Consider the following 72,089-nt stretch of genomic DNA (forward strand, 5'->3'; position numbering starts at 1 on the left):
CTTTAACACAACACTTAGGTATATACTTCTAGTGAACCAATTTTCCAAATCTAAGTAAATACTGGTGTGACAACAAGTCAAATTACTTGAATCTGGAATGAATTGTCCCAGTCCACAGGGTAGACTTTAGCTTGTGCAATAAATAATTTAACCAATGGTTAATTAAATAATCAATTGTCTTAGTTAATCAACTCATGTTTATAAGAATGTTAACAGATTTGTTACAGCAGGCAGATAGCTAGATATGAGCAGAGAAAGGGGCGGCAGGGGCCAGGTGGCAGGAAAGCATGCATCTTGTAAACAGCGGGTGTCTATGGGCAGACAAAGAAAAGTAGGAACCTCCAGACTGACAGGAAACCACACATTTTGGGGGAGAAGTGTCCTGGAGGTGGACAGGCTGGACATGTGGGTGAGGCTGGTCTAAGAGGCTTGTTCAGGCTTCCTGGTGGGAGGGACTGGTGCCTGCCCACTAGTGGGTGGAGCTGGGTCTTGTCCCTCTGGTGGGCAGGGCCATGTCAAGGGGTGTGTTTAGAAGCAGCTGTGGGCTCAGGAAGACTTTAAGCATCCTGTCCACTGGTGGGTAGGGCTGCATTCCTGCCCTGTTGGTTGTTTGGCCAGAGGCATCCCAGCAGTGGAGCCTATGGGCTATGGGGTGGAGCCAGGTCTTGGTGTCAAAATGACAACCTCCAGGATGGCTCATGCCAGTGAGTACTCCCCAGTACCTCTACCACCAGTGTCCTTGTCCCTGCAGTGAACCACAGCTGCCCCCCACCTCCCTAGGAGACTCTCCAAGTCCACCAGGTAGGTCTGGCCCAGGCTTCTATGAAGTCACTGTTTTTTTCTCCTGGGTCTCGGTGTACATGAGACCTTGTGTGTGCCCTCCAAGAGTGGAGTTTCTGCTTCCCTCAGTCCTGTGGAGTTCCTGTGATCAAGGCCCACTGGCCTTCAAAGCCAAATGTTCTGGAGGCTCCTCCCCCAATGCCAGACCTCCAGGCTTGGGAGCCAGATGTGGGGCTTAGAATTCTCACTCTTGTGCGAGAACCTCTGCAATATAATTATTTTTCAGTTTGTGGGTCGCCCACCCAGTGGGCATGGGATTTGATTGTATCACAGATGCACCCCTCCTACCATCTCCTTGTGGCTTCTTTTTGTCTTTGGAAGTAGAATATCTTTTTTGGTAGGTTACAGTCTTTTTTGTCAATGGTTATTCAGCAGGTAGTTGTGATTTTGGTGTTTTTGTGAGAGAAGGTGATCTCAGGTCCTTCTATTCCACCACCTTTTTCTCAGACCTGGTGTCCCAGCCCAGGCTCCCTCACCCAGGGCAGCACCCACCCATTTGCTGTGGGTATCTATGAGGAGCACTCAAGACAGAGCGCAGGGCCTGCTCCCGGTGCCAAGGTCACAGTCTTGGAGGGGTGCCCATCCTTGGGTCCAAGCCACAGCAGACCCAGCAGATCCTCTATATATTTAACAACCATTTGGTTTTCCTTTTCCGTGAAATGCCTGTTCAAATCCTTTTGCTGATATTTCCATTTTGGTTTATCTTTTTTTTTTGAATCACATTAGAGGTTTATATATAAAATGCCACTAAATAAATGTACACAATGTTAGCTTGTGTTAGCATTTTGAATGTTAAGAGGCAAGTGGACTTTTCTTAATATCCATTGATTCTTTTTTTCAACTATTTGTTGAACACCTGCTATGTTCCAGACTCCAGAGTATATAATGTTGAGCAAAAGAGATATAATTCCTGCCCTCATGAAAATTATGATCAGTTAAATGGGTAGATAGATATTAATTAAACTATTAATTAACTAGTTACAAATAATTATAAGTGCTATAAGAGAAAAGTACTTTGACTAAAAGGATTGAGGAATTCAGGCTGGTGGGCCATTAGGTAGGCTGCAATAGAGAAAGGATGAGTAGCAGTGCTCCCATTCAAAGAGCCAGAACCAATAGGAAAGGATCTCTCATCTCCTGAAGACAATCACCCTCTAAGGCTGTTTCTCATTAGCTCTAGGATCACAATCTGCTTGAAAAGTATTGCTTTATGAAATAAAGTTAGCTATAAAGGCACTGGATGAATAGATAATCTAGCACTTCAATATTAATCTTTGGCCAAAAATGAGGAAGAGACTATCCTCTGTATCCCCAGGACAAGTCCACTGCCAGAATCCTTCTAGGAAAGCCAGCAGAAATATGTGATGGGTAAACCAAATGTTTTCTGCAGAAACTAGGGAAACTGTGACTTGTGGAACCTCAGTAAGACTGTGTACTCCATTATAGCATTATCAACACCAGCAAGAGCAATGATATTAGCAACATCAAAACTCAGAGCAATAGCAAGAATATCAAGATGCTTAAAAACAGGAGCAACAATATCAACACGAACAAGAACATCAATCACAACAACAGACAGTATAAGGACAGAGGATGATAAGAGCACCTCAGACTTTTTTGTACTTACTCTTTCAAGAAGACAGTAACAGCAAGTTCAAGGATGCTTGCCACTTCTGTCATGCTATGCAGTGAGAAACCACCTTCAACCTCAAGAAACATGGAATGGAGGATAAAGTGTGGCCCCAGAATGTGATCCATCAAACTCCAATGATCCAGTGGAGAGACACCATCCACTGTGAGGAAAACCACAATCCTGAGCAAGAATTGCTCCTAAGAGTTGTATGAGGAAGTCCAAAAAATTTGGAGAAGTAGTCCATTTCATCTGGTCTCTACTCCCACATTTCCAGCCTTTCCATGCTTGACTGAGAAGCCCATCTAGGCTTGGGACCTAAGAAAGTCTTCCTAACACAGAAAACAGTTTGGGTTGTGGTAGGCAGCATTGGCCTAAATAGTTTTTATTTATGATGCTTTATAACAAAATAGAATGGCCTTTACTTTAATTGACTCATCATTTTAAGACCTTGAAACTTAAGAAGCAGAAGAATATAAGACTTCAAATTCTCCAGGACTCATGGCTCTCTGGCTGATGAAAGCTTCAGGATATGGTTTGAGGCTAGGCTGTGATAAGGGCTGGGCCGTAGTGAGTTTGGAAGTTAGGGCTGCTCCAGGGGGAGGTTTGAACCCATAGCCACTCTAGGGAAATGTGGGGGTCTCGGCTGTCCCAGTTTGTCAATGTTCCTCTCAGAGTGTGGTGCCCATAAGGGAAAACATTCTGTAGTCTGACTTTTTTGGCCACCACATTTCACAACTGATGCATACTGAACTCACTGTCCACCGAAATCCCGAAGCTGTATTACACATGCTGCCTCTAAGCCACATCTCATCAGTGGCCCTTCTCCTTGGATAGTGTCAGCGGCGCATCAACACATTCTTTTGTTTTTGTCTCCTCTTTCTCTAGCCTCCAAGGAGACTATCCCCCTCAACCTCCTGTCTGTTGTGACAACACAACAGTAACTTCAGCCAAATTACAACATAATTGAATAGGTTACTGTTTTCTATATACTAAATTCCATTCCTGCTATGTCTTCCTAAACACTGGACTTGGGACACAACTGGTCCTTTTATTGAGACTTGGGACACATTCGAGTTCCATCACACCAGTAATACGTGTCCAAATCCCTTTTTCAGGCTCAACTCTTTCTGCAAAAGGCTGAGCTCATATGTTTCTTGTTGATTATGTTTGATTCATTTTCCAAACAAACAAATTTGGTCTAATTTGACCTCTACAGGAGCAAGTAGAGGAGATGGGGTTGGTTGGAGGATGTGATCCTTGTGGGATTTGACACACCTTCACGATAACTATCCAAAGTTCAACTCCTCCAGAATTTATAATAATCAGCTCTTACATATCATTTTTTTCTTTTTAAAGGTTAAACAAGTCTGATTTTATTATAAAGAGGCTTTACTCACTCTTTCTTTCTTTCTTTCTTTCTTTCTTTCTTTCTTTCTTTCTTTCTTTCTTTCTTTCTGGCTGTGTTGGGTCTTTGTTGCTGTGCACAGGCTTTCTCTAGTTGTGGCCAGTGGGGGCCACTCTTCATTGCAGTGTGCAGGCTTCTCATTGTGGTGGCTTCTCTTGTTGTGGAGCACGGGCTCTAGGCTCATGGGCTTCAGTAGTTGTGGCACATGGGCACAGTAGTTGTGGTTCGTGGGCTCTAGAGTGCAGGCTCAGTAGTTGTGGCGCACAGGCTTAGTTGCTCAGGCGGATTCTTAACCACTGCGTCACCAGGGAAATCCCTGCATATCATTTCATTTAGTCACTGTAAGAGTCCAGTGAGATACATATTGTCACCTGTTTATTGATGAGAAAGCCAAGGTTTAGAGAGACTAAGGGTTGTGTTTAAGAGTTACACAACTAGTTATGAGCAGAGCTGAACACAGAAACTCTCTTGAATAATAATGCAGGACTTTTCTGCCTTTCCATTTGGCTTTACCTAAAAGTTGGTGGGACCTCCCACCTATGCTACTCCTGCCATGGCTATCCTGTTTCTGACTGTTTTTGGAGACCTCACAGTGGGACAAAATATGCCTGTGACAAAATCATGTGGTGCCTTGTCCAGACCTGAAGTAAAAGAGAAAGGAAACTGGCCTCATTGCTTAGGTGCTGCTGCCAATGAGGTGGCCTGGTCATAGTGCTTAAAGAGGAGGAGAGAGATTTAACCAGACTACTAAGAAGGTCTCCCTTTGCCAGGGACTCATAATGCCCTGAGAGAGACATCAGTGGGCAATGGACTAAAAAAAATTGGTCTCTGCCTGTATTAGTTTTTTAGGGTTGCCATAATAAAAAATTCAGACTGGGTGGCTTAAAAAACAAACAAAAAATATTTCCTTACAGTTCTGGAGGTTAGAACTTTAAGGTGTCAGCAGGTTTGGCTTCTCCTGAGGCCTCTCTCTTGTCTTGGAGGTGGCCACCTTCTCACTGTGTCCTCACATGGTCTTTCCTCCATGTGTACACATTCTTGGTGCCTCATTTTGTGTCCAAATTTCCTCTTCTTATAAGGATACCAGGCAGATTGGATTAGGGCCCATCCCAATGGCCACATTTTAACTTAATTACCTCATTAAAAGCCCTATATCCAAATACAATCATATTCTGAGGTACTGGGGGTTCAACATATGAATTTTAGAGGACACAACTCAGCCCATAATACTGTTCCTCAGAGCTTGGACTGAATCTAGTCCTCCTTTTAGTTTTAAATACATAAAGAATAGCTGCATAAAGAGACACATAAATAAGATATTTCTGAGAAGAAGGATGTGTGGTGAGAGGGGTCAAGATATTGATTACCATCTAGTATCTATACCTGTTCCCCCAGGTTCCAATTCCTTCATCCCTAGGCCTAGAATTTCAGGGTTTCTTGGCAACCCCTTATTGTCTTCTTGCTAGCAGAATCTTATTTTTCTTGCTGAACTGTCTCTTTTTCTCCTTTTTGGCTAATATTTGATCCTTTGAGAAAGTTTGGCTTTCTGGAAGCAAGTATAAAAAATAATATTTTGATCTATATTTATAGATCTTTGATCCAAAAATGGACATTCTATCTTTAGGCAATGATAATCATAAATATGGTAGACATAGATTTCAGATTTCCCAGCATAACTTCAGGTCTAAAAGTTTGGTCTTATTGCTCCCATAATTACATGCACATTTGTTAGACTGTTTGTTCGCATCTGGGTTCAGAAAATATACTTCAGGGAGTTACTAAATAAATTTTAGTATTCCCTTCAATAACTTTCCATTGTTTGGGGGACAAATTCTAAACTCAGCATGACATTCTATGTTCTCAGTGATTTGGACCTGCACATCTATTCAGTTTCATCTCCTGCCACTCCTCAACATAAATTTTGTGATCAAACCACACAGAATTTTAGTCACCCAAAATTACCTGCTTCATCTACATGTCTGCACATGTGTTTTAGGATACTCTTCTAGAATGCCTATGATGCTCTTCTTCCCACCTCTACCCATAAACTGCCTGCTATCATCTAATTTATCCTTCAAGTCTCACTTAAAATCTTCTCTGTGAAACTTCTCCTGCCCTCCCCAGGAAGTTAATCACTCCTGTTTTGCCACTGTAGTTTATATGTACTATATTACATATTATATATACTATAACATAGCTTATACATATTGTATTACATATTATACTTGAATATATCATAGTGATTAGCACTTTGTCCTAATTGAACCATTCCGTTTATTTGGTTATCTTCCCCACTAAACAGGGACCTGACTCAGAGTAAGTACTCATGTGTTTGTAAATTAATGAATAAAAAAATATGAAGAGGACATTGCCAAGGATGTGTGTCTTCCCCTTCCTACCCTCCAACATGATCAACATAATTTCTGTGATTAATGATATGGGAGTGAGGTAGAGATAAGAATAGCTAAACCTAGGCTTCTAACCTGTTTACCAGTTATGGGATCTGATCTGATCTAAGCTGAATTACCAATGCTGGGCCCTAAGAAGACCAATCCAAGTTGTCAAATTAACCTAAACTCCAAAAGGTATAAGTAGTGCAGGGGAAAGCAGGATGGCCTGATAGACATGTTCCCAGACAGGCCAACTGTCATGTTGAGGGGTTCAGAAAACCTGGCTTCTTCCGCCTCCATCACCTGAGGTCCCCATCCCAGGGTCCCTGAGACTCTGAGAGACCAGAATATTGCCACAGAAGTGGGGAAATACCAGCTTGGAAATTGCCACACGTAGGCTTTGGGGAGGTAGTATGGGGGTAGGATGGAGGAAGAATGGTACAGAGGGACTGATGCAAAAGCCAACTGTCATTCTTGAGCAACTGAGGAGGTATGGGCTAGAAGTCCAGACTGCTGTTGCTGGGACTTCCCTTTCACAATGACTCTGCAGTGAGTAACCGCTGGGGAGGCGGTTACAGAGGCCACCTCAGGCCAAGCGTGGGCTAGGGGTGGTGGCAGATAAGCCACCCACTCATGAGTTCCCACCCCATCCTACTTTCCTTCTTCACATCTATTATTACATCAGATCTGACAACAGCCCTGTAGTGTAGGCAGGGCAACGATTATGACCTTTTTTTTTTTAAATAAATTTATTTATTTATTTTTGGCTGTGTTGGGTCTTCGTTTCTGTGCAAGGGCTTTCTCTAATTGTGGCAAGCAGGGGCCACTCTTCATCGCGGTGCGCGGGCCTCTCATTATCGCGGCCTCTCTTGTTGCGGAGCACAGGCTCCAGACGCGCAGGCTCAGTAGTTGTGGCTCACGGGCCTAGCCGCTCCACGGCATGTGGGATCCCCCTGGAGCAGGGCACGAACCCGTGTCCTCTGCATTGGCAGGCGGATTCCCAACCGCTGCACCACCAGGGAAGCCCTGACCTTTGTTTTACATTTGAGGATGTTGAGGCCCAGAGCAGTGGTCCGTAAAGCAGCCTCTTTCCCTACTAAACTGCTCAACTGCACTGAACTAATGGTCCCTCCATGCCCAGAGCTTGAGCTCTGCTCTTGCTGGAGCCTCATGTCCATCCAACTTAATAGCTGTTTGGCCTTTCCATGACTTCAACTTCTCCATTTCAGCCTAAGTATAACACTGACCCCAGTAATGTCAACTTCTCTCATCCTGACTTATGTTGGGTCAGAGGCAGCAGTCATTTACTCACTAAATATTATTTAATGTCTCCTACCATGTGCCAGGTACTAAGCATTAGCTAATATATCAGTGAATAAAACACAGTTCCTGTTTTTCTCACAGAGCTCACAGTCACAAAATGCAGTGTCCAGAACCAGGGAGGTGACCAGCAATAAACATGTAAATTGACCCAAAATTAAATTATTCAAAATGGAAGGAAGCATTATACTGTGAAGAAAATCAGTAGGGTTTTTACTGTGTGAGAGAAAAAGGATAAGGAGAGCTACTCTTTGGTTGGAAGGGGGGCCATCCCATGAAAAGGATATTTTAAGTTAAGACCTGAAGGATGAGAAGGATTCAGACATGGGTTGAAGGGAATTTCAAAGGCCAGGAGGTAAAAAAGAGCCAGAGATGTACATAGTCCACCTGACTAGGGTTAATAGCCATCTGGAGGCAGTGTAGTACGCAGGAACAGCACTGGATGCAACCTGAGGAATCGCTTTGCTGTTAGAGCCATTCCTGCTAAAAGTTCTTTAAATGGCGCAGAAAGGAACTGGCATTTACTAAGTGTCTACTATGTGCCAGGCATAAATTAATCCCTTTTCCGCATGGATTTTTAAATTTTGTTCAGTCTCAGCATTCTCATCTGTATAACAAGGAAGTGGGGATATTTGTTGCCTAAGGGCTCTTATAGCTTGGAGACATTAACTAGTCCATGACCCCATCTTCCTGTTAGAAAGTTGAAGCCTGCAGAGATGAAGCGCTTTTGCCTCAGGTTGTCTGATGGATAAGTATATCACTCTTCAACTCTAGGCCTGATCAACTAGGGTAGGACTGAGATAGTCTCATCTGAACTAAAAACTAAATGGGCACACCAGACTCTTGGCACTGCTCAGGAAGAAGTGTACGGGGAGACTCCATCTTGGATGCAGAGGGAGTAAGTCATCTGTGAGCCCATTGACAGTATGGTTTTGCCTTTGGATGTCAGCAAAGCTTTTCTTAGCAGCAGATATTTCCAGGAAGAGCAGAAACTGCAACGCAATGTTTTGGGTAGATAAGCTTTATCTTGGTCGGGGCAGGAGCCTTGGAAGAGGGTTAGATATAAAGTCCAAAATCTTTGTGCTTTCATGGGAGGAGATCTGATGAAAGTTTCAAATCCATTTTCATTTATTTTCTATAGCCCTCTTTTCTTCTACTTCTCCTCTGCCTCCTTCTCCTCCTCCTCTGCCTCCTTCTCCTCCTCCCCTCCCCCTTCCCCCTCCTCCTCTTCCCCCTCCCCCTCCTCCTTCTCCCTCTCCTCCTCCTCCTCCTCCCCTCCCCCTCCCCCTCCCCCTCTTCTCTCTGCAACTCAAAGTGCTACAGCCAGTTATAACCTCAGGCTCAGGTTTACCTTAACACTGGTCCTAATATCTATCCCAGCTCCCAGCTTGAGGAAGAGAATAGAAGAAGATAAAGGAGAGAAGGAGAGGAAAATGGGAGAAGAAAGAAGGAAGAGAAGATGAGAGAGGAATGAGTAGAAATAAAAAGGAAAGTAGAGGAGAGGAATGCAGGGGAAAGAAGGAGAGGATAACTTCTCTTTGAATAGTATTCTCACCAATCCTGCCTCACCATGAAAGCAACTTCAACGAGGCCTAAGGCTTTTCCCATGAAATAGTATTTCACCTTGATAACAGTGCAACACTTTGGTTACCAAACTTCTCAAATCAATAACCTCAACAGAAATAAAATGCATCTGCAAATCCCCTGAATCTTCCAGAGTCCCTTGAGCTCACTCCAATTTCTATCAGGGGAGAGAGCAGAGCTCTTTGTACATAAGAGTAGGGGCAAAGTGAGACCCTCTTCCTCCTTTCCCTCTACCCAAAGCAAAGGTTCCTCTGAGATTTTGCTCAGTAAAATCAGCACGTACTAGATTAGCCATCTGGAGAAGTCCTTAAGGGGATAGAAGCTCTCACTAATCAAAGTAGGAAAGAACAGAGCTTCACAGAAATCAAAAATCTAATTAAGGTGGAATCTCAAGAGGTCTGATAGGGTATTAAAGAAGTTCTAGAAAGCTCATCAACAAGATTAGCTCATCTGCAGAAATAACACAGAAGGGTGGGTGGGGATTCTGTATGAACACTGGAAAAAAACAGGACCTAGAGCTGAAAGTGCTCATTGTATCCATGGTAGTGTCTCAGGGACAGAGAAAATAAATAGGTTACCCTGACCCTCATTTTCACCCCATTTTAGTTGAGGAGGTTTGGAGAAAGGAAGAATTCATTAAGTTCATCTAATGTCCTTTGTCCTGTCTGTGTTTTCATCAAGCAATTTTGTGATTAATTTGGTTTCCAGAATGAATTTTTCTGAGCAAGAGAGAAATTGTTGTTCAGCTAACAATTCCCCAGCTGTTTGGGGATTATATTTGTTCTGGAATTAAAAATACAAAAAACAAACAAAAAACCCTTTGTTATTACATCCATTTCCTGTGATTTTGTCTTGTATGAGTCAGTTCATTGACTATGGTCAGGTCAACTCCAGGTATCTTCTCAGAAATGGAGTTTTGAGGTCATGTAAAACTGAACCCTGTGCCCCAAGATGAGAGATCTCTGAGAAGTGTATGGTCAGGCCACTCAAGATGGCTGTTCTCTTGCTTTCTGTACATCCCCAACTCGACCAGTGCCTGCTTTATCTACACCCTACTAACATGACTGACTTTCCTACATACTTGCCCCAGGCCCCAGCTAGTGACTGTTCTTATCAAAGGGGCTGTGTGGGGCGTTCTCCTCTGCTAGTTTCCCTGGTAACTGGTGAGTCAACCTGACGTCAATTCCCGCTATAACTGGCAATCTCCCCTTACCCCTGGAAGCGAGGCCTGCTGCCACGTCCTGCCCACCTTCCGCCCCATACGGTGTGGTGCTGCTCCAGCACCTTGCTTCAGACATGTAAGATCTCCCATCCATTAAACCACTGTCGCTGAATCTGGGCCCTTTCTTCAGTCTTGAAGCTGGGCAAGCACAGGGGCTTGTAGGCCCATGGAATGCAGCCCAAGAAGTAAGCCCATATCCTTAGAAGGCACTTCTATCTCATTCTGTAATGTCAAGAAGCCAATTTATTTATTTTGCAGATGGGGACAGTGAAGTGCAAGAGGGCAAGAAACTTGCCCAAGTGGGTCAATGGCAAAGCCAGGATCTAGGCCTAGGTCATAACCTTGTTCTACCTAGGTTCTTGTCCTATACCATTCTATGTCTGCATTTTGTAAACTCTCTCTTAGCCTCTAAATAAGGATCAGGAGTTCTGTGAACTCTCAGAAAAGTAGTCATTAAATCAATTGAACCTACTTACTTTTCTAATAACTGCCCAAGGGACAGAAGTCTATTTATAACTTTGCTCCTTTTGACTTTAGATGACAGATTTCCTCCCTCTACTGCCCCCCCCATGCCTGGGTTTTCGCTTTTCTCTCAGATTTTAATTTCCTTTTCTTCCTTACTTAAGGTGACAGGAACATAACCCTGATTGAAACTGTGTTCATTTCTTTTCAAATTTTCTATCAGTATGTCCATGGGAAGAAAGTAGAAGTTTAAAAGAAAACCCAATTGCTGTGCCATCCTATTTTCACCTCCAGCCAGAATCTGATTCTAGGTCTTTCACTAAGAGCCTACTCTGTGCTAGGTATGGAGCCTAAGAAAAGAGATAACCCTGTCATCTGAAGAGATTTGGACTGGGGCAAGACTGGAGTTGGAGACTGAACATGTATGGAAAGGATCTTTCAATAAGCATTTTAATCAGATTTAACAAGAGTTTACAGAAAGTCTGCTTCATGCTGGAACTTACTCTAAAGGCTCTGGGAATCCCAAAACAAGTTAAGTTAAGGTCCCTGCCTGATAGATCTCTCCTTCTAGCCATGTAAACAGATAACCTAAATGCAATGTTTTCAGGCCGTAATTGAGGTATATACATAGTACAGGAGACTTCGTCTAGGGGAGCCAAGAGTGGTTTCCCAGAGATGATAATTGAGCTGAGCCTGAAGAACAAACACAAGGTCACCTGTCAGGATAGATGTGAGGGGGCTAGGAAACCTTCCAGGTCCACAGAGAGGCATATGGAAAGGTCAGAGGTATACTACTAGCGTATAAGTGGTGTCGTAGTTGGAACATAGGATGTGTGGATAAGGGTGAAGACATAGGTTGTGGACAGGTTGTGAAGGGTCCTGACTAATTGGCTGAGGAATTTTCAACTTTTAGCTTCAGGCAATGGGGAACCACTGATCATTTTTAAGCAGTGAAGTAACCCCATTAGAACAGTGTTGTTGAAAGACCGTCTTGGCAATAAATACCAAACTTTAAGGAGAAAGAAATCATCAACTGAAAATAAGCATTATATATATATATATATATATATATATATATATATATATATATATATATATATGAATTATATATATATATATATGTATATATATATATATATGAATTATATATATTCATTTTCATCTTAATCATTAAGAATAAGATTACCCTCTCCCTTAATACAGGCTCTCTGGTGGCTGACCTCATTACCATTCATTCATTCAGCTAACATTTCCTAAATGCTAACTTACTTTGTGCCCCAAACTGAGGATACAGAAATTAACCAAGGGCCCCTTGCCCTTGAGGGAACTCCAGGCTATAACAAGAGGAAGACAGGGGCATAAAATATCATGATACAAGGAAGTGTTATAATCAGAGTATTAATAAAAATATATAATGGTGGTCAAAGATGACTGATCTCTCTATCTTGGATTCCCTTCATGAAGATATGGATTCCCTTCAGGATGATGAGAAGGTTTGAGGTATAGGGTCAGGGACATGAGGACTTCTTAGACATTCAGGGGGATATGCTCAATATTCAATTGAATCTACTAATGTAGAGGTGAGGGAGATAGAGGGTGAGCAAGCTGCAGACACATGCACATACACACAGAGAAAGATATAGAACTCAGGGAAACACTATCGTAATAAGGAGCAGGAAAAGAAAGAGGAATTCATGAAGAAAGCCAAGGAAAGTAGTCAGGAAGATAAGCAAATAAGAGGAATGTAGGCAAGCAAATTCAACTATTCTCACCGAACACTACTCTGGATCAGGTGCTGTGTTAGGCACTAGGGAAACAAATGAAGAAGACAGTCCCTGCCATAAGCTATGATCTTCTGGCAGAAAGTTGATCTTTACATCTCATCTGAGCCCTGCTTGTGTGACACTGATGACAAAATTCGTTCTGAAGAGAGAGGATAACTTCTAAACCACAGGACTTCGAGAAAGAATGAATGGCTGACAGAGGCATCTGTTGCAGAGACATTGAGGGAGATGAGAGCTAGTAAAGAGGCTTTTGGCTTTGTTGAGAAGGCGTTCATGGTAATTAGGTGACACCAGATAGCAGGGTCAGTGCATAAATGGGGATAGAAAACAAATAGAAAGCTAAGTTATGGTGAATTAGGAGGATAAACAACGAGGCAACCTTTAGAAACTACTTTTCTAAGAACTTTGAGTGAACTGAAGAATGATGGAGTGGGCATTGGAAAGAGATTTGTTTTAAGTTGGTTGTGATCAACATATGAAGGACCAAGCAGGATGACATATGAGAAGAGGCCATTAGGCTGGATGAAGTTTCTGTGAGCAGAGCCAGTGGAGTAATGGAAGCAGGTGAAGTGAGAGTGTCCTTAATATGAGTTCTGAAATGCCTTTGTTTGGCTTAGGAGTCAAAGAGGGAGGTTCAAAAGGGGCACAAGAGGCTGGAGGCTTGCAACTCAGGGACGAATGTTTGGAGGAGAAGTAGGATAAGGGGAGAGGAAGTTGACTTAAACCACAACAGGCATGGTTCAGATGAGATGAGAGGATCAACTTCCTGCCAGAGGAAAATAGCTCATGGCAAGAGAAGTGAGAGAAACTCTATATTTGCAATCTCCCCAAATTTACAAACAATTCTCCCCCTGCTTTGCAATAAAAATTGGTACTGTCCACCCTGGAGGCAGTGGAAGTTACTAAAATGACTCTTCCAAGTGGCATGTGGTATAGAAGAAAGTAGTAATGTTGGTTTGAACTTCAAGCACTCAGCTGCTAACTGAGTGACTTGAAATGAATCATTTGAGCACTCTGAGCTTCATTTTTTTCATTCGTGGAAAGGGAAGAACAGCTGCTACCTCCTAGAATAGTTGTGAAGGTTACATGAGAGGATGTGCATAAAGCATCCAGCACAGTGCCTGGGACATAGTAGCCATTAGCCAACTGTTGGCACACTTCCCCCGCTTCCTGTATCCCTAGTCTTATCAACACAGTGTGCTGGAGTCTCCAGATGCCAACCCCCTTTCTTCTCCCTGTTTACACTTAATAGATAATGAGAATATGGGAAAACCTGTGGATGCTGGGAATCCATGCCGCAATGTCCAAGAGCTGACCATCTCCTGGATAGGGTCAAGTTGTCCAGAGGGGCCCACAAAGTACCCCTCATCCTACCTCCTTTATCAAGCATTGAGACAAGCCAAGCTGCTTTCCAGGATATCTGATAGCATCAGTGAGTCAGAGAAGTGGGCTTAATATGTAGTTAGGAACACTCTCAGGCTCCAAAACAGGTCTTTGTTTGTCAGAGACAGATGGTATTTGCTTCACACTACTAGAAGGAGCAGCAGATCCCCCTATGAGTCTCAGGTTCAGGCTCAGGTTCAACCTCAAAGGGTCCTGGAGTAAAAGCCACCCACGAAGTTCCAAACAGGTCCAGAGAAATCCCCAGCCACATGAAAAAAGTTATCCCTAACATTCATATTATCATTTTATAGTTTAGAAAACTTTTCTCACACATGTTAGGTTAGGATTTATATGAATATGTTTGTGTTTAACATAATATAAATATAGTTTATAATAAAATTATAAATTGTATAATAAATATTATATATAATAATAAATAATATATAATATATAAACATGATATAATTAATATTAATATTATATATATATATTATATATATATATAATATATATATTAAAGAACCAAGGCTCAGAGAACTTTACTTAGTCTGGATCATCATTCAGATGTCAGTTTTAGGCCATTTGGAAGAAAGACTTACCTAAACTCTTATACAAGATTAGATTTACTATTATTTTCTCTCATAACACCCTATATTTATCCTACAAAACCTTGTATTTTTACTGTGAGATTGTTTGGTGAGTGCCTTTTTCTCTCATTAGAGCATGAGTTCTGGGAGGGTAGGGTTCTGGTCAGTTGCATTATCTTTGGTATCTCTATCACCCAAACCATTTGAAAAATTCTTAAATGGGAGAAGGGGGTTCTTAAAGACCATATAGTCCACCACATTTATAAAGAAGAGCAAAGAAGGAAATTTCCCAAGTTCATACTACAAGCCATGGCATAGCTGGGCCTGGAACTCAGTCTCCTGCCACTGTGTCTAGGGCTTTCTTTAATGAATCTCCAATCTCGATTAATTCTGGGTCCTCAGTCATTAGGCACCAGGGTCAAGGGATGATCAAAGCTTTCAATATTTACATGTCACCTCATTTTCAGGCCTGTACAACAGGAATAATTATTTTTCATTAACAAATATTTATTGAACACCTACTATAAGCAAGGCATTAGGAATATAGTTGTGAATAAGATAAAATCCCTGCCCTCATGGAGCTTGGTAGAAGACACAGACAATAAACAAAAATATAAAATGATAGAAGCAAAGTCAAAAGACGAATGATAGACTAGTGAAAATATTTGCAATTCTTATTACGTACAAAGGGAGAAATCTCTCTAATATACAAAGAAGTCCCAAACACAAGAAAAATAAATTAGCAACCTTATAGAAAACTGGATATAACAAACATGGTTCTTGACCTCATGGAATTTGTAATCTAGCAGGAGAACCCCCTTTTCTCCAAGGCTAGGGAGTGGCTGGACTGCATGGTTTTAGGACACCAAAGGAGATGGTGAGTCCTTGAGTAGCTCCTCTCATGTCTTCTTAGGCATACAGCTAATAAAAATCTAAATCTCAGCTCTGTCACTTACTAAATATGTAACTTTGAGGGAAATTGCCTAATTTTTTTGAGCTTCAGTGTCCTTATTTTGTGAACTGGGAATAATTCTAATTCTACAGGTGTGTTGAGAGGACTAAGTGATATAATAGATGTGAGAGTACGTGGTACATAATAAACACTCAACAAAACTTTTTTCCTTCCATTTCCCACATCTCATTCTGCCTAGAACTGAGAATAGAGGAGCAGTGCCTCTTCTTCTTTGAATATTTAACTTTTTTTTTTTTTTTTTTTTTGCTTCTTACCATGTAATGTCTGGCCTTGAGAGGAGTTCTCAGTTATACCACTTTCCTGAAATCCCATGAGGTACCTATTTATTAGCTCAATTTTGAGATGGGTAAATGGATAGTCGGAAATATTAGTAATTTAGCCAAGTCCCCACAGCTGGAAAGTGGCAAACTGAAATTCAAGTCCAGGTCTTTGAACTTCAAACTCAATGCTCTTTTCACTATAGCACAAGGCCTTGGGTGACAATCTGCAATGCCTGCCACCAGTCAAGCACCCACTTTTAACATCTTTGATATTTTTATTTCCCACTTAATGAAACTGTAACAGTCTTTATGAGTAAGAGACATTAGACCATCTACATCATAGCATTTGCTTTGGGGTTAAAAAAGTTCAGGTTATACATTGGAGATTCTGAACTACCTATTGCCATACACATTGTGATGGTTGACACTCTTTAGATGAGCCTGTGAAAGCTAACATATGCAAATAAGGGACAGGAGCATTAAGGAAAACTGTCTGTGGTGACTAACCCTAGAGAGAAGTATGTAAAAATTGACTACCTCCTAAATCAGTGCTAAACTAAGTCCTAGCACCCTAGTTCTAGAAGATGTTTAGCTGTGGTGTAAGCACAAAGGCTTGGCCTAAATTCTCTTTTTGTCCCCACAAATGCACCATTCTTGCCCTTTGTTTAGTCAGAGGAAACACTAAGAAGATGAAAATGGTCTGTGTGTCAAGTCAGTGAAACCAGGGGAACCCATCCCAGTCTGAATTAGAGACTATATATTTTAAAGAAATGCAGTTTTGTTCCTTCCAAATATATGCAATGGGCTATCACAAGTTTTTCCTCCTTCCTTCCTTCCCTGTCCACAATTGTTGCCTAGGGGTTTTAACCTTTAGGTGGACCATTGTGGAAAATAGATGAGTGGTTGGCTAGTTATTTCTTCAGTTATTTCTGTCATAGATGGAAGCTTCTGAAGGACTCTGATTGGGAGTAAGGTATAAGAAGTGAGGAGCACAACCAGCTTACTTTTCTAAGTCTTTAAACAACTCTCTGGAACTCCTATCTTATCTTATCTACCTTTTTTTTTTTTTTTTTTTTTTTTTGGTCACACCGCATGGCTTGCAGGATCTTAGTTCCCTGACCAGGGATCGAACCTGTGCCCTCAGCAGTGAAAGCGCGGAGTCCTAACCACTGGACCACCAGGGAATTCCCATTAATTCGTTTATATTTTTCTTTCCAAGAAGCTAAGCAAGGGTCAGCTCAGCTCAACCCCTCTAATAGTCATAAATTGGAAATTAATTGAGTTTTTTCTGAATAAGACTGCCCTTATAGACTGAGATGATAACTGACTTGAATTTGCTATTTCTTAACCAGAGCCATATTATATATCTTTGTAGATTGCTTCAAAATTCCTACCTTTCATAAATTGTTGCATAGCATTTGGGCAAGTGACATGACCTCCCTGAACCTCAGCTCCTCTTATGTCAAATGGGGATAATTTTAGTATCTCCCTCATAAGGTTGTTGTGAGGATATTACTAAACTAATACATGCAAAGGGTTTGAGACAATGCCTGGCACTTAGTAAATTCTCTTGGTAGGTCCAAGGTCTTTGCCTGGTGTCTCCCAGAGCACATTTGGTGAGTTGGATAGGCTTTGGGGTGGCTATTGTTCTAGTGCATCTATAGATATTCAAAAATATACTTAAGCTTATATTTACCCTGTTACATCAGTGGTCCCTCCATTCACACAAGCTCACCATGTTCTTTCCTACCTCTGCACTTTTATTTGTGTTCTTCTTTCTGTCTGGAATGCTCTTCTCTGACTATTGATCTTATTATCTTTCAAGGCTCTTTTTAAATGCTGCCTCTTCTGTGAAGTCTCTAGTCCACCCAGTTGGAATTAACTTTTCTTTCCATGGCCTAAACTCCAGAATTCCTTGTCTTGAAGATGGAAGAGTATTGCACCACCTGTACATTCTCTGATTTCTCATGTCTCATTGGATAAGTTTCAAGCCCTCAACATAATATACAAGGGCTTCCTCAGTTTGGCCTCCTGTTACCTCTCCCACTTTGCTTTGAGCTATTCTTTCCTTTGCTTACTCTATTCCAGACCACATCAGCCTCCTAATCTTCTTGGAATATGCCACATATTTTCCCATCTCAGAGCTTTTACACATGCTGTTTCTTCTGCCTGGAATGTGTTTTCAACAATTATTCACTTGGCTCACCTGTTCATTTTTTCTTATTCTTCAGTCACACTTCAAAGGTCACTTCCTTTGAGAGGTTTTCTTGACCTATTCAAGCCTTGTGGATTAGGTTCCCTGTGTTCTCCTAGCTTTCTGTGATTCCTCCTTTCTTGTCATATTTACCTGTAATTATTTGTTCAATAGCTATTTTCCACCACACTGCAAGTGCCAAGAAGGTAGGCATCTTATGTGTCTTGTTCTCCTCTGTATCCCAAGTGCCTCGCACCATGCTTGATACTTAGAAAACACTCAATATATTTTTGTTGAGTGAATGAATCTAGTCCAGCCTCATTGTAGATATGGCCCATAGAGAGAGAGGGCTTTACTCAAGGTCACACAGATAATCAGTGGCAGAGAATAGACTGTAGTCTGGGTCTCCTGACTTCAGGTGCACTGCTCGTTTCCATACATTCACCTCCACTATAGTATTTGTTCTTTGTACATGCTTATGTATTAATCTGGATCCTGGACTAGGCTGTAAATTCCTTGAGGGAAGGGACTACATTTTATACTTTTGTTGTCCCACATGGTAACTACTAGCTATGTGTGGTGATTGAACACTGAAAACATAGGTAGGCCATATTGTGGTGTACTGTAAATTTAAAATACACACCACATTTTAAAGAGTGTAAAATACCTCATTAAAACATTTTTCCATTGTTTACTGGTTAAGATAACATTTTGGATGCATTGGGTTAAATAAAATATACTATCAAATTACTTTCACCTATTTATATTTCAAATTTTTAATGTCACTATTAGAAAATTTGTGGCTCACATTGTATTTCTATTAGATGTATAATACTGCTCTGCTGTGTATTTATTTTTCCCCTTGGTGCCAACAATAGAGCTTTGCAGCCAGTAAGTGCTCAACACACCCTTGTTGAATAAAGTTGAGTTATAGTTGGTAGGTTAATTGCTGCCACATTTCTTGTCATTGTCACTGGGTTTGTGGGGAACCTCACAGTGAAACCTCTATCTCCAAGCCCATGAGTACATGAAGTTCTTCAGTCTTGGCCTGGGGGTGCCCTGTACATTGCATCAGACTTTGGATTTCCTTTCAGAGGAAGCCCCAGTGCAATCATACACATAGCAATCACCAGGGTTGAGGTGGAGTGTGTGGACACTGGCTTCTTGCACAGGAAGTGGCCTCAGCTTTGCAGTTGTCCCTGGGGCATTTTCTTGACAAGCTTCCTATAGGAAGTGGGGGTAGGTGAGCAGAGAGTTGAACTCAGTGTTGAAGGGGGCTTCTCAGTTCCTTCATGGAAGTGAGGTAAGCTAAGGAATGTGGGGATCTTGGGTTCTTTCATTTGCTTATGCACTGATGCATTCACTTATTCACCTCACAGTTCTGGGGCAACTATTTCATCCTTGGCCCTGTGAAGAAAGGAAGGGATCAGATACAGTCCTATTTGGGGCAGTTCTTGGTCTTTTTGGAGAGACAGACACATAAATGCAGTGTGGAGAGGTTTTTGAGACTAGAGGCAGGCAAAGCCAGGAGCCATTAATTTTGTCAGGAAACGGGTGGTCAGAGAAAGCTTTCTAGAGACAGTGAGCATCATTATTTTATCTCCCCATCTTTTAAAATCTAGCTAAGATCCTACTTTTCTAAGAACCTTTCTAATCACCACCACTTCCTCACCCTCTGCCCTGGAAGAATCATGTCTTTCTTACCCACTCTTCTGATAGTACTTTGTACCTTCATCAACTTGTCTCACACTGTAGAGATATATATTTCCTTAGGTGCATGCCTGAATCCCTCTCCCCTCTAGCCTGACAATTCTTCAGTATGATGTGGTGACTGATGCTCAGACGGGCTGTGCATGATTTTTCAAGGGCGTACAGTTAATGTTACAGAGCTGGGTCTATAATCCAGGGGCTATAACACAGGATCCAAGACACAGGGACTCAGACTCAAAATTCAGTGTTGTTTTTCATTCCAGCACTGAGTGAATAAATGCATGTATCTACAGTGTGGGACCCCTGCACTGTCTGCCTGCTCCCCCTATCCAACTCTCTTCTCCCTCATCCCGCCTCATAAGCATGGTCAAGCCAAAGAGCATCCAAAATGGAAGAACTCTATGTCTTTTGGTTGGACAACAGACCTAAAGGAAAAGTCCCGTTTGTGCTGTTGCTGCAAATTGGCCCTTCCAAACATGCTTTGTGTTTGTGAGGCAAAGAGGAGCTCCGAGGAGCCCCATGTCATTTTCTCTAATTCAGACCTTTTGCATAGTAGGCATGATTTGTAGATCCTCCTGGCTCCTAATGTTTTTGTTTTGTTTTTTTTAATTCGGGTATAGTTATTTTACAGTGTTGTGTTAGTTTCTACTGTACAGCGAAGTGAAGTAGAGTTCCCTGTGCTATACAGCAGGTTCTTATTAGTTATCTATTTTATACATATTAGTGTATATATGTCAACCCCACCTTAATGTTTTTCTTTCATGGATCTACTATGAAGCTGAAGTTGGCCACCATTAATTACTACTTTAAGTGAAGACATTGTTTCCAGAGGGCCTCTGTTAAAAAGCTAGGAGAGTACCTTAACTGATAAGTGAGAAAAAAAACTGAGTGGGTAGCTGAACTTAATCTCTAGGATATGAGTAGGGAGGAAGGGTCCCTCCCTAGAAAAGTGCCCACAGGACAACCCTGACTCCACCACAAGCTTTAGTCAGAAACCAAAATAAAAAGGAATTGAATCTTTCTAGAAGCCAGATCTGGGGAAACTGGTTTCAAGGACTAAGCCAATAAATTATTCTGGTAGAAGGAAGTTTTCTGCAGAGTAGTGTGAGTGTAAGTGAATCCCTATCCCAGGCTGTCCCCTAGAGCCTCTAGGCTCTGCATACACAGGAAAGACCATAGTGAGAGAGGGGCAGGTATGGAAGGGGTTATAAAGGAACCAGGGAATGTTTGAGTTGGAGAGGCCACCAAGATCATCTAGTTCAACCTCTGTTGGTTAAATGGGAAACTAAGACTAATGGAGGGAACAGAGCTAACAGATCTGGGAGTAGGACACCAAACTTCTGGCTCCCAGAATGTGGTCTTTTCTCTTGAACCCGAATTTATATGACTGCATGTAGCTTGGATAGATTATTCACCGAGGCTTGAGTACTGCCAAGGGTCCTATTTCTTCTATGTAGACTAAGGACTGAGACTTGGGCACTGCAATCATTGAAGGTGATCCTGTAAGTATACCCTGAAAGCATTGCAAGAATTGCCTCTCCCATCTGCCATGTCATCAGGATTCATGATGTAGAGCACTGCATAATGGGAATCCAAAGTCTTCCTGGCTGTGAGTGGGGACTGCCCAAGGATTGCAAACATAAGGCTCTAGGAAGTCATTCACTTTCTTCTCATAACTGTCATGTCCCTCATGAAGCCTAAAGGTCACAGTTGAACTTAAGTGTCTGGTACTATCTTTTCCTTCTCAAGGTCAACCACTTTCTTCGTAACCAACATGGGAGAGTAGAAAAAGCCTAACATTTGAGTCAGAAAGACCTGAGTACAAATTCTGCCTTCTCCATTATTTCCTAGTTTTGTGTCCTTAGGCAAGCTACTTTACTTCTATGTGTCTCAGTTTCCTCACCTATAAATAGGAATAATGATAATACCATACTAGATGGTTGCTGATTAAATGAGATAACACATGTAAAACACATAATAAATACTTTCATAGATGTGAATTTTCTTTTTTCTTTCTGTCTGTAAGCTCCCTGGATGCCAGAATGTGACCTGTGGGCAGAGCTGTGTTAGCAGGCCCAGCTTCATAGGCATGTAACCTGTAAACTTTCACAGGGCCTCATGCTTAGAAAGACCCCAAACTTAGCTTAATGTTCTGCTGTTGCCATCTTGAATTTTTAATTTTTTTTTACAAAGGGCCCTTCCTTTTCATTTTTCACTGGGCCCTGCTAATTATGTTTGTGTGCCAGGGGAGATAAAATGGGTGTTTCAGGACCAGGAGGCATTCTGACAGGGTGAGAGAACACATGATTTGGAGTTGACAGAAATGGATACAAATTCTAGGTATACCACTAATCTGCTTTTTGATATCAGGCATTTCCTTTTATCCCTCAGGGGGTCAGTTTCTCAATTTTAACAATGGGGATTTTTATTTGATAATGTCTCAGCTTTGACATTCCAGGACTCCTTCAGTAAACCTGGGGAAAACTCCCTGGCCATAGGTCGAGCCTAGGGCAGCCAGGGCTTTCTGCTCAGACTCTCTGCAGCTTGGGGAGTTAGTATCTGTTGGAGTTCAGCTGGCAGTGGGTGAGGACATGGCAGTGAGGACTGTTGCTGCAGTAGGAGACCCTTTCACAACGGCACTCTTTTGTCATTTTGCACCCAGATTTCCGTTGGCTAACCTCAGCCTTATCTTCCTCATTTCTGTTTCCTCTTGAAGACACCAAGGGCCCTTCAAAACATAAGACCTTCCTGCTCACAGCATAAAGCCCAGTTCCCTCTGGCCTCTGCAGGTTGACTCATCACCAGGGAACCTATGCCTCCTACAAGATGAAGGCACCACTCCAGTAACAGGTATAGTATCAACTTGTCCTCTCTGCTTGGATTCCCAAACTGGGGCAGTGTCCATGGCTACCAAATATGGCTTGGATCTGTTCATCCCATTCTCCTTGGACCCTTCTCAGGAATTCTGGATCAAGGGTAAGGGAGAAGAAGTGTCCCATTAGTACCCTTCTGTCCTGGGGCTTATAATGATGAGAAAGGAGAATGACATTTCCTCTCCAAACAGGCTGTTTAGGGGACAGCCAAATGGAAGTGGAATGTTCTCTGGAACCAGGATCAGGATATTTGAATAATGGTCCTGGTTTTGCCATTTACTCATTGTGTATCTTTGAACAAGTCCTTTCTCCATTCTAGGACTCATATTTTTGACCTCTTCTGCAAAGAAGAGGAGGGGAAGGATTAGATGGACAGTGTCTAGAGACTCGTTTAGTTTTTATATCCCTTATTTTGATAGTTTTTAGCCCTCTGTTGGGAAAGGACATGAGAGTGATGCTGAGTAAATATCTCTGGGTGGGGCTGAGCAGGGGGTTGAACTATGCCTGAAAAAAAGTCCATACTGCTCCCAGTATGAAGGGGCCCAACTGGGTCAGTTGCAGGGCAGGTCTTACTGCTTGGTGTGTTAGCCCTCCCAGGGTAGACAGGGAGCAAATGATATTTTATGTAGTATAACAGACCAAGAGAAAACTTTCAGGGACCCTCAGTATCACTCCACGTAGATATCCATCTTTTCTTCCTATGGGTCTGGCCAGCCTTTCTCAGCTGAACCTGCTTTCCTTATATACAGTCTGTTGGAGAGGCATGAACTAAAACATCAAATGTGGAAATAAAACCAATATAGTTTCAGCTCAGCCACTGCCTCTTTCCATTAATACTGGGGCAAAATAGTCTATAAGGCTCTTAAACTTCAGGTACTAAGAAAGAACCTTTAGCCTCCTCATACCTCTCTTCCTTTTTGATGAAGTCAGAAAGGGCATTCAGGAGGCTGTGGACACCTTCAGTTTATCCAGGTCTTCTCACAGAAGCTGGTAGCCAGTAAGGATGATGATAGAAGAAAGGCATCAGTCCAGTTCTCTCTCTCCCACTACCCTGAACCCAAACTCTATTAATCAGCTTCCTTGATTGGCTTCCACTCACAGCTCCAGGGACTGAGCCAAGGTGCCTGTGAGCTCCTATATGAGAGGCTCTGGAAAGCTCACCAAACACTTTCCTGACAACTTTGCCAGGTAAGTCTTCTTGTCCGCATTTCCAGAGAAGACAACTGAAGCTCAAAGGACAACTGAAGCCTAAAGGAAAACTTTCCCAAAGCCATGATTGGCTAATTAGTGCCCAATGCAGCATTAGAATCTAAGTTTGTCTGATTCTTTCCACTATGCCATATCTGGTGACCAAGATTGTTGCTTTGGCTGAAAAAGCCACACTTCTGGGTGGCTTGGAATGGCTTGGGTAAGTAGAGAGGGAAATGAGGGGATGGAAAATATCATTTAGAGCTTTAGGTTTGAAGTCACTCTCAGATATCAAATTGGAGGAACATGTCACCTGCTTATCAACATACATTTACCTGAAAGAGTTAAGTTTTTTTTAATGCACTATGATTTTTTGCTGAAAGACAAGTCCCTCTGCCTTGTCTTAGCTGGGATAAGGCTTTCTGACCTCATGGGGCAGTTTTACGTTCTTTGGAATGTTTGCCTCTTTTCATGCCAGTATATAATATAAGCCAGCTACTTTCTCACAGATCAACTACCACAACTGGGAAAGGGAGGAATTTAACACGGACTACCTGGAATTTTTAGCAACAGTATCTGGGTATTGCCAAGTGAATTCTCTCAGAAGTTCCAGGCCTGATCATGCTCCTGGCAGCTTCTTTATTTCTCTGATGGCTGTGAGTTGAATGATCCCAGTACCTCACTGCCAAGTCCACTGCCTATATTTTGCCTTCCTTTTTGATGTGTCTCCCTTTTCCCAGAGAGATATACAGAGCATGGAGGTAAAAAGACCAGTGAGGAAAACTGGAGGGCACAATGGGATGACATAGGGCACAACCCCAAACTGTGTACAACTTGTATGATCTTTAGCAACTCTCATCCTCAGTGTGAGCCTTCATTTCCTCCTTCATAACATGAGTAGGTGAAACTGTATGAAGGTCTTTTTATAGCTTCCATTCTTGAGTCCAGATGGGTTAAGTGCATCATGTTAGGCAAGGCTGAGACCATAAGAAATTCCTGTTTCATTGTCCTGACCCTGTTAAGTCAGTGGTCAATGGCCTTTGCTTTCCTTGTGGTAGTTCAACCACCTTTTTTTTTTTTTTTGGAGCATTTGTTATGTATCAAATACTGACCTAAGGGCTTTACATACATTATTTCATGTCATTCTCACAATAACTTATTAGGTAAGTACTATACTTACACCCATTTTGTGGATGTGGAAACCTAGAGCTCAAAGAGATGAAATGATTTATCCAAGATTTCTCAGCTACTCAATGGAAGAGCCAGAATTCATGCCCGTGCTTAACCTCAAAGCCTATATCCATAGTCATAACACTGTGAGAACATAGGCTGAGAGAGTTGGGAAGGTGGGACATGGACATTGACTCTGGGACCTGGTCCTTTCTTGAGGTCAGGGAGGCAGGACAATGACCAAATTGTACATTCTCTGCTGCATAGAGAATCTCATTGAAGCTCCGGACCCCTAGAAATGCCATAGCTATAGGACTCAGGCCTGAGGACCCCCTCAGCTGAGCACTGGGGCTTCACCTGCAGGATCAAGTGGGTCTTTCTTACATACCCTAAGGATGCCTCTTCTGGTTAGAAGCCTTATTGCCTATTTTGTTCACTTCCTTATTCTGGTACTTCAGCTAGTCCCTATAGCCTCTGCAGTTTCCCTGGTGCTCAGGGTGTGACTCCTTTCTTTTTCTTTCCCTCCAGGGCCATATCTCCCAGGAAGATCTTGCCTCCCCACTGAAGCCCCTGGCCCAGCCTCCTGCAGTGCCACGCTCCGTGTATTTGACAAGCTGAGTTAGACACTCCATGTAGTAGAGTGTCAGTTTGTCAAATACCCCAAGTGCGGCATATGCCTAGCAGCTCCAGGCCAGGACAGTTGAGATACAGCAGATAGACTGACAGCTGGATACAAGAACACACACCAAGTACCAACTAAGCTCTCAGAAGTTATTTTCGGTGACTTTGAGGGGATTAAAGCTTGTACCTGAGGGTGTCAGAGGGAAAATGAAGCAGCTCTGCTACACACAGTGGGAGCCCTAGGGGGATACAATAGTCTTGAAAAGGCATACGGGCCCCAGGGATGGAAGTACTCCTTTATTCATCACTTTCTCCCTTCACATTCCCCTCTCAGAGTTCCCTAGCAAGGACATCTGAATTCTCACACAAGCATCATCACAGGGCTTAGACACCCAGTTTCTGGACATTTAACCTTGGCTTCTTAACACACTTTGACCTTACCTATCTCTCTCCTTTTCTTCATGCTTTTTCTCCTCCTGGGAACACCTTCTTCATTTCTCTCTTCTTATCCAATTCTTTCTCATACTTCTTGGCCCAGCCAAAGTCCAGTCTTTCCAAGGACTTTTGAAAGTCAACTTATACTCTTTCCTTCTTCATTCTCAAAGCACTCCTTGCCTGGGTGCTTGTATGCACCCTTTTATCTCCTACTGCCAAATGGTACACCTTGAATTGTTAATGGACTTTTACAGGGGATATTTTTGAATTCCCCACTAGATTGTGAGCTCCTAGAGAACAATACTCTTTCCTTAATTGCTGCCTCCCCATTCCATCCCTACTCCAGCCCCAGCACAGTACTCAGGTAACAGAAAATACTTAATAACTGTTTATTGGTTGATAGACTTTCCACTAGTCTATTAGTTTTGGGCCTTTGGGCCAAATGCTACCCAGGAATTTTGTAAGAAAACAATTAAACTTTGGTCACTGCAGTGCTATAGGGTGTGTGAGGTAATTGCCAACATGGAGGGTTTTTCTTCCTGAGAAATAGGGTCAAGAGTCAGAGGAGGAGGGCAAAAATGTAGACTCAGAGGGCAAGTAAGTTTTGGAATTACTTGGTAACAAAAAGTTATACAGATGCTTTATTGCAGGATTTTTCAGAGACTTTAATATTGTAATGTTCCATTGGAAATCTCCAAGAGAGGGCCATAGAATGAAGCATTTCCCATGTTTATCTGATCATGGAAACTTTTTTCTGTGGGCCATTTCCTGGGTCGAGTGTTCCATGGAACAAAATTTGAGAAATTGCCTTAGAGGAACTTCATATCTTTCCTCTCTTCTGGAGATCTTGTCTTTTTACTCCTCTACTTTTCTCCACCCAACTACCTGCCTAAGACAGGTCCTGTGTTATTATACCATTTTTGTTTAGCCTATCCTGCATATTTGGTCTAGCCTTATACTTAGGACTTTCTCACTGGCTTGTCTTGTATGAAAAAGATTATCAGGTTTTGGGCAGAGATGATCTCTAGAAGTTTCCTGCTGCAATAAATATATGCTCCTAGGTCTGTAATTTTATCTTGTTTTATCTTGTTATCTTGTGGCATTTAATCAACTTGCAGTATCAGTGTTAACCTGCATCATAGAAAGAGTTTAGAAGTTTACCTTCATTTTTTTTCTACTCTGGAACAATTTATGTAGCAACAACAAAAGGCATATGGGTCCCAGGGATGGATGTGCTCCTTGATTCATTACTTTCGTTCCTTCCTGTAAAGCGAAGGACTCTTTGTTTAATTTTACGTATGATTTTGACTTCTGTAATCAATTCATAGGGGAGCAGCTGCTGGTTAAACCTGAGCTGACCTTGGAATTGCATTGTAACCAAAAGTGGCACATGTCAGCTTCCATAAAGGGTGAAGAAGTTGATTTGACATGCATTACCTGAGGGAAAAGAAACAGTGTTGAACTGACCCAGAACAGTTCCTCTCTGAGGAGATTGATTTAAAGGTGTATTGTGTGTGCACATATACAGACAGATAAACACACACACACATGCACGCACACACACACTCACACTCCTAGTGCCTATTCCTGTTTGAGAAGAGAGACTTCCCTGTTCTGACCTCTACCCCACATTGTAAGAAGGGGCCAAGAGATAAAGACGATCTATGAAGAGTACAACTACTCCAAAGGTTTTAGGATTCTAGGAGGTGGAAGTCCTTGAGGGTGATGCATTCATACTTTGGAAAAAGGGGGAGCTTTTTATCTCTGCACCCACAGTCTGTTGAGACAGAAGAAAGACTCCTTTTTTAGGTTTCCAATTTACCTGGGAAGAGTCACCCAGGTGGAGCTGGCAGGATGATTAAGAAGGGAATAGAAGGTAGCTGAGTACTGTTTTACCAAATATTCATTGTGTTCCAGTGAGCTCACTGCTGAAATGAGGTAAGGGTACCATGGGTGGGAAGGAGGAAAAAACAAAAAAGCAAAGGTGCTATCCATACTCCCAGGGCCCCAACCATCTCAACTAGTCTCACTTTAATCACTCTTGGTAGGTCCTTGAGAGAGGACCAATGTGACCAAAGTTGCTGTTATGTTTAGATATTTATTGAGCATCAGAAGAATACCAGAACACTAGACTCACAGTACAGGAGCAGAACTGAACCCTGGCCTGTTACATGACAATCTCAATTAAAAGCTATCTGGCACTAGAGAAAGGGAAGTGATCCTAAACCCAACTGGTTCCCTGAGCTGCCAGAGCTGAGCTTCCCTCTGGTCATTCAGTGGTAAGAGGTCAAAGTTGAGTGGTGTCTGGAGGCATGATGACCAAGTCCTAGTGCTATGGGCACTTCCCTCTGGTGTTTGGAGAGAAGCAATGGAAGCTCCAGGCAGGGATACTAGAAGGGCCTAAGGCATGACCCAGCAGCAGGCTTGCTTGAGGTGCATATGACAACTTCTTAGGCAAAACCATTCACTCTTAGCAACCCCAATGTTGACAAGGAAGACACTTTGGACTATCCAGGAAGAAAGATAGCAGGGAAAGGGGCCATGCAGAATGCCAGGGATGAATAAGCAATTATGTCAACAGACCTTGGCCCAGTAGGACATTTTTAGCAGCTGCTCTTGCCCTTGGTGACCAGAAGCTCATAATCTGGGGGAACCGCGTGCAGCAGGCGAGCGTAGTCACCATTGATCTGGGCGATGATCTGGTACTCCTGGCCCAGGCAAGGCTCATCAGAGTAGTCGTTGTCCAGTGTCTGGGAAGCTGGCTCTTCACTGGAGCAGCCACTTGTGAAGATGGCCACCCTCATGGTTTCACCAGGATCACTGGCCTCCTCGGCATGCACCCTGTGGTCCAAGATCCCACCACCCATGAGAAGAAACTTGAATCTGGTACCCTGGTTTCCTACTTTTCTGCCCCAATTCTTGCCAACTGACCCTCAGGCACTTGCCACCCAGGGATTCTGGGAATGGAGGGCTAGAGGACCTAAATTATTTTGTGTGTTCACTGGGCCAAGACAGTACCACAGAAGATGCTTCAGAGAGGGAAGAAAGTTGTGCCCTGACCCTGAAGGCCTCTGGGCTTAAGATTGGGTCTGTGCCAAACCCCCTTTCCTCTATGCCAGTGACGAACAAAATTGAGGGCAAGGAATGGGTCAGAAGATAGAAGAGGAGAGGTTATCTTACCTGGCCACTTCACAGACATGCTCTAGAAAAAAAGGAAGAATCAGGTCAGAAGTCTCCATGGGGAGTGAGTAAGGGCCAAGCATGAGTATTTGTCAAAAAGTAAGGGAAGGAGAGACAGAAAGGGGGATCTCAATATGTCTCAGCCTTCCAACAAATAGGAGCTGTTGGGAAGGTGAGTTGAAATACAGGGATGCAGATTTATCAGGGAAATGAAAAGGAAGCACACTTTATCACTGTCATCTTTGACATACTCTGACTCTGGACATTGGGCTGGAGCAGTCGCTTGGTATGGTGGGGGGAGGGACACTGGAACTGGATCCACTCTCCACCCAGGAATCTTGCCAAAGATCCCCAGGGAGTCCTTGTGAGAAACTTGGCAGCCATCCAGAGCCCAGGTAAAAGGGTCTGAATTAGTCTGATGCCCGGGACTTTGGCTTGAGCCGTTCCCAAATTCACTTATCCCCACCCTGCACCCAGGAAAGATCCTGGAATAAGTCACCATTGCTCCCTAGTGTCAGTGGAGGAGAAGTATCTACATTCCATGCAGGCTTAAAGGCTCTAGCCTAGTACAAAGATGGATATCTCTTGGTACTGCCCTCTAGGAGCTTGTAATCTTTCAGAGGTGCAACAGGGAACGCATACATTAAACCACAACAAAGCAAACACAGCATGCTGCAGCAATTTTGCTTTGTGATAGAGCCCTGTATTTCCATGTCTTACCTCCCCAATTGGCCTGGCAGCTACTATACTGTAGGTCTTTTTCATTTTTATATGCCTAATGCGTGGTACATAGTAGGCACTCAATAACTACATGTTAAATTGGATTGATGCCCTAAGGCTGTCTCCCTTATAGAGAGGTAGAAAGCAGGAATTCTGGGAAGGCAATCCAGGAAGGGAAAACTATAAAGGCATGAGGTGTGTGGCCTATTTGCCTGCTTGACTCCAGTGTCTGGAAATGAAAATAAGTATAAAGGCATGGTGGGGATTGACAAGATAGGCCAGAGCCAAATTACAGAAGGCTTTGAATAGAATGTTACATTTTGACCTCTACCCCCTGAGTCATGAGGAGTCCTGGACTGTTTTTGAAAGGAAAATAATCTAATAGGATTACAGTTTATATCCAGTCTCATTGAGACTATAATGAATGTTTTCCTTTTAGTACTCCTGGGATTTGTGACCACTTGAGATATCTCCACATCCAAGTTTAGCCTCATGGGTCGTAGCCATGGCAGTTGGCCAAGACCGGAGCTTATGCTTGAGACCCAGGATAAGGAAACACTCAAGGCTCCCTTCTCTTTTTTGGTTGGAGAGACCCATGGTAGAAACCAGACTATTTGGGAGTAAGAGCTACTACAAACGAAGAGACACACAAATGCTAGTTAAAATAGCTAGTGCAACAGGAACTGAGGTGTAGTTATGTTTCACTTAGATATCAACATCCAAATTCTTTTTCCTCCTCTGCTGGCAAACAGACGTTAAATGGCCCTGACAACTACACAGTAATCATGTCACTCCTCGGCTTAAATAATTTTTAGCGATTTTTAATGCAAGGCTTAGAGAAGAAAGTCAAATTCCTTAACCTGTCATTCAAGACCTTCTATAATCAGGAATAAGCTTTCCTTTCCCCCTGTATTTCTCTATTGCTTGGCTACGTGAATTTTCTTTATTGATGACTCCACTCACATTCATATTTCACCATTTTACCCCTTTACTCTTATAGTTTCTCCTTCCTAGACTATTGCTCCCTTTCAAATGGTTTTCATCCTCCAAGGAATGGTCTAAGTCCCGTCTCCTTCTGAAATCCCTTGCTAATTACTCTAGCCCTAACTGACTCTCCTGTCCTCTGGATCCCTTAGCATTGATTGTCTTCTCCAGGCTTTGAGTCCATAGCCTTTATAGCTATGTACTGTTATTGATAAACTCCACGCTTCTACCTTGATTCCATCAATCAAATTGTAAGCAACTTGAGCTCAGGGACTGTGACTTCTCCTTCTCTTGCATCCTCATTAGAAAACCCATTACGTAGATGCTGTACTCGATTGGGTACCAAAGATTTGTGAATTAACTTTCATAAGTTGTATTCTCATTGTTGCCTTGCATGTCTGTCTCCATGGACCCCCTACCCTCACTTTCACACTAGGCTAGGAGTCCTTTGAAGTGCCTAACATAGTGCTTGATACTGAGTTTATGCTCAACTATACTGCTGAATGAATGAATGAATGAATGAGCAAGAGCCACCCAATCATACTTATCACTCACCCTGTTGGGATGTCTTCCGGCAGACCATGATATAAGTCATGGTGGTGACCACAATACAGCAGAAGGAGATGATGAGAATTATGGCAAAGATGGGCAGGCCATTTCCTAGGAGGTAAAACAAGACCAAGTGATATCTGGTTGAAAACGAGTCTAGCAACAGTGACTCCAAGGATCAGTCCAGACCAGTTCACACTTCTTTCTTTTCCATCTTCTCCTAAATTTCTTAGCTAGCCAGAGAGACAAACAAAACCCTAAGCCCATGAGAAAGACTTGAGAGAAGCTAGAGACTCCATGTATAAACAAGTTATTTCAGACCCACTGGTTGATGACTGATTGGCCTAGGCATTTGAATGACATAGGACATTGTATATAGTGGAAAGTTTCAGTTGCAAAGTTCACAGCCAAAAGGGAAGGCTAGAATTCTTAACATTGCCCTTACCTGGCCCAGCACTTGTCTTTCCAACGTAGCCATCCACTTCAGTGGTCCAGCCCTGGGATGAGTTCACTGTGGATGTTGCTATGACAACAAGTGTGTTAGGGTTAGAGGCCTCTCTTCCAGAAAGGAACTGTGAGGTGTAGGGTGACTGCAAAGTTTGAAGTCCTTCTGTGGGTATCTGTGCTAAGCTTTCTGCAATTCCTGGCCATGTCATTGACCACTATTACCATAAAGCAAGGTACCTTAGTTTTTCACTGTTTATGATGGGAAGAAGGCCAATAGAGGGGAGGCAATATACTTAAAGTCCTATAGCAAGTCAGACTAGGAGCAAAGCAGAAGTCACAGTTTTCTCTTTTCTCACTTTTCCCATGGGATTATTCAAATTCTCTCCTTCCTTTTGCTTCAGACATTTTCACAAAGAAGAATATATATATTCATGATTCCACTTCATCATGACCCTTAAATCTTTCTTATTTCCATTTCTTTAGTACTAATTTCCTTATGAAGAACATAATGACCTCTTATTACCCATCTGATGGCATTGGGCTTCCTCCCTTGGCTTCTATGAAACCATTTCAGACCTTTCCTACTCCCGCAGAACCCTAGTAAAACTCACCTTCGAAGGGGGATTGCATGGTTGGAGGTGCCTTAGTCTTGGACTCGAGTGGCTTTGAGGAATCTGCAAGGAAAAGGGAGTCCATTCAAGGGCCCTGGCACCTTTGAGTGAACAGTTGAATGCCTTAGGGAAAATGGGAAGTAAGTAAGGGCCAGTCAGGTCTTTAATTAATCTGGATGGGAAAAACATTTTGTTTTAACTAACTTCTGATTGAAATTTAGCTATTCATTCTCTTGAGAGGGTCTTAGAAGGATTACAAAGAAGGTGGCTGTGGTGATGACAGTAAAAATGGTAGAGTAATGACCTCCAAATATTCACTTCTTCACAAAAGCAATGAAATAACTGACAAACAAATTCATAACATTTTTCTTTAAGATTTGCGGAAATTAGCCAAAGGTTTGCATCAACCCAAGTAGCATTTATGGAAAAAAAAAACACCCCAGTCATGTTAAGAACAGCGAGCTCTATGGCATTTTAACTTACCCCAGCCCTATCACCCTGCTCCAGGCCAGTAGTAGCCTTGAAAATAAACCCCATTCTAGGTGCTGGAGTGGACAGAGCAGATTTAATTCCCAAACAATTGTCATTATTTGACCTGTGTGGTGGTTCCCTGAAAGACCTGATTCAAAAGGCTTATATTTATTGGTCACCCAGTGCTAAAACTCTCCCCAGGGAAGGGATGTATTTGTCACACAGCTGCCTGAGGCAATAGATAATAGTTGAGGTAAACAAGAAACTAGCCAAAAACTTAAAAAAAATAGTAATTATATTTTCATAGAGACTTTGAAAATCTCTGACACATTCCTGGTAATCTAGAAGACCACAGACATACCTAGGGTTTTGTGCATGCTCAGGAAAGACATGAGAACATCATAAGTTCTTTCCTCTGGCTAGCCTTGAGGCTCTGCATTAGCAGGAAGTGAAGGCTATAGCACAGTTATAAACTTCCTGGGTAAGTGTTGAAGACATAGTTCAAAAGGCAACAGAGCCCTGGGAGTTTTAGTGGTTCTAAGTATTTAAGGAGATATCTGTCCAATCAGCAGCTGACCACTAAGCTACCAAGCAGAGACTTCAGTGGCAATCCATGACAAAGAATACAAGAGACTACTTAAAATTATCTCAGAAAAGTTACTGAACAAACAAACAGCAAATAGTACAATAAGCAGTGCCCAAAAAAAGCCCTGGAGAGAGAAAGGGAGAGTCAGATTTCTAGATTTGCCACATTATATTATTTAAAAAGTCAAATTTTCAACAAAAATATGAGATATGCAAAGAAACTAGAAAGTAGAGCCCACAAACATATAAAAAAGCAATGAATACAAACCATTCCTGAGGAAGCAGAGATACTGGACTTACTAGACAAAGATTTTAAATCAACTAAATTTGTTAAAAAAGAAATAAACCAAAGGAAAGATTGTCCAAAAATGTAAAAGAATGAGAACAATTCAAGCCAAATAGCAAATATCAATAAAGAGACAGAATTTATAAAACAGGAACCAACTAGAAATACTGGAGTTGAAAAGTACAATAACTGAAAGGATAAAAATCACTAAAAAGAAGAAAAATTCACTAAAACAGATTTAAGCAGGCAGAAGAAGAATCAGTAAACTTGATAACAATTGAAATTAGCCAGTTAGAGAAAAAGAAAGGAAAGTGAATGAAGAAAAATGAGTAGCACCTCAGAGGTTTGTGGGACACCTTCAAGTGTACCAACATACACATAATGGGAGTTGTAGAAGCAGAGGATAGAAAAGGGTAGACAAAATATTTTAAGATATAATGTCAAAAAACTTTCCAATTTGATGGAAAACAGTCTGCAAATACAAGAAGCTCAATGAACTCCAAGTAGGGGAATATTTTTAAAATTCACACCTAGATACAAACTCAAAAGCCAAAGCCAAAGAGAGAATTTTGAAAGCAGCAAGAGAGAAGCAACTCATCATGTACAAGAGATTCTCAATAAGATTAATGGCTGAGACCATAAAATTCCTAGAAGAAAACATACGCAGAACACTCTTTGACATAAATAATTGCAGTATTATTTTAGATCTGTCTCCTAAAGCAAAGAAAGCAAAAATAAACAAATGGGAACTAATTAAACTTAAAGGCTTTTGCACAGCTAAGGAATCCAACAACAAAACAAAAAGACTACCTACTGAATGGGAGAAAATATATGCATAATATGAACGATAAAGTGTTAATACCAAAAATATATATTGATAGCTCATATAACTCAATATCAAGAAAAATAAATAAATAAAAACAAATAACCCTATTAAAACATGGGCAGAAGACCTGAATAGACATCTTTTTCCAAACAGTCACATGAAAAAATGCTCAGCTTCATTAATCATCACAGAAATGCAAATTAAAATCACAATTAGATATCACCACACACCTATCAGAATGGCTATCATCAAAAAGACCACAAGTAGCAAGTGTTGGTGAGGATGTGGAGAAAGGAGAATGCTAGCACACTGTTAGTGGGAATTTAAAGTGGAGCAGCCACTGTGGAAAACAGTATGGAGGTTTCTCAAAAAACTAAAAATAGAACTACCATATGACCCAACAATTCCACTCCTGGATATTTATCTGAAAGAAGGAAAAACACTAATTCAAAAAGATACATGCTTTTATTTCCATTTCTTTAGGAGGTGGGTCAAAAAGGATCTTGCTGTGATTTATGTCATAGAGTGTTCTGCCTATGTTTTCCTCTAAGAGGTTGATGGTGTCTGTCCTTACATTTAGGTCTTTAATCCATTTTGTTTCTATTTTTGTGTATGGTGTTAGGGAGTGTTCTAATTTCATTCTTTTACATGTAGCTGTCCAGTTTTACCAGCACCACTTATTGAAGAGGCTGTCTTTTCTCCACTGTATATTCTTGTCTCCTTTATCAAAGATAAGGTGACCATATGTGCGTGGGTTTATCTCTGGGTTTTCTATCTTGTTCCATTGATCTATATTTCTGTTTCTGTGCCAGTACCATACTCTCTTGATTACTGTAGCTTTGTAGTATAGCCTGAAGTCAGGGAGCCTGATTCCTCCAGCTCCGTTTTTCTTTCCCAAGATTTTTTTGGCTATTCAGGGTCTTGTGTGTTTCCATACAAATTGTGAAATTTTTTGTTCTACTTCTGTGAAAAATGCCAGTGGTCGTTTGAAAGGGATTGCACTAAATCTGTACATTGCTTTGGGTAGTAGAGTCATTTTCACAATGTTGATTCTTCCAATCCAAGAACATGGTATATCTCTCCATCTATTTGTATCGTCTTTAATTTCTTTCATCAGTGTCTTATAGTTTTCTGCATACAGGTCTTTTTGTCTCCTTTGGCAGGTCTATTCCTAGATATTTTATTCTTTTTGTTGCAATGGAAATAAAAACAAAAATAAACAAATGGGACTTAATGAAACTTAAAAGCTTTGGCACAGCAAAGGAAACCATAAACAAGAGGAAAAGACAGCCCTGAGAATGGGAGAAAATATTTGCAAATGAAGCAACTGACAAAGGATTAATCTCCAAAATTTACAAGCAGCTCATGCAGCTCAATATGAAAAAAACAAACAACCCAATCCAAAAATGGGTGGAAGACCTAAATAGACATTTCTCCAAAGAAGATATACAGATTGCTAACAGACACATGAAAGAATGCTCAACATCATTAATCATTAGAGAAATGCAAATCAAAGCTACAATGAGGTATCATCTCACACCGGTCAGAATGGCCATCATCAAAAAATCTACAAACAATAAGTGCAGGAGAGGGTGTGGAGAAAAGGGAACCCTCTTGCACTGTTGGTGGGAATGTAAATTGATACAGCCACTATGGAGAACAGTATGGAGGTTCCTTTAAAATCTAAAAATAGAACTACCATACGACCCAGCAATCCCACTACTGGGCATATACCCTGAGAAAACCATAATTCAAAAAGAGTCACGTACCAAAATGTTCATTGCAGCTCTATTTACAAAGGCCAGGACATGGAAGCAACCTAGGTGTCCATCAACAGATGAATGGATAAAGAAGATGTGGCACATATATACAATGGAATATTACTCAGCCATAAAAACGAACAAAACTGAGTTATTTGTAGTGAGGTGGATGGACGTAGAGACTGTCATACAGAGTGAAGTAAGTCAGAAAGAGAAAAACAGATACCGTATGCTAACACATATATATGGAATCTAAAAAAAAAAAATAGTCATGAAGAACCTAGGGGCAAGACAGGAATAAAGATGCAGACCTACTAGAGAATGGACTTGAAGATGCGGGGAGGGGGAAGGGTAAGCTGTGACAAAGTGATAGAGTGGCATGGACATATAAACACTACCAAACGTAAAATAGATAGCTAATGGGAAGCAGCTGCATAGCACAGGGAGATCAGCTCTGTGCTTTGTGACCACCTAAAGGGGTGGGATAGGGAGGGTGGGAGGGAGGGAAATGCAAGAGGGAAGAGATATGTGGACATATGTTTATGTATAGCTGATTCACTTTGTTATAAAGCAGAAATTAACACACCATTGTAAAGCAATTATACTCCAGTAAATATGTTAAAAAAAAGATACATGCACCCCAATGTTTATTGCAGCATCATTTACAATTGCCAAGGCATGGAAAGAACCTAAATGTCCATCAACAGATAAATGGATTAAATAAGATGTGAGAAGAATGGAATGATATAGAAACAAAGTTTTTATATGCTATTGAAATTAAGGTGGCATGAATTCAACCTAGATTGTAGTAAATTAAGAATTAATGGTAATCCCCATAGTAACCACCAAGAAAATAACGAAAAATATATATGGAAGAAACAACAAAGGAACTACATAGTACACTGTATTATATTTATTTAATACCAAAGACAGAAGTAATGAAGGAATAAAGGAATGAGAAAAGACAAGATATATAGCAAGCTGGCAGACATACACCCTACCTTACCAGCATTTACATTAAATGTAAATAGCTTAACTTCTCAAATTTAGAGACTGGCAGAATGGATAAGAAAACACAATTCAACTACAAGTTATGTATATTTAGGATTCAAAAGACACAAATGGTTTGTAAGTATAAGAATGGAAAAAGTATGCCGTGCAAATAGTAACCAAAATAGAGCTGGAGTAGCTATACTAATATCAAACAAAATAGACTTAAAACCAAAAAGTGTTATTAGAGAAAGAGAATCACATTTTATAATTATAAAAGGATCAATCAATCAAGAAGACGCTACAATTATAAATATATATGCTCTTAACAACAGAGCCCCAAAACACATGAATCAAACAGTGACTGAATTTTGGGGAGAAATAGAGAATTAAACAATAATAGCTTGAGATTTGAATACTACACTTTCAATTATGGATAGAACAATTAGACAGAAGATGAACAAGGACATCAAAAACTGAACAATACTGTTAACCAATGGACCTAACAGAGAGATACAGAACACTCTACAAAACAATGGAATACACTTACTTTTCAAGTACGTATGGAACATTATCCAGAATAGACCATATGTTAGGCCATAAAATAAGTCTCAATAAACTTGAAACAATTGTAATAATGCATCACAATAAAATAAAATTAGAAACAAATAACAGAAGGAAATTAGGGAGATTCAAAAATATGTGGTGATTAAATATCACACTTCTAAATAACCAGTGGGTTAAATAAGAAGTCATTAGGAAATTAGAAAATACTTTCAGATGAATGAAGATAAAAACACAGCATACTAAAACTTATTGGATGCAGTGAAAACAGTACTCAGGGTTCAGATGTAAATACCTACATCAGAGAATAAGAAAGGTTTCTGATTAATAACTTAATCTTCCACCTTAAAAAGAAAATTAAAAATGGAAGAGAAAACTAAACAGAAAACAAAGCAGATGGAAGAAAATAAATATTTAGCAGAGATAAATGAAATAGAAAATAAAAATCAATAGAGAAAATCAACAAAACCAAAATTTGGTGTTGAAAAAGATCAACATAATTGGCAAGCCTTTAGCAAGACCAACCTACAAAAGAAAGAGAGAGAGAGAGAGAAAGAAAGAAAGAAAGAAAGAAAGAAAGAAAGAAAGAAAGAGAAAGAAAGAAAGAAAGAAAGAAAGAAAAGAAAAAAAGAAAAAAAAGCAGGCTCAAATTATTAAAATCTTTGATGAAAATGGGGACATATCTACTAACTTTGCAGAAGTAAACAGAATGACAAGGGAATACTATGAACAACCATATGACAGTGGATTGACTAAGATATAAACAACAAATTCCTAGAAATTCACAATCTACTGAAAGTGACTAAAGAAGAAATAGAAAATCTGAATAGGCAGAACTTTAACAAGTAAAAAGGTTGGATTGCTAATCAAACAACTTCACATAAAGCAAAGGCTAGGCCCAGATGGCTTCTCTGGTGAATTCTATAAAGGTGTTTTTTTGTTTGTTTGTTTTGTTTTTTAATGCCAACTCTTCACTAATTCTTTCAAAAAGTTAAGTGTCATAACACCTTCCAACCCAGTATATGAGACCAGTATTATCATGATACAAAAGCATAGAATGACATCAAAACAAAAGACAACTAAGAACCAATATCCCTTATGAATATAGATGCAAAACTCCATAACAAAATACAAGCAAACCAAATCCAGCAGCATATTAAAAGGATTGTGCACCATGATTAATTTATCCCAGGAATGCAAGATTGGCTCAATATTTGAAAATGAGTCAAGGTAATGCAGTCTCTTAATAGAATAAGGACTAAAAGAAACACAAAATCATCTCAATAGACACAGAAAATGAACTTGACACAATCCAATTACCTTTTCATTATAAAAACACTCAACAAGCTAGGAATAAAAGAAGTGGTCTCAAACCAATAAAGGGCATCTACCAAAATAAAGGCATCTATCATCATAAGGGTGAAAGAAAGAATATTCTCCTGTAAGATCAGAAACAAGTCAATTATTTCCATTCTTTCCATGCTTATTCACCATTGTACTGTAGGTACTAGCCAGGGAAATTATGCCAGAATAAGAAATAAAAGGCATCCAAATTGGAAAGAAAGGAATAAAATTATTCCTATTTTCAGATGACAAAATCATATATAGAAAAGCCTCAAGAATCCACAAAACAATGATTAGAGCTAATAAATGAGTTTAGCAAGATTGCAGGATATAAGATCAATATACAAATATCTGTTGTATTTCTGTACACTAGCAATGAACAATCCAAAATTAAAATTAAGAAAATAATTTTAGAATAAAAGGCACCCAAATTGGAAAGGAAGAAGTAAAATTTTCACTATTTGAAGATAGACGTGATACTATATAAACACAAACCTAAAGACTACCAAAAATCTTTTAAATCTAATAAATGAATTCAGTAAAATAACAGGACACAAAATCAATATACACAAATTTGTGGCATTTCTACATACTAATAATGAACTATCAGAAAGATAAATGAAGAAAATAATCCAATTTATAGTTGTATCAAAAATATAAAATACTTAGGAATAAATTTAACCAAGATGGTGAAAGACCTGTACAGTGAAAACTGTAAGACACTGATGAAAGAAATTGAAGACATAAATAAATGGAGAGATATCCCATTTTTCTGGATTGGAAGAAGTAATATTGTTAAAATGTCTATACTATCCAAAACAATCTACAGATTTGATGCAATCCTTGTCCCAATTCCAATGGCATATTTCACAGAACTAAAACAAATAATTCTAAAATTTGTGTGGAACCACAAAAAATGCAGAATAACCTAAAACAATCTTGAGAAAGAAGAACAAAGCTAGAGGCATCACAGTCCCTGATTTCAAACTATACTGCAAAGCTGTAGTATTCAAAAGAGTATGTTACTGGCACAAAAACAGACACACAGATCAATGGAACAAAATTGAGAGCCCAGAAATAAACTCACACTTATATGGACAATTAATTTATGACAAAGGAGCAAAGATGTGAATAAAGATCTCTTGGGTTTTGGAGATTTGGAAGTGATGACTCCAGTTTACAAAGTTATGTTGTGCTAAATAGGGAGAGACAGCCAGTGAAAACTACCTTTTTTAGTAGGTTGGTAGTGGCCATAGGAGAGAGGTGGTGTGGCGGATGAAGAAAACGTTTTTTAAAATAACATACATATGTATGTTATTTACATACATATGTATATTAGGCTTACATAATACATATATTATACATACATACATACACACACACGTACATACATACATTTTAGGCTTATGTAGAGGATAATGGGTGAAGCAGGGAGTTGGAGTAGTTGAGGTAAAGAGCTGAGGTAGAAGGTTTTCTGTGGAGAGAAGAAAGACACATCTTATTCTGAGCCAAGAGAGAATGGGCAGGGAAATATCAAGGCAGAGAGGGTGGTTGATAGAATTCACATCTGAGGGCGGGGGTCTGGATCTTCTCAAAGAAGGAGAAGGTGACCTCATCTTCTGGGAGCAGGGCTGGGGACATGAAATAAGGCAGAAAGTATTCTGAATAGCTGTTATAAGGAATGGAACATAGATGAGCAAGTTGATTGGCAAACAGCATGGGAACAGGCAGTGGATGTCACAGAGCATGAAACTAAAGTGGGACCAATGCATCTCTGTGCTTTTTCCAGAATTAAGGAACAGCACAGAGGGTGAGGGGATGGATGAGGAGCTGAGAGCTATGTAGGACAGAGATGAAACAAGTGACCAGACTCATGGGACTAGGTTGAGGTGCAAAAGAGGCAGGTAGAGGAAGCCAAGAGAAAGTCGCTTGGCTTAGAGAGCAGGGAAGGATGTAATTTCTCTGAGCCTCAATTTCCTTATCTGTCAGAGAGCTCAATTGTGAGCACTGCCTAACAGCTCTGTGGCCTGTGAACATGGACTAGATAAGGAATAGACAGGCTGATTGGTTGTGAGCAAGATCCTGCCCAGATGGACTAGAAACAAACTCAGAAAGGTGAGAATGTTCAACTTGTCCCTTTATGAAGTACACATTCTTGGACTTTCTGGCCATGTCTTGCTCTCTCTGCTTGACCAGATTATCGACTCTCAGAGAACTGGGCCAGTGTCCATATAATTCTCTCAGAATGAGACTGCCATTATTCCCAACTAAACTAACAGACCAAAACCTACAACACACACATCCTCATTACAATTCAACTTTGGGAAACAAATCCTTGCAGGCAAAACAGGAGTCTCAAACCAACATCAGTCTCCTAACCCAAGTGGAAGGAGACAGTTTGTTCACTTTTGTTATACAGAGTTGGTCTCAGAGGATAATAATTTTCAGGTGGCTCTGAGGATAATCTCCTAAAGGCAGTTAGTACTCAACATGTTTTGGGCAATAGAAACCTTATTGAAATAAGTATCTTCCCTTCCAAGGAGATTTCTTGAAAGGTAACAAGACTCATTTGGACATATCACTGCTGGGCTGATCATTTAAATCCCAGCCTACAATCTTTTTTTTTTTTAAGATTTATTTATTTATTTATATTTATTTTTGGCTGCGTTGGGTCTTTGTTGCTGTGCGCGGGTTTTCTCTAGTTGTGGCAAGTGGGGGCTACTCTTCATTGCGGTGTGTGGGCTTCTCATCGCCGCGGCTTCTCTTGTTGCAGAGCATGGGCTCTAGGCGTGCGGGCTTCAGTAGTTGTGGCTTGCGGGCTCTAGAGCACAGGCTCAGTAGTTGTGGTGCACGGGCTTAGTTGCTCTGTGCATGTGGGATCTTCCTGGACCAGGGCTTGAACCCGTGTTCCCTGCACTGGCAGGCGGATTCTTAACCACGGCACCACCAGGGAAGTCACCCAGCCTACAATCTTTATGTAAACAGTTTGTAGTATTCCCAAATAATTCTTTAATAAATAATCTGACCTTGATTAAGCATAGTCAATCTTCATCGAGACTTCAACCAGAACTTGCATTTGGCTTTAGGAATAAAGAGGGGGCGGGATTTAAAGAAACTATGCAGAGATCTGGGCTTTAGTTCATAAAACAAAACCAAACATAATCAACCAACAAAATAACAATAAAAAACACACCAAAGCACAACAAAAACAAACAAACAAAAAGTATCCCAAAGGGTGCCCAGGAGCTGGTATAGGTTCCACCATGAGAGGCAATCAGACATAGTAGAAAGAGCATGAAATCTGAGTACAAATATCGCCTTGAACTTCCAAGCTGTGAGCCCCTGGACAAGTAGGTTTCCCTTCCTGACTCTTAGTTTCCTCTTCTGTAAAATAAGGGTATCTCATGAGATATTTGTGGGATTCAATGAGAAAACATGTGTCAACTTCTTGTGCATTGTATCTGGCAAATAAATGTACCTAGTAAATGTCACTTTTCCCTTTACCATCTTCATCTACTTAACCTACAACATGACAGGCATTGTCTCCACCCCTATTGTCCCCAGTCCAGAATTTTTTTGTGTGATTGAACAACCCAGGACCCCCTTCCCTCCCTGCCCCAACCTCTCTTCTCTGGAATACAGGCATATACTGATGTATCTCTGGAACAAGGTAGTCCATTGAAATGCTCACCAGGAAAGAGAATTGCTCACCTTTGACCACAAACTTCACAGTGTCACTGTGCTGCTCAGAGCCTAACCGGCCCTTGGCAGTACAGAAATAGGAGCCTGAGTCTGTCACCACTGCAGGCTTGAAGAGTAAGGTACTCAAGACTCCTACTTTGATGGGTTCTTGGTTGTTAGTCTGTTCCTTGTACCAAACATAACTGATGGGAGGAGAACCCCGAGCCTGGCATTGAAGGCTAATCCTCATTCCCTGGGGTACCATGAAGCCATAGTCACTGCCAGTCGTCACTGTGGGCTTGGAAACAGAAACTGCAAAGGGAAGACAAGAGAGGAGGCTCTGGGAAGTTACAAAGGTATGGGAACACAAGTCTGAGTCATCCCTGCTGAGTCTAGGGGTATGAATATATCTGCAAAGGGAACTAAAAGGAACTCCTGACATGGGGAGGAAAAAGGGAATAGGACAACTTAAAGAAAAAGAGCTTCCTTTTGGAAGATTAGGTACCATTTTGTATTACCTGAGGATTTGGGTTATCTGGAGTTAAAACAATCAACTGACTAAAAACAACAACAACAACAAACGGGCTTTGCTGTTGTTTTGCTCAAGTAGAGTTTTTGGATTATCTGCAGTTTGGGATTACCAGGGGTCAGATCTCTGTAAAATTGTCAAGCCAGTTAAGCTTATCTTGACTAATCCATGCATCCCTTTTCCCAGAGCTTCTCTGCCAGCATCTATCCACTCTCCAATATCCTGATCAGATATACTCATTTTTATGGATTTTAAGACTCAGAGTCCAAGGAAGCAATCAAGCTATCGATGCAGGAATTTCTGGGACACTTGAAGGGGTAGAGATTTGAAGGCCAGAAAGCCTTCCCAACATTTATTAAATTCTGCCATGAGAGTGATAACACTGAGGATACTCTGCCTGTCCACTTCCTGTGATTAGCACATATAACTGAAGAGAGATGATGTAAAGGTAAACAAAGGTCTATGGGTTTCTCAGGGTTTTCTAGGATTACAGTCCTCTATCAGGTTTTTGCTCACCAGTACTTTCCTAACACCCACAGTGACTCACGTTTCTGGACACGGAGTTCAATGATCTTATTTCTCACGACTTGGTTGCCATCAGGGGTCTGCCAAGTGACTTCACACGTGTAGTGGCTCCGGTCATCCATCTCCAGGGTATTCAGTTGGAGGGACACATCTCCTGGAACCTTGTGGTTTACATGCAGGCGGCCCCGGTACTTTGCTTGCTGGATATGGTCTCCAGAAGAGTCACGTAAAAAGATGGTGACTGGGCCCGAGCCACGTTCTACCAGCCACTTTACCAAGACTTGTGTATAGCCTTGCAGAGGACCATAGGTGCAGGGAATATTTACATCCCCTTTCCAAGGCCCTGTCACACTCTCAGGCACTTTCAGGATGGGATGGCCTGAAGAGGGGGAACAGAAGAAGGAAGCAGACACAGATGGCACACCCACCTGGGTGCTAAGATGGCAGTGGCAGAGAGGCTTTTGAGAAACACAGCCTTAACTCATACTTTCAGATTCCCCATGCCCTTTTGTTCTCTGCCAGCCCTCCCATCAATCAGAACCAGTCCTTAGAAGGAAAGTCCTTAAGGTTGTTTAGCTCTTGTGAGTTTCAAGTCCTTTTCCTGTCACTGCCTTGCTGTGAGGTGACCCTGGGTAAGTCACCTTTCACCATGGAGGACCCATTTTCTTTGTGTATAATGTAGAGAATCTGAATGGAATGATCTCTAACGATTCTACAAACTCTAACATTCTGTAAATCCATGAAAGAAACGTCTTTCAACATTTTCCAAAAGAAGTGTGGGAGCAAATGCTGAGCAGTTGGGTCTGAGCTATTTTACTGTATGTAATTATGTACCTGGAGAAATGTGGTGGCTTCAAGGCTCAGAAAGAAAGGGCTATCTGCACTGCTAATTCCCCATTGCTCCCTCAGAAAGGCGCAGATTTGGTCCTTAGACTAAAACTCTTTTCTGGAAGGGAGGAAAGAGGCAGACAAAGGACAATTTTGAGGGTGGAAACTTGTGTGAGATGCATTCCTGTTTAACAAAATCTTTAGTTATTGTTGTGTTAAACCTGTAATTTGTAAGCTTGACTTTTTTCTTCTGATTTCTATCCTTTCTTTGTTTATTTCCCTTTTGGTTTCTCTGAGTTCTCAGCAAAGGTACATTGGAAATTTTCATCCTGAGGAGGAATGGAGATGAGAAGGTCTGGAGGGGAAAAAGTTCTGAGTATAGTCCTAGAGCTGGCTGTGGTAGGAATGATGGTTGGACCAAAGGATGGTTGCTTCTTGGCTTGCTGGGTAAGGAAACTAAGGGGGGAAATTTGTGGGTGTTGAGAGAGCTACCACCTTCCATCAGCAATTTCCATCCATAAGCTAATATCTTGAGGATTTTGTGTTTTATTTAACTGGGGTCAGGAGTGAGAGATTGTATTTAGATATGTCTTTATATCCCTCTTAGGAGAGGTTGTTTCAAAGTGCAAGCTATTGCTGAATAAAAGCTTTTTATATAGCCCAGGATTCCCAGGCTTCAGTCAAGCAGATGGAAGTTGGGGTGGGGGCTAGCTCCCAGAATGTATTGCCAAGTACCAGGGCTTCTATCAATGGGGTTACTAAAGTTTAACCTTTGGTCTGTGCCCTCACCCGGGACTCTAGTACATAACCAGCATATTTTGGCCAAGATAAAAGCCTTGAATAAAAAATAATAAATAAACATGGATCCATGTTGCTAGGTCCACCACATTCTCTCTGGAGAGTTTCAGACTGGGCAGAGAGAAAAACTCAGATCCACAAATGGGAGCACAATACAGGCAGATTTTGGTTTGCCCTAAAAATGAATTTTGTAATTAATCAGAGCTGTCCATGATGGACTAAGCTGTCTAGGGCAAATTCTGAGCTTTGTTTAGGTCTTGGACAGCATTATTCTTTAAGGTCTCTTCCAATCTTAGATGGTTCAGTGCTAATAGACTTAATGAAAGCAGAAATTAAATAATTACATGTTCTAACTGGTGGCGAGCTTTCACCAGGTAGTGGGTTTCACTGTGCTATTGACAGTTCCTGCCTCCATATGCATGCAGATACAGCCTATCATCGTCATGAGCACACATGCCCATATATATTTTTGCTCACCTGCAAGCACAAGCATACCAGCCTTAAGCCCCTTGAAAACCATTTGACCCTTTCAGTTTAATCTTTCTCCAGCCCTCCCAAATATCCTTCTCCAACTCTGAAAAGTATTCTTATACTTCCCTTCCTTCCAGGGCAACAAAACAGCATTCTGCTGTGAGGACAGCTGGAGCAGCCAAAAATGCCTGCCTGTGAATAGATATGTTTTCCCTTTGACATAGGGGGAGCTGCAAGGTCTGTCTTGCATTACTCTCTCTGGCAACTTGCTGGAGATTCTCACGTAGCTCAATCTGGTCTGTCAAAAACATGGGCAGTCAGTCCCAATTTCCCAGTCTCACTTCTAGAAGTAGGTCAGGCTTCACTTCTCCATCCCAGAATAGGAGAGTGGGGCATAATTAGTAACAAGACATCCAAGAATGGCATATTTTCCCCCTTTTACTCTTTTTCTTCCCTTCTCTTTTATTCCTTTCACCCATTCTTCCATCTTGCTCTTGTTACTTCTCCTTTTTCTTCTTGTTCTTCTCTCCTCTTACTTTTCCTGTTTCATCAGTAGCATGAAGAGACAGTGTATGGTAGGCACAGGGTATCACAAGAAAGAGGACAATGTACCATTCCTCATGTACCCTGACCTCCAAAATGAAGGTAACTTCAATAGCATAGGTTTATACCTTCCAACTCTTCCTCTGGTGCACAAAGAGCCTAGAGAAACACTGAGTAGGAGCACTGCACCTAGTGAGATCAGGAGGACAGTGAAGGACTGCATGATGTAGTGAGAAGAGTAACACCAATCTAAGTTTAAGGTCTGCCTTACCATATATCTCTCTGTGTGACCTTGGGTAAATTGCTAAGCCTGACTGAGTTTTAGGTCATTATCAGCAAAATAGAGGTAATAGTAAACCTTCCATGGAGTGTTATTATGATGATAAAATGAGCTCATAAGTGTGAAAGCACCTAGCATAGTGGCTGGCATTCAGTAGGTGTGGGATAAATGCTAGTCCTGTCCCATGCCTCAAGAGAAACTTCACATATTTGTATTGATTCTTCTTATCCTAGAAATCCTCAATATGTCTTCCCCAGGGTGGACAGATTCATTAGATTGGATCATTGTCTGCTTTAATAATGACCTGAAGGAGAAGTTAATACATGAGAAAGTAAGGAGTTTGCCTTTCCATTCTGCTGGGACCTACCAAGTTATGGGCAGGTAATAGGTCATCCCTGAGTTGTAAGGAAACCCAAGAGGACACTTTAGCGACAGGACTGGCTTGGCAGCCAATGTGAAATGTTGGCCAAATTAAACAATACTCCTGACTTTCCTGGAAGATTGGGTAGAGGAAAATCTATTTCAGGAAAGTCCCAAGACTTAGGGGGATGCTCTGCCCATTATGGATCTATGCAGACCACCAAATTGTGAGGTACTTGGTACAACAGGGTTTGAAGTATCAGGCAGGAGAGAATTTGGAGACTTCCAGTATGGCATAGCTCGAAGGGCTTTTAGAAACCACTTAGTCACATTCCCTCATGGTACATGTGGACAAGCTGAGGCCCAGAGAGAGAAAGATGCTTACTCAAAGTCACACAGAGAGCAGGAGCAGAGCTGGGCCTGGAGGCCTAGAATGAAGTCTTTCAGCTCCTACACTGCCTTTTTACTTTTTAAACTGATTAATCCACCAGCCACAACAGAAACCAGCAACCCCTTATCTGGGCCTATTTGACATGGTTTAATGGGTGTTATCCTAGGGCTGGATAATATCCTCCTGACTGCCTGAAAAATAATTCCCCCATCTGCCAGCTGTTTTCTGAGAAACCGTTCCCAGAACTTCAGAGCTTAGCTCTCCTCCCTCATGGAAGGATTGAATTTCCTGAAAATATTGCATCCCCTCAGAAGAAAGAAAAGGGCTGAGCATTGACTCAAAGGGCTTTGTTGAAAAAAGTTTTGACTTGAGAAAGAAGGCATATTACTGAGGCCCACTCTGGTCCTGGGACCTGGACTTTGAAAAGCAAAGGTCTGTGGTCTGTGTGATGATACTAAATCAAGGAAAGGCCTAGTTTTGGGGGTGTGGGCCCTTTTATGAGATACATTATGGGTCCCATCTTGAATTTTCCTTCTCCCATCATCAAACAAAGATGTTGAGATCTTCCAGTGACCCCGCACCTCTGTGTTTGGCTTCTCTCCCCCTCTTGGGATGCTTCCTAGAAAGAGGATTAGCTTAGATAATAAGTATTTATAAAATATTTATAGTTTTTATAAAATGCAAATATTAGGACTTATTTTTATTGTGATTATTTCAACATATGTCTTAGATCTAGAGGCTTTTTAGAAGTGAAGCCACAGTCCTACAGAGCTGTCCAGCTGACAGGATCTTCTGAGGTCAGCCAAGTTGATCTAACTATATAGATGGGTTGGGGACACTGAGATGAAGGGAGATGGAAAGTGTTATTGGCCGTTCAGTTTGTCCACAGTCTCAGGTCTGTGGTGTAAGACACTCCACGCAAATGGAAGACCTGCTTCCAGATCTAAAGGACCCTCACAGGCTGTGGAGGGAACAATACACATGCACTCACACACACACACACACACACACACACACACACACACACATGATTTAAATTTAACATTTACAAAATGTTCCTCTGAGCTCCAGTCCTGCCTCTTTAATTCCCAGCTCAAATCAACAGATTTGGAGAAGGTAGAGTGGTGCACTCTAAAACATGTTAGATAGTGAAAATATTGTAGTTGTAGAAAGAACAGTAATTTTTAGGAGCATTAACTCTGCTGCTAATGCTCTGTGCCCTGGAGCAAATTATTTTCCTTCTTGGGTGACTTAATTCAGTGTCTCTTCTAACTTTGAGGTTCTAGAATTTAATGGGTCACAGAGCCCCAGGACAAGGTGGTTTAATCTGAGTCGGTTATGGAAAGCTGTGTTCTTTCTAACCACACAAAGGGCACCAAGTTAACACTCATCTAGTCTCTCCCTCTAAGGATATGGAATAAACAGGGGTGCATCAAAGAATCTTTTACCCTATCCTGGATTTCACTTAGCTATTTTCAGGCTCAGTTTCCTAAAAAGGTTATTTCAATTTTCAGGGGTATAAATGAGGCTGGAGTAAAACCCCACAAAATAATGCTACTATGGGATAGTCAATCCTCTTTTGGGTATGTGTCCAGCATTAAGCTCCCACAAATAGCCCAGACAAACTGGACTATGTCCACAGGGAAGTGAGATACCCCAGGAGGTGGTAAGAAACCAAGTCCTGTGAAGAACAGTTGAAGGAGTTAAGGCTGATTAGCTTGGGGAAGAGATGAATCAAAGGGACATGGTTTCTGTCCTCAGGACTCTAAAGAGCTGTCACAGCATAGAGAGAGAAGATATATTATCTGTGTCTCCAAGAAACAGGGCTGGGGTTTTTGGATGGAAGCCACAGGGAAGTTGATTTAGTTCAACACAAGGAAGACCTTTCTAACAGTTGGAGCTGCCTTTTTAGATGGTCTGGACAAGTAGTGAATTCTCAGTCACTGCAAGAATGTGAACAAATATTCTGAACACCTGTTCATAACAGTGAAAGGTGGATCTAGGTTACTTCTAAGGTCCCATCTAGCTCCTGACAACATTACTTCTTTTGGGGGCTGTATAACTTAACAAGGATCAAAACCTGGGAGTATAGGGGTAAAGGTATAGTGGTAGAATTTCAGGTGAAGGGCAACAGGTGGGGGAGGGATTTGGGTGGCATTGGGCACATTTTTAATGCCCCTGAGATAAGACAAGTACTAGAAAATAATGTGGATGTTTTCCAAGAGAGGATCCTTTCCAATTTCTACCCAAAATTATCTCTTGGCTTCTTCAATAGACTTCAACCTCCTCCCTCCCTTCTGCCCAAAGCTGAGAGAGTCTGGAGCATTGGCTGAGAACACTCACCTAGTCAGCAGGAGTAGGCTTTCCTCAGTAGGCGTTCAATCCCGCCTCTCCCCACCCACTCAGCTTTTTGCCTGTGCCAGCAGTAGCAGCCAGGCCCCCTTTTGCTACCTTACCGTAGGTGACCACCAGTAGGTGGCTCAAGAGCAGTAGGCCCAGTAAGAGCCCCATCACAGCCAGAACCACTTCTGTCCTTTCTTCCAGCCTCCTGCTGTCAAAAAGACGTGAACTCCTGATGGCTTCCAGTGTCTGTGCCTGCTCACTTCCTTTTCTTCCCTATATCTCTCACTCGGACTCCCAGTCCCATCTCACATTCCCCTTCCTTCCCTATTTCAGCACAAGTCACGTGAGCACACCCTTCCCTCCCCTGCCTGGGGTTGGAAGTTTAAGTGTGAGTGAAGCAATTCCTCCCCCTGCTAGACTATTGACTTGACTTTCCCTGGAGCCAATAGGGGTTTCTGGTCTTTGATCTCCCAAGCTGTGTTTGCTTGTGTTTCCTCAACAAGACGAGATTGAGGAATGACCTTTTGGATGAGTATGCTCCCTCCAATATGGGAGTGTTTTCCTTTGTGGTGGGCCCAAGCAGAAAAGATCAACTTTGCTGGCCTATGCAATATTCAGCAGTCATTCAGTTAACCCTCTCTGTTCAGACTATGCAAATAAAGAGTGTTGGAGGTGGGTGCCTATGGGCCTCAGAACACAGAGATTAAGTTTATGAAAGACATTTTTATACATCAATGCTTAAATAATTTGTAAGCCCATGAGTAAGATGGTTATGAGGGAATATACCCCCATATCTCATAGGGAAAGCTCTTTGAATTACTTTCTCCAATAGCTCTGCCTCTTTGGTGGTAAGGGTACACATTAGTTCCCATTACTGCTCACAAGGAATCTATTATATATTTGTTTTGTGGGAAAGTTAAGTCTAGCATCCAATGTACTTGCCAATTGACCTGAGAGTGGTATGCTCTATTAGGTTGATGTTTTCAGTAGCTTTCAATTGGTACGTACCCCTGATCTGTGAGAGAGTGATATTAAGCCTTATGGGAAGCTTAATTACTTCTTTTCACGGGCCCCAGAGTGACTGTAAATCCACCAGAAGTCTACCTCTAGGTTTGGCACTGCCAACAATCCACTAATATTTGAAAATATAAAAACTTCCAAAAGAAAAATACATCCAACAAATTCATACTGAAGTGTGAGTAACATCTGAATTTAGCTTTCTTTTTGATTAGAGGGATAGAGAGGCCTTGGTTGGGGAGGCATGAGCTTTAAAGAGAGGCGGAGTGGGACTCCAAAGAGAGACATTATCTCCTCCACATGCTTGTCAAAGCATGTTTACATACAGATGATTTGGGGCTGTGCAAGGGCTAAGAGGAGACTTCAGAATTTCAGGCCCTGCCATTATCACAAGGAATTCTGTCAAGCCCCTCTGCCTCCCAGATTCAATCCCACTTGTCTGGTTGTCCCTTGATTATTGGTTACCTCATTCAGTCTACCTCACTGGAACTTCTAGTCATTCGTTCCCATAGGGTCCTCACTCAGGGAACTCTGAACTTTGGAGAACCTTCCTTTTGTATTTTCCAACCAACACCCTACCACACTACCATCATTCACATACAAACACACACTCACACACACACACACACACACACACTTCTTCACCTATACAGTCTTTCCCGACGAAGAGCTGGAAGCCCATGCCCCCTTGGACTGGTGTCAATTTCTTTCTGGCCTGGTGATTGTATGTTTGAACTGCCTCTTGCCTCTTGTTAGGATCTCCTGGATCTGAAGATAAAGAAATATCCTTGAGAGCATGCACAGCATTTCTCTAGGGAAGACTTCCAGTCCTGCAGTGGGTTCAGTAACTGTTGAGCAAGAAGAACATTGAAGGTGAAGTTAGTAAGCCCAGAGACAGGTCGGGCTCTGCATCTATTTCATTCTGAGACTTTAGACAAGTTAAATCTCTCTGCGCCTCAGCTTCCCCAATTGTAACATAAGCACTGTTAGCCTTGATATTTGTATCTTTTCTGATCTTTAAAAATCAAACTATAATATACATACAATAACAAGTATAACAATGACAGCTACTATTTCTTAATCATTTGCTCTTCCAGGCACTGTACTAAGCACTTAGTGCAGATTATTTCATTTGACATTTACAATCACTCAGGTAGGTATTGATATTATTGTGTTATTGTATTTACTCTTGTGTCTCTTTTGTCACTCTATTCCCTCTTATGCTGTTATTCTTTTTCTTTGTAGAACTCACTTGGCATGTTGCATATTTACTGGCTTATTTGTTTGTTGTCTGTCTTCCACTCTAGAATGTAAACACTATGAAGGCATGTTCACTGCTATACCCCCAGTGCCTAGAACAGTGACTAACATAAAATAGATACTCAGTAAATGTTTTTTGATGAAGGAATTGCATAAATCACCATTTTACAAATGAGACTGAGGCCCAGAATAGTGAAATCACTTACCTGTATAGAGCTACCTAGACAAGATCCAAATTGTTAAGCACAGTGTGCATGTACACCTTGGGTTTGGCTGAGCTGGAAGGAAGCAGTGGTGCAAAAAGAAAATCCACACAAATCCTGCTCAAGAACATGCATACACACAAACCCATAAACCCACAAATATCATATATAAACATAGATGCATAGGTACATATGGACACATAGTTATACATATGTGTATATAATGACCATAGGCATAAAATATTAGCACATTGACACACAACACATGAAATATACATGCAGAGATACACAGCACACAGACACACAAAAGAGTCATACAGACATGCAAATATACACAGACATGCACTTGGACACAAAAACAAGGATTGAAACACAGATCCATTTATCCAAGCAGAACACAAGCAGACAGTACATGCATATAAGCATGTAAACACACAGATACACACATATAAACATTAACCCAAAGAAACATTTAAAAAGAGGGAGATGTATTTAAAAGTAAACTAACAATAACAGGCCTCACATACTAAGGGATAAAGGAATGACAGAAACTTATTTGTACAATGGGAATACAGAGGTGGTAACAAATCCCATGGACTTCATTGGTCTAAGAAAACTTCTGAGAGGAGCTGGAATGTGGGCTGGGACCTGAGATTTGGTTAACACTGTCTAGGCAAAGAGAATGGGGAAAGAATTCCAGATAAGATAGGTAATGAACAAATGCATATTATTTACCTTCAATGTTCCTGACACTGTTCTAGGTACTGGGGATACAGTACTGAACTAAACAGACATGGAGCTTATTTTTCTAGTGGAAAGTATCTATTAAACAAACAACCAAACAAATAAATATGGAAATGAAACGTTATATTATATATGATATGGCTCAGCCACGAAGTCTCAGCATCATAAACACTGAATCTTACTCTTACCAATAAAATTATCTATGAATGTATTGAGATAATGGGAAGACAAGAAATATGCATGAGTTTATGTGTGCAGGACTGGGGTGAATGGATACAGGGGAACAAATGAGAGCTAGATTCTCATCTTCTATAGAAGATAGAAGAAGGAGTAGCAATATAAGCGTGTTATTTAGAGTTATGGAGTCAAAGCTCCCCAAAATCAGTTAAAAGCGTTGATAATGTTTGTCTCTGAGGAGGGAAAAATGTTTTAACAAGCATCATAGAACTATTTGATTGTTTTGATTACATGCATGTTTAAGTAGAACATACGTGTGTTGTATATACTGCATCAGGCGGTGATGAGTACCATGAAGTTAAAATGAAGCAGTGCTGTGGGACAGTGAGTATGGTAGGAAGAATACTGGACCCCGCAAAATTTCTATTTGCTAATTCCCAAATTTTGTAACTATGTTAGTTTACATGGCAAAGGAGGATTAAATTTGCAGATGGAATTAAGGTTGCTAGTTAACTGACTTTAACATAGAGATTATTTTGGATTATCCAGGTGATGTCAGTGTAATCACAAGGGTCCTTAAAAGTGGAAGAGAGGGAGGCAGAAGAGTCAGAGTTACAGGAAAATGTTACTATGAAAAAAAGGTGCAGATAGGTGCAACATTGCTGGCTTTGAAGATGGAGGAGGAGAGCCATGAGCCAATGAATGTGGGTGGTCTCTAGAAGCTGAGAAGGACAAAGAAATGGATTATTCCCTTTCAAAGCCTCCAAAAAGGAAGGCAGCTCTGCTCACATCTTGATTTTAGTTCAGGAATATCCCTGGCAGACTTCTGACCTCTAGAACTGTGAGATAGTAAATTTGTGGTGTTTTAAGCTACTAAAATCATGATAATTTGTTATGGCAGTGATAGAAAATTAAACAGAGAGTAATAAGGTGGCATGTACTCTTGGAGGAAGTAACATTTGAATAGAGACTTGAATGAAGTGAAAGAGCAGGTTTGGCCGATATCTGGGAAAGATAATTCCAGGAAAGGAGGACTGCAAGTGGAAAGATCCTGAGGAGGGAGCATACCTGGCATTTTCAAGTATGTGTGGTTGGAGTACAGTGAGTGAAGGGGAGAATTGTTAGAGGATGTAATGGGAAAGGGGATGGTTGAGGGGGAGTATATCATGCAGGGTTTTGAGGGTCATTTAAAGAATTTTAGCTTTTACTCTGAGATAAGGAATGATTGGTGGGATCTGAACATGGGAATGATGTGATCTGTATTGTGTTTTAAAATCATTTCCCTGACTTCTCTATGGTAGACCCTAGAGGGGCAAGGGTAGAAGCAGGGAGACCAATCTGGATGCTTTTGCCACAAATGAGTAAATGTACAATGGTGGCACTTTAATCAGAGTAGAAAGAGTAGATGCCAGAGACTGAGGAAAGAAAAGTGGCTAGGACTTGACAATGTGTCAGAGTGAATCATGGCTAAGTGTAAGGTGCAGATATTGCTCATGTGGTAGATCTGGATGACCTGGGCAACAATAAGGCCACAAATAAAACTCAACAAATTCTGGACGGGGAATTGTGGTTTTTATGAGAAAACAGTTTGGAACCAGCTTTATGGGAATAGAAGTGATGGGACTTCTGCACTGAGATGTCCTCGTAGGGAGAATATGATAGGACTGGAAGTCAGAAGAGAGGTCATGGCTAGAGGGAGATCTTTGAAAATCATTTAGAAAGAGATGATGGTGAAGCCACGGGAGCTTGCCATACCTCTGAGGAGAGTAGAGAAAAGGAGCAGAGAGTCAAGGATGGAGAACCAAGAGTTCCTAGAGGACACCCAACTCCCTCCTTTGCCACTAATTCCAGACCCATACTTAGAATCATTAAAGGTCAGAGCCTAGAGAACCCTTTGAGGTCACCATGGATCGTACATTGCCTCAATTGTACAGGTGGGAAAAACTGAAGCCTAGAGAGAGAATGGAATTTGTTCAAGTCTACACAGTGAAGGTCAGTGTTAGAGGAAGGACTGGAACTCAGACTACTTTTATTTATTTATTTACTTATTTTTTCCACATCTTTATTGGAGTATATTTGCTTAACAATGGTGTCTTAGTCTCTGCTGTATAACAAAGTGAATCACTATACATATACATTTATCCCCATTTCTCCTCCCTCTTGCATCTCCCTCCCACCCTCCATATCCCACCCCTCTAGGTGGACACAAAGCACAGAGCTGATCTACCTGTGCTATGCGGCTGCTTCCCACTAGCTATCTATTTTACATTTGGTAGTGTATATATATCCATGCCACTCTCTCACTTCTTCCCAGCTTACCCTTCTCCCTCCCCATATCCTCAAGTCCATTCTCTACATCTGTGTCTTTATTCCTGTCCTGACGCTAGGTTCTTCAGAACCTTTTTTTTTTAAAATGCCATATATATGTGTTAGCATACAGTAATTGTTTTTCTCTTTCTGACTTACTTCACTCTGTATGACAGTTTCTAGGTCCATCCACCTCACTGCAAATAACTCAATTTCGTTTCTTTTATGGCTAATATTCCATTGTATATATGTACCACATCTTCTTTATCCATTCATCTGTTAATGGACACTTAGGTTGCTTCCATGTCCTGGTTATTGTAAATTGTACTGCAATGAATATTGTGGTACATGACTCTTTTTGAATTATGGTTTTCTCAGGATATATGCCCAGTAGTGGGATTGCTGGGTCATATGGCAGTTCTATTTTTAGTTCTTTAAGGTACCTCCATACTGTTCTCCAGAGTGGCTGTATCCATTTACATTCTCACGAACAGTGCGAGAGGGTTCCCTTTTCTCCACAACCTCTCCAACATTTATTGTTTGTAGATGTTTTGATGATGGCCATTCTGACCAGTGTGAGGAGATATCTCATTGTAGTTTTGACTTGCATTTCTCTAATGATTAGTGATGTTGAGCATCCTTTCATGTGTTTGTTAGCAATCTGTATATCTCATTTGGAGAAATGTGTATTTAGTTCTTTGGTCCATTTTTGGATTGGGTTGTTTGTTTTTATAATACTGAGCTTCATAAGCTGCTTGTATACTGTGGAGATTAATCCTTTGCCAGTTGTTTCATTTGCAAATATTTTCTTCCATTCTGAGTGTTGTCTTTGCATCTTGTTTATGGTTTCCTTTAATGTGCAAAAGCTTTTAAGTTTCATTAGGTCCCATTTGTTTATTTTTGTTTTTATTTCCATTTCTCTAGGAGGTGGGTCAAAAAGGATCTTGCTGTGATTTATGTCATTGAGTGTTCTGCCTATGTTTTCCTCTAAGAGTTTTATAGTGCCTGGCCTTACATTTAGGTCTTTAATCCATTTTGAGTTTATTTCTTTGTATTGTGTCAGGGAGTGTTCTAATTTCATTCTTTTACATGTAGCTGTCTAGTTTTCCCAGCACGACTTATTGAAGAGGCTGTCTTTTCTCCATTGTATATTCTTACCTCCTTTATCAAAGATAAGGTGACCATATGTGCGTGGGTATATCTCTGGGCTTTCTATCCAGTTCCATTGATCTATATTTCTGTTTTTGTGCCTATACTATACTGTCTTGATTACTGTAGCTTTGTTGTATAGTCTGAAGTCAGGGAGCCTGATTCCTCCAGCTCCATTTCTCTTTCTCAAGATTGCTTTGGCTATTCGGGGTCATTTGTGTTTCCATACAAAGTGTGAAATGTTTTGTTCTAGTTCTGTGAAAAATGCCATTGGTAGTTTGATAGGGATTGCATTGAATCTGTAGATTGCTTTGGGTAGTATAGTCATTTTCAAAATATTGATTCTCCCTATCTAAGAACATCGTATATCTCTCCATCTGTTTGTATCATCTTTCATTACTTTCATCAGTGTCTTATAGTTTTCTGCATACAGGTCTTTTGTCTCCCTAGGTAGGTTTACTTGTAGGTATTTTATTCTTTTTGTTGCAATGGTAAATGGGAGTGTTTATTTAATTTCTCTTTCAGATTTTTCATCATTAGTGTATAGGAATGCAAGAGATTTCTGTGCATTAATTTTGTATCCTGCTACTTTACCAAATTTATTGATTAGCTCTAGTAGTTTTCTGGTAGCATCCTTAGGATTCTCTATGTATAGTATCATGTCATCTGCAAACAGTGACAGTTTTAATTCTTCTTTTCTGATTTGGATTCATTTATTTCTTTTTCTTCTCTGACTGCTGTAGCTATAACTTCCAAAACTATGTTGAATAATAGTGGTGAGAGTGGGCAACCTTGCCTTGTTCCTGATCTTAGTGGAAATGGTTTCAGTTTTTCACCTTTGAGAACAATGCTGGCTGTGGGTTTGTCATATATGGCCTTTATTATGTTGAGGTAAGTTCCCTGTATGCCTACTTTCTGGAGGGTTTTTATCATAAATGGGTGTTGAATTTTGTCAAAAGCTTTTTCTGCATCTATTGAGATGATCATATATATTTGTTTGACAATACAAGAAATTAGGAGTTTTATTGGGAATATGTGTGATGTACAGTGGAAGCACAAGAGACCAAGACGAAACCTGTAAGTCAGGAAGATGAAACCCAATTTTATCTAAGGGAACCAGTCCTAAGCTTTCAAATTAGTAAATTTCCAGGCCCACAAGGCTTTTCCATTTCTTCCAGAATCCCCATCCCAGTCTGGACTGGCAGGTCTCCTCTACACCCTAGAATATGCACTGTGTACCATAGCCTGGCAGGCTATGCAGTGCTTCTCATCTGGGGGCAATTTGCCCTCCAAGGACATTTGGCAGTGTCTGGAGCATTTGTGGTTGTCACAATGTGGGAGGTGGGTAATGAGGAGAGGGCACTGGCATCTAGTGGGTAGAAACCAGGGGTGCTGCTAAACATCCTATAATGCACAGGACAGCACCCACAACAAAAATATTATCTGGTCCAACATGTCAACAATGTCAAGGTTAAGGAACCCTGGACAATAGTGATGTCTTCATATTTTATTCTGAGTGAGATGCAAACACAAGCACCTTCACCATTTCTGCCTTAATTCAGAACCACCTTCCTTCATCCATCCATCATATCTAATTACAATGTGCGACCAACCCTTCCAAAGGATAATCTTGTTGCCTATTCTACCATTTACATTGTCACCTTGGCCTTTGGGGCTTGATGTTGGGTACCATTTTCTAAGACAGGACCCTGGCTATTTCCAGTTCAACCCCCAAATCCTCTAAACTTGGGGCTGCACTCCTGAAACATGTTCCCACTGGGCCCATCCCATTTCCACAAATATGCCTCCCGACTACCTCTGCTCCCAAACTTGGTCTCCTGCCTCCACCCTATATTCAGCTAGAAGTGTGGACACATCATTAAAACTACCACTCTCCAAGTCTCTCACCAGAATCCCTCCCTCCCAAAGGTCACATCCTTCAGCACTACATCTCACTTGGGCACAAACACAGGTGGTCCTAACACACAGAAAAAGGTTGGGTGAATGGGTGTCACCCACATTTGCCAGCACGTGGCTGGCTCAGGGTATTAACCCAAGGATATGCCTGCACCCAAAAGTTTTGAGTCATTTCCAGTGTCTTACTTTCATTTTTATTTTTTCTCATTGTATAGCACAGGGAACTATATTCAATATCTTGAAATAAAACATAATGGAGGGGCTTCCCTGGTGGCGCAGTGGTTGAGAATCTGCCTGCTAATGCAGGGGACACGGGTTCGAGCCCTGGTCTGGGAGGATCCCACATGCCGCGGAGCGACTGGGCCCGTGAGCCACAACTACTGAGCCTGCGCGTCTGGAGCCTGTGCTCCGCAACAAGAGAGGCCACGATAGTGACAGGCCCCCGCACCGCGATGAAGAGTGGCCCCGCTTGCCGCAACTAGAGAAAGCCCTCGCACAGAAACGAAGACCCAACGTAGCAATCAATCAATCAATCAATCAATCAATAAAATAAATCTTTAAAAAAAAAAACAAAACAGAACTTCCATTAATTAAAAAAAAAAAAAAAACACTAAACTTTTCAAAAAAAAAAAAAACATAATGGAAAAGAATATGAAAAAGAATATATATATATGTATAACTGAATCATTTTGCTGTACACCAGAAACTAACACAACATTATAAATCAACTATATTTAAATTAAAATATGTATTATATATACACATATAGTTCACTGATTTTTGACAAAGGGGCAAAAGCAATACAATGGAGCAAAGATAGGCCCCTCAACAAATGCCTCTGAAACAACTAGACATCCACATGCAACAACATAAATCCAGATACAGACTTTATACCCATCACAAAAAAAAAAAAAACCTCAAAATGTATCACAGACCCAAATGTAAAACACAAAACTATAAAACTCCTAGAAGATAACATAGGAGAAAATCTAGATGACCATGGATTTGGCAATGACTTTTTTTCTTTTTTTGGGGGGGGGGTCTAGGAGATTTTTTTTTTTAATTTTTGAATTTTATTTTTTTTTTATACAGCAGTTTCTTATTAGTCATCAATTTTATACACAGCAGTGTATACATGTCAATACCAATCACCCAGTTCACCACACCACCACCCCCACTCCCCTGCCGCTTTCCCCCCTTGGTGTCCAAACGTTTGTTCTCTACATCTGTGTCTCAATTTCTGCCCTGCAAACAGGTTCATCTGTACCATTTTTCTAGATTCCAATTATATGCGTTAATATACGATATTTGTTTTTCTCGTTCTGACTTACTTCACTCTGTATGACAGTCTCTAGGTCCATCCACATTTCAACAAATGACCCAATTTCATTCCTTTTAATGGCTGAGTAATATTCCTTTGCATATATGTACCACATCTTCTTTATCCATTCATCTGTCAATGGACATTTAGGTTGCTTCCATGACCTGCCTATCGTAAATAGTGCTGCAATGAACATTGGGGTCCAGGTGTCTTTTTGAATTATGATTTTCTCTTGGTATATGCCCAGTAGTGGGAATGCTGGATTATATGGTAATCCTATTTTTAGTTTTTTAAGGAACCTCCATACTGTTCTCCATAGTGACTGTATCAATTCACATTCCCACCAACAGTGCAAGAGGGTTCCCGTTTCTCCACACCCTCTCCAGCATCTGTTGTTTGTAGATTTTCTGATGATGCTCATTCTAACTGGTGTGAGGTGATACCACATTGTAGTTTTGATTTGCATTTCTCTAATAATTAGTGATGTTGAACAGCTTTTCATGTGCTTCTTGGCCATCTGTATGTCTTCTTTGGAGAAATGTCTATTTAGGTCTTCTGTCCATTTTTGGATTGGGTTGTTTGTTTTTTTTAATACTGAGCTGCATGAGCTGTTTATATATTTTGGAGATTAATCTTTTGTCCGTTGATTCGTTTGCAAATATTTTCTCCCATTCTGAGGGTTGTCTTCTTGTCTTGTTTAAGGTTTCCTTTGCTGTGCAAAAGCTTTGAAGTTTCAATAGGTCCCATTTGTTTATTTTTGGTTTTATTTCCATTACTCTAGGAGGGGGATCAAAAAAGATCTTGCTGTGATTTATGTCAGTGAGTGTTCTTGTATGTTTTCCTCTAAGAGTTCTATAGTGTTCGGTCTTACGTTTAGGTCTCTGATCCTTCTTGAGTCCATTTTTCTGTATGGTGTTAGGGAGTGTTCTAATGTCATTCTTTCACATGTAGTTGTCCAGTTCTCCGAGCACCACCTATTGAAGAGACTGTCATTTCTCCATTGTATATCCTTGCCTCCTCTGTCATGGATTAGTTGACCATAGGTGCGTGGGTTTATCTCTGGGCTTTCTATCTTGTTCCATTGATCTATGTTTCTGTTTTTGTGACAGTACCAAATTGTCTTCATTACTGTAGCATTGTAGTATAGTCTGAAGTCAGGGAATCTGATTCCTCCAGCTCCGCTTTTTCCCCTCAAGACTGCTTTGGCTGCTCGGGGTCTTCTGTGTCTCCATACAAATTTTAAGATTTTTTTTTTCTAGTTCTGTAAAAAATGCCATTGGTAATTTGATATGGATTGCAATGAATCTGTAGATTGCTTTGGGTAGTATACACATTTTCACAATATTGACTCTTCCAATCCAAGAACATGGTATATCTCTCCATCTGTTGGTATCATCTTTAATTTCTTTCATCAGTGTCTTCTAGTTTTCTGCATACAGGTCTTTTGTCTCCCTAGGTAGGTTTATTCCTAGGTATTTTATTCTTTTCGTTGCAATGGTAAATGGGAGTGTTTATTTAATTTCTCTTTCAGATTCTTCATCATTAGTATATAGGAATGCAAGAGATTTCTGCATTAATTTTATATCCTGCAACTTTACCAAATCCATTGATTAGTGCTAGCAGTTTTCTCGTGGCATCTTTAGGATTCTCTATGTATAGTATCATGTCATCTGCAAACAGTGACAGTTTTACTTCTTCTTTTCCAATTTGTATTTCTTTTATTTCTTTTTCTACTCTGATTGCTGTGGCAAGGACTTCCAAAACTCTGTTGAATAATAGGGATGAGAGTGGACATCCTTGCCTTTTTCTTGATCTTAGAGGAAATGCTTTCAGTTTTTCACCATTGAGAATGATGTTTGCTGTGGGTTTGTCATATATGGCCTTTATTATGTTGAGGTAGGTTCCCTCTATGCCCACTCTCTGGAGATTTATTATCATAAATGGGTGTTCAATTGTGTCAAATACTTTTTCTGCATCTATTTAGTTGATCATATGGTTTTTATTCCTCAATTTGTTAATATGGTATATCACATTGATTGATTTGCATATATTAAAGTATCCTTGCATCTCTGAGATAAATCCCACTTGATCATGGTGTATGATCCTTTTAATGTGTTGTTGGATTCTCTTTCCTAGTATTTTGTTGAGGATTTTTGCATCTATATTCAACAGTGATATTGGTCTGTAATTTCTTTTTTTTGTAGTATCTTTGTCTGGTTTTGGTATCGGTGTGATGGTGGTCTCATAGAATGAGTTTGGGAGTGTTCCTTCGTCTGCAAGTTTTTGGAAGATTTTGAGAGGGATGGGTGTTACCTCTTCTCTAAATGTTTTATAGAATTTTCCTGTGAAGCCATCTGGTCCTGGATTATTGTTTGCTGGAAGATTTTAAATCACAGTCTCAATTTCATTACTTGTGATTAGTCTGATCATATTTTGTATTTCTTCCTGGTTCAGACTTGGAAGGTTATACCTTTCTAAGAATTTGTCCATTTCTTCCAGGTTGTCCATTTTATTCGCATAGAGATGCTTTTGGTAGTCTTTTAGGATGCTTTGTATTTCTGCAGTGTCTATTGTAACTTCTCCTTTTTCATTTCTAATTTTATTGATTTGAGTCCTCTCCCTCTTTTTCTTTATGAGTCTGGCTAATGTTTTATCAATTTTGTTTACCTTCTCAAAGAACCAGCTTTTAGTTTTATTGATCTTTGCTATTGTTTTATTTGTTTCTATTTCATTTATTTCTGCTCTGATCTTTATGAATTCTTTCCTTCTGCTAACTTTGGGTTTTGTTTGTTCTTCTTTCTCTACTTCCTTTAGGTATAAGGTTAGATTGTTCGTTTGAGATTTTTCTTGTTTCTTGAGTTAGGCTTGCATAGCTATAAACTTCCCTCTTAGAACTGCTTTTGCTGCATCCTAAAGGTTTTGGATCATCGTGTTTTCATTGTCATTTGTCTCTAGGTATTTTTTGATTTCCTCTTTGATTTCTTCAGTGATCTCTTGGTTATTTAGTAACGTATTGTTTAGCCTCCATGTGTTTGTGTTTTTTACATTTTTTCCCTTTAATTCATTCCTAATCTCATAGCGTTGTGGTCAGAAAAGATGTTTGCTATTATTTCAATTTTCTTAAATTTACTGAGGCTTGATTTGTGACCCAAGATGTGATCTATCCTGGAGAATGTTCCATGCGCACTTGAGAGGCAAGTGTAATCTGCTGTTTTTGGATGGAATGTCCTATAAATATCAATTAAACGTAACTGCTCTATTGTGTCATTTAAAACTTCTCTTTCCTTATTTATTTTCATTTTGGATGATCTGTCCACTGGTGTAAGTGAGGTGCTAAAGTCCCCCAGTATTATTGTGTTACTGTCGATTTCCTCTTTTATAGCTGTTAGCAGTTTCCTTATGTATTGAGGTGCTCCTATGTTGGGTATATATATATTTATAATTGTTATATCTTCTTCTTGGATTAATCCCTTTATCATTATGTAGTGTCCTTACTTGTCTCTTGTAACATTCTTTATTTTAAAGTCTATTTTATCTGATATGAGTATTGCTACTCCAGCTTTCTTTTGATTTTCATTTGCATGGAATATCTTTTTCCATTCCCGCACTTTCAGTCGGTATGTGTCCCTAGGGCTGAAGTGGGTCTCTTGTAGATAGCATATATACTGCTGTTGTTTTTGTATCCATTCAGCAAGCCTGTGTCTTTTGCTTGAAACTTTTAATCCATTCACGTGTAAGGTAATTAACGATATGTATGTTCCTATTACCAATTTCTTAATTGTTTTGGGTTTGTTTGTGTGTCCTTGTCTTGTGTTTCCCACTTAGAGAAGTTCCTTTAGCATTTGTTGTAGAGCTGGTTTGGTGCTGCTGAAGTCTCTTAGCTTTTGCTTGTCTGTAAAGCTTTAGATTTCTCCATGGAATCTGAATGAGATCCTTGCCGTGTAGAGTAGTCTTGGTTGTAGGTTCTTCCCTTTCAGCACTTTCAGTATATCATGCCACTCCCTTCTGGCTTGTAGAGTTTCTGCTGAGAAATCAGCTGTTAACCTTATGGGAGTTCCCTTGTATGTTATTTGTCGTTTTTCCCTTGTTGTTTTAAATAATTTTTCTTTGTCTTCAATATTTGCCAATTTGATTACTATGTGTCTCGGCGTGTTTCTCCTTGGGCTTATCCTGTATGGGACTCTATGCACTTCCTGGACTTGGGTAGCTATTTCCTTTCCCATGTTAGGGAAGTTTTTGACTCTAACTTCTTCAAATATTTTCTCGTGTCCTTTCTCTCTCTCTTCTCCTTATGGGACCCCTATAATGCGAATGTTGTTGTGTTTAATGTTGTCCCAGAAGTCTCTTAGGCTGTCTTAATTTCTTTTCATTCTTTTTTCTTTATTCTGTTCTGCAGCAGTGAATTCCACCATTCTGTCTTCCAGGTCACTGATCAGCTCTTCTACCTCAGTTATTCTGCTATTGATTCCTTCCACTGTCGTTTTCATTTCAGTTATTGTATTGTTCATCTCTCTTTGTTTTTTTTTTTAATTCTTCTAGGTCTTTATTAAACTTTTCTTGATTCTTCTCGATATTTGCCTCCATTCTTTTTTCGAGGTCCTGGATCATCTTCACTCTCATTATTCTGAATTCTTTTTCTGGAAGGTTGCCTATCTCCACTTCATTTAGTTGTTTTTCTGGGGTTTTATCTTGTTCCTTCATCTGGTACATAGCCCTCTGCCTTTTCATCTTGCCTGTCTTTCTGTGAATGTGGTTTTTGTTCCACAGGCTGCAGGATTGTAGTTCTTCTTGCTTCTGCAGTCTGCCATCTAGTGGATGAGGCTATCTAAGGGGCTTGAGCAAGTTTCCTGATGGGAGGGACTGGAGGTGGGTGGAGCTGGGTGTTGCTCCGGTGTGCAGAGCTCAGTAAACCTTTAATCTGCTTGTCTGCTGATGGGTCTGGCTGGGTTCCCTCCCTGTTGGTTGTTTGGCCTGAGGTAACGCAACACTGGAGCCTACCCAGGCTCTTTGTTGGGGCTAATGGCGGACTCTGGGAGGGCTCACGCCAAGGTGTACTTCCCTGAACTTCTGCTGCCAGTGTCCTTGTCCCCATGGTGAGCCACAGCCAGTCCCACCTCTGCAGGAGACCCTCCAACAATAGCAGGTATGTCTGGTTAAGTCTCCCATTGGGTCACTGCTCTTTCCCCTGGCTCCTGATGTGCACACTACTTTGTGTGTGTCCTCCAAGAGTGGAGTCTGTTTCCCCCAGTCCTCTCAGAGTCCTGCAATCAAATCACACTAGCCTTCAAAGTCTGATTATCTAGGAATTCCTCCTCCCGTTGCCAGACCCGCAGGTTGGAAAGCCTGAAGTGCGGATCAGAACCTTCACTCCAGTGGGTGGACTTCTGTGGTATAAGTGTTCTCCAGTTTGTGGGTCACACACCCAGCATTTATGGGATTTGATTTTATTGTCATTGGGCCCCTCCCACCGTCTCATTCTGGCTTCTCCTTTGTCTTTGGGTGTGGTGTATCTTTTTCGGTGAATTCCAGTGTCTTCCTGTCCATGACTGCTCAGCAGTTAGTTGTGTTTCTGGTGTTCATGCAAAAGCAAGTGAGAGCATGTCCTTCTACTCCGCCATCTTGGTTCAAGGCTTTGATCATATGGTTTATATCCTTCAGTTTGTTAATATGGTGTATCAAATTGATTGATTTGTGTATATTGAAGAATCCTCGCATTCCTGGGATAAACCCCACTTGATCATGGTGTATGATCCCTTTAATGTGCTGTTGGATCCTATTTGTTAGTATTTTGTTGAGGATATTTACATCTATGTTCATCAGTGATATTGGCCTGTAGTTTTCTTTTTTTGTGGCATCTTTGTCTGGTTTTGGTATCAGGGTGATGGTGGCCTTGTAGAATGAGTTTGGGAGTGTTTCTCCCTCTGCTATATTTTGGAGGAGTTTGAGAAGGATGGGCGTTGTCTCTTTTCTAAATGTTTGATAGAATTCACCTGTGATGCCATTTGGTCCAGGAATTTTGTTTGTTGGAATTTTTTAAATCAGAGTTTCAATTTCAGGGCTTATGATTGGTCTGTTCATATTTTCTATTTGTTCCTGATTCAGTCTCAGAGGGTTGTGCTTTTCTAAGAATTTGTCCATTTCTTCCAGGTTGTCCATTTTATTGGTATATAGTTCCTTGTAGTAATCTGTCATGATCATTTGTATTTCTGCAGTGTCAGTTTTTACTTCTCCTTTTTCATTTCAAGTTCTATTGATTTGAGTCTTCTCCCTTTTTTTCTTGATGAATCTGACTAATGGTTTATCAATTATGTTTATCTTCTCAAAGAACCAGCTTTTAGTTTTATTGATCTTTGCTATTGTTTCCTTCATTTCTTTTTCATTTATTTCTGCTCTGATCTTTATGATTTCTTTCCTTCTGCTAAGTTGGGGTTTTTTAGTTCTTCTTTCTCTAATTGCTTTTGTTGTAAAGTTAGGTTGTTTATTTGAGGTGTTTCTTGTTTCTTAAGGTACGATTGTCTTGGTATAAACTTCCCTCTTAAAACTTCTTTTGTTGCATCCCATAGGTTTTGGTGCATCGTGTTTTCATTGTCATTTGTTTCCAGGTATTTTTTGATTTCCTCTTTGATTTCCTCAGTGATCTCTTGGTTATTTTGTAGTGCATTGTTTAGCATCCATTTGTTTGTATTTTTTACAGATTTCTTCCTCTAATTGATATCTAGTGTCATAGCATTGTGTTTGCAAAAGATACTTGATACGATTTCAATATTCTTCAATTCCCAAGTCTTTATTTGTAACCCAAGATATGATCTATCCTGGAGAAGGTTCCATGAGCACTTGAGAAGAAAGTGTTGTTTTTGGATGGAATGTCCTATAAATATCAGTTAAGTCCATCTTGTTTAATGTGTCTTTAAAGCTTGTGTTGTCTTATTTATTTTCATTTTGGATTATCTGTCCATAGGTGATAGTGGGCTGTTACAGTATCCTACTATATTTATGTTAATGTCAATTTCCCCCTTTATGGTTGTTAGCATTTGCCTTATATATTGAGGTGCTCTTATGTTGAGTGCGTATATATTTACTATTTTTATAACTTCTTCTTGGATTGTTCTTTTGATCATTATGTAGTGTCCTTCTTTGACTCTTGTAATAGTCTTTATTTTAAAATCCATTTTGTCTGTTATTACAATTGCTACACCAAGTTTCTTTTGATTTCCATTTTCATGGAATATGTTTTTCCATCCCCTCACTTTCAGTCTGTATGTGTCCCTAGGTCTGTAGTCGGTCTCTTGTAGACAGCATATATAACTGGTCTTGTTTTTGTATCCATTCAGCCAGTCTATGTCTCTTGGTTGGAGCATTTTATCCATTTACATTTAAGATAGTTTTTGATATGTATGTTCCTATTCCTATTTTCTTAATTGTTTTGGGTTTGTTGTTGTAGGTCTTTTCCTTCTCTTGTGTTTCCTGCCTAGAGAAGTTCCTTTAGCATTTGTGGTAAATTTAGTTTGGTGGTGCTGAATTCTCTTAGCTTTTGCTGTCTGTAATGGTTTTAATTTCTCCATCGAATCTGAATGAGATCCTTCCTGGGTAGAGTAATCTTGGCTGTAGTTTTTCCCTTTCATTGCTTTAAATATGTCCTGCCCCTCCCTTCTGGCTTTCAGAGTTTCTGCTGAAGGATCAGCTGTTAACCTTATGGGGATTCCCTTGTGTCTTATTTGTTGTTTTTCCCTTGTTGCTTTTAATATTTTTCCTTTGTACTTAATTTTTTATTGTTTGATTAATATGTGTCTTGACATGTTTCTCCTTGGATTTATCTTGTTTGGGACTCTCTTTGCTTCCTGGACTTGATTGACTATTTCCTTTCCCGTATTAAGGAAATTTTTGACTATAATATGTTCAAATATTTTCTCAATCCCTTTCTTTTTCTCTTCTTCTTCTGGGGCCCCTATAATTCAAATGTTGGTGCATTTAATGTTGTCCCAGAGGTCTCTGAGACTGTCCTCAATTCTTTTCATTCTTTTTTTCTTTATTTTGCTCTGCAGTAATTTCCACTATTTTATCTAACAGGTCACTTATCCATTCTTCTGCTTAAGTTATTCTGCTATTGATTCATAGTCGAGAATATTTAATTTCATTTATTGTGTGGTTCATCATTGTTTGGTTGCTCTTTACTTCTTTTAGGTCCTTTTTAAACGTTTCTTGTATTTTCTCCATTCTGTTTCCAAGGTTTTGGATCATCTTAACTATCATTCCTCTGAATTCTTTTTCAGGTAGGCTACCTATTTCCCCTTTATTTGTTTGGTCTGGTGGATTTTTACCTTGCTCCTTCATCTGCTGTGTATTTCCCTGTCTTCTCATTTTGCTTAACTTACTGTGTTTTGGATGTCCTTTTCTCAGGCTGCAGGTTCGTAGTTCCTATTGTTTTTGGTGTCTGCCTCCAGTGAGTTATGTTGGCTCAGTGGGTTTTGTAGGCTTCCTGCTGTAGGGGACTGGTTCCAGTGTTCTGGTGGATGAGACTGGATCTTGTCCTTCTGGTGGGCAGGACCTCATCCAGTGATGTGAGTTGAGGTGTCTTGAATTTATTTGGATGCCTTGAATTTGAATTTATTATGATTTTAGGCAGCCTCTCTTCTAATGGATGGTGTTGTGTTCCTGTCTTGCTTGTTGTTTGGCATAGGGTGTCCAGCGCTGTAACTTGATTGTTGTTAAGTACATCTGGGTCTTAGTGTTGAGATGGAGATCTCTGTGAGAGCTTTCACAGTTTGATATTACATGAGACTGGGAGGTCTCTGGTGGACCCATTTCCTGTACTCATCTCTCCCACCTCAGAGGCTCAGGCCTGACACCTGGCCAGAGCACCAAAACCCTGTCAGCTAGTCAGCTTAGAAGAAATGTGAGAAGAAAAAGAAAGAAAGAAAGAAAAAAAATAAAGTAAAACAATTAAAAATATATATATTATTAAAAATAGAAAAATAAAAATGTAACAAAAAAAGAAAGAAAGAAGAGAACAACCAAACCAAAAACAGAAATCCACCAATGATAACAACCGCTAAAATCTATACAAAAGCAAAAAGAACAAAAATCAAAATGGAGAGACAGAACCCTAGGGCAAATGGTAAAAGCAAAGGTATACAGACAAAATCACACAAAGAAGCATACACATACACACTCACAAAAATAGAAAAATAAAAAAATATATATAAAAAAAGGAAGAGAGCAACCAAATCAATAAACAAATCTACCAATGATAATAACCTCTAAATACTAAACTAAAATAAACATAAAACCAGAAACAAATTACATGCAGAAAGCAAATCCCAACCCTGCAGTTGCTCCCAAAGTCCTCCACCTAAATTTTGGGATGATTTGTTGTCTATTCATGTACTCCACAGATGCAGGGTACATCAAGGTGATTGTGGAGATTTAATCCACTGCTCCTGAGGCTGCTGGGAGAGATTTCACTTTCTGTGCTTTGTTCGCACAGCTCCTGGAGTTCAGCTTTGGATTTGGCCCTGCCTCTGCCTGTTGGTTGGCTGAGGGCCTCTGTTCCCGCCCTCCCAGACATGAGAAGGTTAAAGGAGCAGTTGATTAGGGGGCTCTGGTAACTCTGGCCTGGGGGAGGGAGGGTTATGTAATGCGGGGTGAGCCTGCAGTGGAAGAGGCCCACGTGACATTGCAACAGCCTGAGGTGCAACAGGTGTTCTTTCGGGAAAGTTGTCCCTGGATCACAGGACCCTGGCAGTGGCGGGCTGCACAGGCTCCTGGGAGGGGAGGTGTGGATAGTGACATGTGCTTGTACACAGGCTTCTTGGTTGCTGCAGCAGCAGCCTTAGCATCTCATGCCCATCTCTGGTGTCTGTGCTGATAACTGTGGCTCATGCCCGTCTCCGGAGCTTGTTTAGGCAGTGCTCTGAATCCCCTCTCCTCACGCACCCCGAAACAATGGTCTCTTGCCTCTTAGGCAGGTCCAGACTTTTTCCCAGACTCCCTCCCAGCTAGCTACCTTCAGGCTGTGTTCACGCAGCCAACCCCAGTCCTCTCCCTGGAATCTGAACTCTGAAGCCCGAGCCTTAGCTCCCAGTCCCCACCCGGCCCAGTGGGTGAGCAAAGAAGCCTCTCAGGCTGCTGAATGCTGATCAGCACTTATCCTCTGTGCAGGAATCTCTCTGCCTTGCCCTCTGCACCCTTGTTGCTGCACTCCCCTCCGTGGCTCTGAAGATTCCCCCCCGCCATCCCCCGTCTCCACCATTGAAGGGATTTCCTAGTGTGTGGAAACTTTTCCTCCTTCACAGCTCCCTCCAGTGGGGCAGGTCCCATCCCTATTCTTTTGTCTCTGCTTTTCCTTTTTTCTTTTGCCCTACCCAGGTTCGTGTGGAGTTTCTTGCTTTGGGGGAAGTCTGAGGTCTTTTGCCAGTGTTCAGTAGGTGTTCTGTAGGAGTTGTTCGACACGTAGATGTGTTTTTGATGTGTTTGTTGGAAGGAAGGTGATCTCCACGTCTTACTCCTCTGCCATCTTGAAGGTCCATTCCAGACTACTTTTAACTACATCACACTGCCCCTCATGCTGCTACATCCTCTAATTGTGAAGGTCTGCTCAATCACCCACAGAAATATACTTTGGAGAGGCCGTTTCTAGCCTGCCCAGAGTGGAACTGCTTTGTCTTTACTGAGACCCAGTTTCTCTCTCTAAAGTATAAAGCCAACAGAAGTGATCAGTCCACTGGAATAACAAAGAATGCACTTGAAAAATCAAGACTGGGGCTTCCCTGGTGGCACAGTGGTTAACAATCTGCCTGCCAATGCAGGGGACACGGGTTCCAGCCCTGGTCTGGGAAGATCCCACATGCCATGGAGCAACTGGGCCCGTGAGCCACAACTACTGAGCCTGCGCATCTGGAGCCTCTGCTCTGCAACAAGAGACACCGCGACAGTGAGAGGCCCGCGCACCGCGATGAAGAGTGGCACACACTCGCCACAACTAGAGAAAGCCCTCGTACAGAAACGAAGACCCAACACAGCCAAAAATAAATAAATTAATTAATTAAAAAAAAAAAGAAAAATCAAGACTGGACCCATTGACCCTCCAACTCAGATGGTTTATGTATAATTCTAGATATTTTACAGAAAAAATATATTGTGTACATCTTGGTATCTGTGAATGACTGTTATTGTTGTGAGTAAAACAAGCTCAATCAAGCTCACACTTTTCAGCATCAAACAGGGTGCCCAGAGAGGGGTATTGATTTTTAGGGACCACTTACCCCAGCCCTTCTCCATTACTTGTAAGAGATGAGTTTATTTATATCTCCAAGAGCAATAATAATATATCACATAATAATATCTTTATCTGTAATAATATCTATAATTTATTGAATGCTTACTATGTGAAAGTTTCTTGATATCTGTTATCTAATTAACCTTCAAAAGTAAACTGTGACACTAGTTGGTTTTGTTGTCCCATTTTTTCGTATGGAGATAGATTAAGATTCACTGTCACATAGTTAATAAGTAGCAGAGTTGAAATTGCGGCCCAGAATTGTTTGATTCCAAAGCTCGCTCTTTTACTGAACACTTAGAAGAGAAATTTCAAGAGTATATAAGAGAATAAGAAATGAAGCAGAGGGCGGAGCTTCAAGACAGTGGAAGAGTAAGATGCAGATGTCACCTTCCTCCCCACAAATACATCAGAAATACATCTACATGTGGAACAACTCCTACAGAACACCTACTGAACGCTGGCAGAAAACCTCAGACTTCCCAAAAGGCAAGAAACTCCCCACGTACCTGGGTAGGGTAAAAGAAAAAAGAAAAAAACAGAAAAAGAATAGGGGTGGGACCTGCACCAGTGGGAGGGAGCTGTGAAGGAGGAAATGTTTCCACACACTAGGAAGCCC

The 72,089-nt window shown here is 40.8% G+C and overlaps 1 protein-coding gene across 2 annotated transcripts; it reads right to left on the reverse strand.

Annotated features, from left to right (window-relative positions):
• Window positions 1–1,125: 1,125 nt before the first annotated feature.
• VSIG4 (V-set and immunoglobulin domain containing 4) lies at window positions 1,126–59,414 on the reverse strand. 2 transcript variants are annotated; one of them, XM_082376683.1, is made up of 8 exons: window positions 50,214–51,438; window positions 44,109–44,465; window positions 43,063–43,344; window positions 32,526–32,588; window positions 31,913–31,990; window positions 31,474–31,578; window positions 29,215–29,236; window positions 22,583–28,875 (listed from the first exon to the last, which is right to left on the reverse strand). In XM_082376683.1, exons 1-8 carry the CDS (start codon window positions 50,266–50,268, stop codon window positions 28,638–28,640), a joined length of 1,200 nt encoding a protein of 399 aa, XP_082232809.1. In that variant the 5' UTR covers window positions 50,269–51,438; the 3' UTR covers window positions 22,583–28,637. The 2 variants fall into 2 exon arrangements, with proteins under 2 accessions (XP_082232810.1, XP_082232809.1); XM_082376684.1 differs by lacking the exons at window positions 22,583–28,875; window positions 29,215–29,236 and adding an exon at window positions 1,126–4,249 and having other exon boundaries at window positions 50,214–59,414.
• Window positions 59,415–72,089: the final 12,675 nt, after the last annotated feature.

This window comes from Balaenoptera borealis (genome assembly GCF_965194805.1).
Source record: "Balaenoptera borealis genome assembly, chromosome: X".
NCBI lineage: Eukaryota > Metazoa > Chordata > Mammalia > Artiodactyla > Balaenopteridae > Balaenoptera > Balaenoptera borealis.

Coding starts and splice junctions, on each gene's coding strand:
- VSIG4 (XM_082376683.1), bottom strand. CDS start 50,268: ATGGGGCTCTTACTGGGCCTACTGCTCTTGAGCCACCTACTGGTGGTC. Junction 29,237..31,473: donor CCGGAAGACATCCCAACAGG/GTGAGTGATAAG, acceptor CTTTTTTTCTAG/AGCATGTCTGTGAAGTGGCC. Junction 28,876..29,214: donor CATGTCTGTGAAGTGGCCAG/GTAAGATAACCT, acceptor CTTGGACCACAG/GGTGCATGCCGAGGAGGCCA.